Source organism: Cherax quadricarinatus, chromosome 1 (assembly GCF_038502225.1).
Source record: "Cherax quadricarinatus isolate ZL_2023a chromosome 1, ASM3850222v1, whole genome shotgun sequence".
NCBI classification, from domain to species: domain Eukaryota; kingdom Metazoa; phylum Arthropoda; class Malacostraca; order Decapoda; family Parastacidae; genus Cherax; species Cherax quadricarinatus.
In genome coordinates this window covers 10,927,151-10,993,608 of record NC_091292.1, presented here as the reverse complement: position 1 = coordinate 10,993,608, position 66,458 = coordinate 10,927,151, and the positions used below count along the sequence as shown (strand labels likewise).

At 42.1% G+C, this 66,458-nt stretch overlaps 1 protein-coding gene across 1 annotated transcript; it reads right to left on the bottom strand.

The window, feature by feature from the left end:
- Positions 1-5,789: 5,789 nt before the first annotated feature.
- On the bottom strand, positions 5,790-50,963 carry LOC128685019 (zinc metalloproteinase nas-34-like). The gene is made up of 17 exons (XM_070083748.1): positions 50,841-50,963; positions 47,168-47,206; positions 35,366-35,434; positions 34,476-34,662; positions 33,106-33,290; positions 32,170-32,373; positions 29,936-30,062; positions 28,309-28,355; positions 27,918-28,086; positions 21,371-21,454; positions 20,949-21,108; positions 19,334-19,471; positions 18,520-19,066; positions 12,595-12,689; positions 7,037-7,169; positions 6,668-6,772; positions 5,790-6,232 (listed from the first exon to the last, which is right to left on the bottom strand). Exons 1-17 carry the CDS (start codon positions 50,961-50,963, stop codon positions 5,990-5,992), a joined length of 2,655 nt encoding a protein of 884 aa, XP_069939849.1. The 3' UTR covers positions 5,790-5,989.
- Positions 50,964-66,458: the final 15,495 nt, after the last annotated feature.

Sequence of the window (66,458 nt, the reverse complement as noted above, 5' to 3'; positions counted from 1 at the left end):
ATTGCTCTGGACGGGTTTCATGTCATATTTCGTTGTTCTGGACGTGTTTCCCTGTCATATTTCATTGTTCTGAACGGGTTTCTCTTTCATATTTCATTGCTCTGGACGGGTTTCATGTCATATTTCGTTGTTCTGGACGGGTTTCCCTGTCATATTTCTTTGTTCTGAAGGGTTTCCCTGTCATATTTCATTGTTCTGGACGGGTTCCCTGCCATATTTCATTGTTCTGGTCGGGGTTTCCCTGTCGTATTTCATTCTTCTGGACTGGATTCCCTGTCATATTTCATTGTTCTGGACGGATTTCCTTCTCATATATCATTGTTCTGTACGGGTTTCCTTCTCATATTTCATTGTTCTGGACGGGTTTTCCTGTCATATATCATTGTTCTGGACGGGTTTCCCTGTCATATTTTTGTTCTGGACGGGTTTCCCGGTTATATTTCATTGTTCTGTACGGGTTTCCCTGTCATATTTCATTATTTTGGACGGTTTTCCTTCTCATATTTCATTGTTCTGGGCGGGTTTCCCACTCATATTTCATTGGTCTTGACGGGTTTCCTTGTCATATTTCATTGTCCTTGACGGGTTTCCCTGTCATATTTCAAATTTCTGGACTGGTTTCCCTGTCATATTTCCTTGTTCTGTACGGGTTTCTTTGTCATATTTCATTGTTTAGGACGGGTTTCCTTCTCATATTTTATTATTCTGGACGGGTTTTCCTGTCATATTTCATTGTTCTGGACGGGTTTCCTTCTCATATTTCATTGATCTGGACGGGTTTCCTTCTCATATTTAATTGTTCTGGACGGGTTTCCCTGTCATATTTCATTGTTCTGGATGGGTTTCCCCTTCATATTTCATTGTTCTGGACGGGTTTCAGTCATATTTCATTGTTCTGTAAGGGTTTCCCTGTCATATTTCATTGTTCTGCACATGTTTCCCTGTCATATTTCATTGTTCTGGACGGGTTTCCCTGTCAAATTTCCTTGTCCTGGACGGGTTTCTCTGTCATATTTAATTGTTCTGGACGGGTTTCCCTGTCATATTTCTTTGTTCTGGACGGGTTTCCCTGCTATATTTCGTTGTTCTGGACGGGTTTCCCTTTCATATTTCATTGTTCTGGACGCGTTTCCCTTTCATATTTCATTGTTCTGGACGGGTTTCCCTGTCATATTTCATTGATCTGGACGGGTTTCCCTGTCATATTTCATTGTTCTGGACGCGTTTCCCTTTCATATTTCATTGTTCTGGACGGGTTTCCCTGTCATATTTCATTGATCTGGACGGGTTTCCTTCTCATATTTCATTGATCTGGACGGGTTTCCTTCTCATATTTCATTGTTCTGGACGGGTTTCCCTTTCATATTTCATTGTTCTGGACGGGTTTCCCTGTCATATTTCATTGTTCTGGACGGGTTTCCCTCTCATATTTCATTGTTCTGGACGGGTTTCCCTGTCATATGTCTTTGTTCTGGACGGGTTTCCCTCTCAAATTTCGTTGTCCTGGACGGGCTTCCCTGTCATATTTCATTGTTTTTGACGGGTTTCCCTGTCATATTTCATTGTTCTGTACGGGTTTCTCTGTCATATTTCATTGTTCTCGAAAGGTTTCCTTGTCATATTCATTGTTCTGGACGGGTTTCATGTCATATTTCGTTATTCTAAACGGGTTTCCCTGTCATATTTCATTGTTCTGGACGGGTTTCCTTCTCATATTTCATTGTTCTGGACGGGTTTCCTTCTCATATTTCATTGTTGTGGACGTTTTTCCCTGTCATATTTCGTTGTTCTGGACGGGTTTCCCTGTCATATTTCATTGTTCTGCACGGGTTTCCCTGTCAAATTTCATTGTCCTGGACGGGTTTCTCTGTCATATTTCGTTGTTCTGGACGGGTTTCCTTCTCGTATTTCATTGTTCTGGACGGGTTTCCTTCTCATATTTCATTGTTCTGGACGTGTTTCCTTCTCGTATTTCATTTTTCTGGACGTGTTTCCCTGTCATATTTAATTGTTCTGAACGGGTTTCCCTGTCATATTTCATTGTTCTGGGCGGGTTTCCCTGTCATATTTCATTGTTCTACACGGGTTTCCCTCTCATATTTCATTGTTATGGACGGCTTTCTCTGTCAGATTTCATTGTTCTGGACGGGTTTCCTTCTTATATTTCATTGTTCTGTACATGTTTCCCTGTCATATTTCATTGTCCTGGACGGGTTTCCCTCTCATATTTCATTGTCTGACTTGGCTTTCGTTAAGCTCTCCCACACATCATCATGCTGCTACTTCTGTAATCTGGAGTCCTCATAACAATTCTAAGATCTACTTGCATGTGTGCAGTTAAGTAACGAAAAGGCACAATACCGTGACTGGAACGATACACATATAACCCGCACATAAAAGAGAGAAGCTTACGACGACGTTTCGGTCCGACTTGTACCATGGTAATAAGTTGTGGAAAGCAGCTTAAGAGTTGCTACTCAAGTGGGTATACTCACTACAACAGATATATGCAACACGCTCACAGTAATCAGGTGATGTTCAAGCGCTTTCGTTTGACAAGTCCTTGACCATCACACCCGCATCATCATGTAGGGACGGGTTAGTTGTCGGATGTTGACATTGAGGTGTTAAACAGCCTTTTACCTTGTTTTTACATTCCTTGATAATGTGAGAAATCACGAAAGCACTTGGAAGCTACTGTTTTTTCCCCCCAGTGGTTGTTTTGCAATTATTGTTATATGAACCAAGTCAGATTATATCACTCATCAGGGAACATAACAGCCATGAGTCTTGATACAAATGCATGAATCTGGTCCCCATGAACCATAGTACTGATGGATGACTCTAGTTTCCATAAGTCTTGGTACTGATGGACGACTCTAGTCCCCATGAGTCTTGGTACTGATGGATGACTCTAGTTTCCATAAGTCTTGGTACTGATGGACGACTCTAGTCCCCATGAGTCTTGGTACTGAGGGATGACTCTAGTCCCCATGGGTTTTGGTACTGATGGATGACTCTAGTTTCCATAAGTCTTGGTACTGATGGGTGAATCTAGTCCCCATGAGTTTTGGTACTGATGGATGACTCTAGTTCCCATGAGTCTTGGTACTGATGGATGACTCTAGTTTCCATAAGTCTTGGTACTGATGGACGACTCTAGTCCCCATGAGTCTTGGTACTGAGGGATGACTCTAGTCCCCATGGGTTTTGGTACTGATGGATGACTCTAGTTTCCATAAGTCTTGGTACTGATGGGTGAATCTAGTCCCCATGAGTTTTGGTACTGATGGATGACTCTAGTTCCCATGAGTCTTGGTACTGATGGATGACTAGTTCCCATGAGTCTTGGTACTGATGGACGACTCTAGTTCCCATGAGTTTTGGTACTGATGGACGACTCTAGTTCCCATGAGTCTTGGTACTGATGGACGACTCTAGTTCCCATGAGTCTTGGTACTGTTGGACGACTCTAGTTCCCATGAGTCTTTTTACTGATGGACGACTCTAGTTCCCATGAGTCTTGGTACTGATGGACGACTCTAGTTCCCATGAGTCTTGGTACTGATGGACGACTCTAGTTCCCATGAGTCTTGGTACTGATGGATGACTCTAGTTCCCATGAGTCTTGGTACTGATGGACGACTCTAGTTCCCATGAGTCTTGGTACTGATGGACGACTCTAGTTCCCATGAGTCTTGGTACTGATGGATGACTCTAGTTCCCATGAGTCTTGGTACTGATGGATGACTCTAGTTCCCATGAGTCTTGGTACTGATGGACGACTCTAGTTCCCATGAGTCTTGGTACTGATGGATGACTCTAGTCCACATGAGTCTTGGTACTGATGGATGACTCTAGTTCCCATGAGTCTTGGTACTGATGGATGACTCTAGTTCCCATGAGTCTTGGTACTGATGGATGACTCTAGTTCCCATGAGTCTTGGTACTGATGGATGACTCTAGTTCCCATGAGTCTTGGTACTGATGGATGACTCTAGTTCCCATGAGTCTTGGTACTGATGGATGACTCTAGTTTCCATGAGTCTTGGTACTGATGGACGACTCTAGTTCCCATGAGTCTTGGTACTGATGGATAACTCTAATCCCCATGAGTCTTGGTACTGATGGATGACTTTAGTTCCCATGAGTCTTGGTACTGATGGATAACTCTAATCCCCATGAGTCTTGGTATTGATGGAAGACTAGTTCCCATGAGTCTTCGTACTGATGGATGACTCTAGTCCCCATTAGTCTTGGTATTGATGGACGACTCTAGTTCCCATGAGTCTTGGTACTGATGAATGACTCTAGTTCCCATGAGTCTTGGTATTGATGGAAGACTAGTTCCCATGAGTCTTGGTACTGATGCATGACTCTAGTTCCCATGAGTCTTGGTACTGATGGATGACTCTAGTTCCCATGAGTCTTGGTATTGATGGCTGACTCTAATCCCCATGAGTCTTGGTACTGATGGATGACTCTAGTTCCCATGAGTCTTGGTATTGATGGCTGACTCTAATCCCCATGAGTCTTGGTACTGATGGATGACTCTAGTTCCCATGAGTCTTGGTATTGATGGAAGACTAGTTCCCATGAGTCTTGGTACTGATGGATGACTCTAGTTCCCATGAGTCTTGGTACTGATGGACGACTCTAGTTCCCATGAGTCTTGGTACTGATGGATGACTCTAGTTCCCATGAGTCTTGGTACTGATGGACGACTCTAGTTCCCATGAGTCTTGGTATTGATGGCTGACTCTAATCCCCATGAGTCTTGGTACTGATGGATGACTCTAGTTCCCATGAGTCTTGGTATTGATGGAAGACTAGTTCCCATGAGTCTTGGTACTGATGGATGACTCTAGTTCCCATGAGTCTTGGTACTGATGGACGACTCTAGTTCCCATGAGTCTTGGTACTGATGGATGACTCTAGTTCCCATGAGTCTTGGTATTGATGGAAGACTAGTTCCCATGAGTCTTGGTACTGATGGATGACTCTAGTTCCCATGAGTCTTGGTACTGATGGACGACTCTAGTTCCCATGAGTCTTGGTACTGATGGATGACTCTAGTTCCCATGAGTCTTGGTACTGATGGACGACTCTAGTTCCCATGAGTCTTGGTACTGATGGATGACTCTAGTTCCCATGAGTCTTGGTACTGATGGACGACTCTAGTTCCCATGAGTCTTGGTACTGATGGATGACTCTAGTTCCCATGAGTCTTGGTACTGATGGATGACTCTAGTTCCCATGAGTCTTGGTACTGATGGATGACTCTAGTTCCCATGAGTCTTGGTACTGATGGATGACTCTAGTTCCCATGAGTCTTGGTACTGATGGATGACTCTAGTTCCCATGAGTCTTGGTACTGATGGATGACTCTAGTTCCCATGAGTCTTGGTACTGATGGATGACTCTAGTTCCCATGAGTCTTGGTACTGATGGATGACTCTAGTTCCCATGAGTCTTGGTACTGATGGACGACTCTAGTTCCCATGAGTCTTGGTACTGATGGATGACTCTAGTTCCCATGAGTCTTGGTACTGATGGATGACTCTAGTTCCCATGAGTCTTGGTACTGATGGATGACTCTAGTTCCCATGAGTCTTGGTACTGATGGATGACTCTAGTTCCCATGAGTCTTCGTTTATGTCTTCAACCTTCTCCATCTCGACTTTCACTCAATGAGACAAATTATACAAATATTTATGGTTTAGGAAATTTATTTGCAGACTAGAGTCAATTTTGATTCAATCAATTATTATTTAAAAGTACAACCCGATATTTCATTGCAATCTTACAAATGTAATTTGGAATGTCTTCAGTTTTAATATTTTTTGAATGATAAGATTAAAAGAGCCCAGACAAAAGGTTAAAATAGGACCAAAAATAATTAAAAGTTCAATAATCCATATTACATTTTTTTGTCATCCTCGTTCATCATAATGGTGGTCTTCCAGCATCGTGCGTCCTCAGTGGTCCATTACAAGACAATGTACATAAACACTATGCCATTGCTCAGTCCTGGACTGCCGCTGTATGCTATTAATGCCATATTGCTACTAGTAATGACGGACTTAAATCCTCGGTCGCAGAATATGTCACTGGATGAGGATGGGTAGGTCTTCTTTCCATTGCCGTTCACCAAGACGTAGTCCAGTATGCATCCAGGAGTTTTGTATATAATCATGTACATCTGAATTAGAATTGTCCTACCTACGGGAGCCTGTGGAAAAGGAGTAGGTCATTAAGCAGTGAAGACTGGGTAAAAACAAAGTGTGGACCTTCAGACAGGGGAGACTGGGAAAGGATTGGGTATTTGGACAATTGAATCTGTGGGAAGGCGTCACTTGACATTAGAATTTAACCTGATGGACAAATATGCATCATTAGATGTTTGAATTAACAGTCTATCGGTTTAAAGTTATCAGTATATGTATTAATCAGTTCAAGAAACCATTATAGAACAATGTTAAAAGTGATAAATTACTGTATACAAAGGGATAACAATTTCATACCCATTGGAGAAGCAGGCTTCTAGCGTCTCTAGTACAATTCCGACCAAGCTATTTTAATGGCAATTTTTTTTAAGGTTCCACTAGCAATTTGTCAAAAAACACAAATATTCGCTGTTGCACAAGGTTCAATTAACGTGGCTTACCACGATCCACCATTCACACTGGGTGAGGCTGGAGTGCAGTTGGCCGCTCAAGAAACCTGGGGTGGTGAAGAAGTTAGTGTTTCCAGCCAGGGTAGTGTTAACCAGCTGGAAAATATCAAGGGAGGTTATTTACAAAGTTGAGGATTGTAAGGAAACGAGAGAAAAATGGCAGGACGACAAATATAGTGATGTCATTTATTATTGTTATCATCATTGTGGTTGTTATAGTTATTGTTGTTATTATTTTACTATTAATTTGTTTTATTACTACCAGTATTACCTTATTAAAAGGCTATTATTATTATTATTATTATTATTATTATTATTGCTATTATTATTACAAGATAATACAGAGGGCATAGTACTCACCACATGGCAGGAGTTTTGTACAGGACAGATGGTGATGCTGAAGCCTTTATTGCTGTATTTGCTGTCTGCAACGAAGAGCATGTTGAAGTTGAAGGAAGGAGACGAGAGAGTCCAAGAGCTGGTCGACGTGTACCTGTGAAGATGCGGGTCACAGTCACTTTCAGCGAAGACTGAATTTCCATATGGATTCGATAGATCAACTTGTTTTTATCAGTGCGCGTTCCTTCCATATTGTTTATGAGATAACTAAATATATCTTTCTCTTGGACAAAGTAATCAACACAAGCTAATGTAAGATCCCTCCACCGGTAAGTTCCTAAAATAATTATTATTGCACCACAACCATTAGAGAGTTTGCTCAGTCCTTTCCTTTGCTTTCAGGAATATAATTACAAATCTAAAGCAAAATACTAAAGTCCCCGTAATTATCGTTATTCTAAACATATAAGTGACTCTTATTAGAAGTATTGGAAGTAATAAAAAAATCGATAAAGTTAATTGTTTTCAGGAATCTAAGTTTTCTGAGCTAAAATATCTAGCCTGAAGATTTCTCTTCTACCGTCAAGTACATAAATATTACAAGAGAGTGAATTTTGGAAGTTTGCATCATGGCTTATACAAATCTTTATTTTTATGGCTTCTCTTCACAATAACGCTTCGTACTTCCATTATTTTTCCGTTGTTTTGTGTTGCAAGTAAGGTTCCTGCGGCAGCGGCAGCGGCAGCAGAGGCAGTAAGCTCTGTTATTTTTCTCACCTGCAGAGCCCACCAAAGCTTCAATGATGGAATTATTGCAAACATATAGGACACACAAGACAGGAAAAAAGATCTAATAATTTCATCTATCAAAGCAAAAAAACGATATATACATAAATGAGTCTCACAAAAAAAAACGACAGAACTTCCTGTACAGAGTGAGAAAACTAAAACGAGAGAATAATGATAAAATTCACCAGTGCTTTGTACGTGATGGACAAATTCTAGTAAGAAAAACTAATGTAGGTCGTGTGTACTATCTTACAAATGAAAATGAACTAGCAAACTTCCTTCATGATGCAAACATTACACAGTCTGACTGATATTAGTGACCAAATCCTTACTACGTTAGTATATGTTATTATGTCATTATTGAACTAATCCCTGTACTATCACCTCCTAGATAGTATTTACTACCTCACTATCCCAGGTGTCCCACACAGTTCCTTGTGTGACCCAATTTGTGTTATCTTCCCAGATTCCCAATTCACAATTTATTTTTTTGTTAATTGGATACTTACTCTTTAATAATATCTGTATTACCTTTTTCTTTCCTACTTAAACACTGTTAAAATTCTCTTATAATCATACCTAATTTTCCCTTTTCTCCCAAACTACAAATAACAAACTAGTGTATGTTCCTACTACACTACTGTGCAATTGTTCCTACTACACTACCGTGCAATTGTTCCTACTACACTACTGTGCAATTGTTCCTACTACACTACCGTGCAATTGTTTCTACTACACTACTGTGCAATACCTTGAACCTTCCCTCACTAGCTAGTATAAACTACCTCAAATAATATTCCTATAGTTGATATTAATTGCTCAAACTTTATGCTATTGGGCAATTCCAACTCTCAAATTATTTTCATATCTTAGTGACTATATTGTGTGTGCAATTAGTGTGCTAGCTTCTACAAACTACCTCATATTATTTTTTTACTTTTTATAATACAATAAACTGCTCAACTTATTATATATAACAAATCAGATCTTACTTCCAAATCAACATCATATCTTAATTACTATCTGCCAATTTAACTTTGTTTACCATTATTTAATTTAGTCCCTATATATTTTCTCCTTTATTTTAGCTTTATAATAGCTTTACACAACAACTTAAGTTCATATATTCACAATTGTTAAAATAATCAAGGTGATATTCTCAGCTGCTAAAGTGTAATAAGTTCACTATTTTGCCATAATATTCCCTAGCTTATTTATTTGATTACCACTTTATTTGTTCACCGCAATTTTTTTTAATTAAGTTGCTATTAGATACTTAAGTGTATAACTGAATTATCAATTCTATAATAATCCCATTTTCTTTCAAATTTTTTACAAATTTTAGATTAATCACTGAGTCTTAGTCATAAGTCTAGTTGTAGATTCAATATAAATCTTATACCATTTTACTCAGAAAATCTAATTTGTAAAATTACTCTCATCCTATGATTACAGACATAGATCTTGATGTAAACTTTTTACAAAATGAATTACACTAATCAACCAGTAACTGTAATTACTACACAGCAGACCAAGCAAAGACATTACTCAGTGCAAACAATAACATAACTATCTTTAACTACAATGTCAGATCCTTGAGCAAACATTATGATGACCTCACAGCATTACTCAGTTCCCTTCATTCCAATATATCAATCATCACACTCACAGAAACCTGGCTTAAGCCTGATATTACAGATTTCTGTACCATTCCTGGCTACATGGCCATACACAACTGTAGAACAGACCAGCAAGGGGGAGGAACAGCTATATACTACTCAAATCAACTCGAATATATCAATAAATCTTGCACAAGGGACGAACATGGAGAATATATCATAGCCAAATTTAAATCAAAAGACCTGCAAAAACCCCTCACAGTTATAAACATCTACAGAGTACCACAGTCAAACATTTATCACTTTAGTGAAAAACTAGGAAACATGATTACTGATGTACACATGAATAAAGACCACCTACTACTAACAGGTGATTTCAACATAAACATACTACACGACCATAACCCACAAGTAACCGAATTCACAAACACAATGAGTAACTGCCTGTTGCTACCAACAATATCTAAACCTACAAGAATCTCCGAAACAAGCATCTCCTTAGTAGACCACATCTGGACAAACACCATATCCCCTTTAAAATCAGGCATAATCACAGACAACACTATAGACCACTACCCAACCTTTCTCATAACTAATCTAGGCAAACTACCACAAGAGATTACTAAAGTAACCTTCAGACTACATAACGAGACAGCAGTTAACAACTTTATAGCAGCTATGAATAACATCGATTGGCAAAATGAGCTTGAAACATATACAGATATGAGTGAATGTATAAATAATTTTCTAAAAAAAAGCCCAAAGCCTCTATAACAGACATTGTACAGAAAAATTAAACAGATCACAGCAAAGAGACTGAATAATCCCTGGCTAACACCAAGCATCCTCAAATCCATTAACACAAAGCACAAATATGAAAAACAGTATAGAATGGGTCAAATAACTAGAGAACAGTCGAAAAATTATTCGTCAGCACTTACCAGCCTGATAAGAAGTTCAAAAAAATTGTATTATGAAAATAGATTACATAACATCAAAGGTGATATGAAAAAAACCTGGAAAACTCTATCTGAAATTCTTGGAACTTAAAAGTTATCCAAAAACAAAGCAATCAAATTAACAAAATCAGATGAACCCCTACTCACTCCAACCGAAACAGCAAACAGACTTAATGTTTTCTTCTCAACCATAGGAAAAAATCTAGCAAACAAAATACCAAGCACAAACACCCGTCCATCAGCCTACCTCATAGGTACCTACCCAAATACACTATTCCTAGCTCCAACCAACCCCACTGAAGTTACGCTCATCATAAACACCCTTAAAAACAAGGCAGGAGACATAAACAACTTGCCTGCTTTTATGTACAAAAAAGCTTCTCAAGTATTGTTACCAATCATTGCAACACTCTTTAACAAATCCATTGAATCATCTACCTTCCCAACAATCCTCAAAATAGCGAGGGTCACTCCGATCCATAAAGGAGGTGACCAAGCTGACTTGAATAACTATAGACCAATATCTAACTTACCACTGCTCTCTAAAATCTTTGAAAAATTAATTCATAGACGAATCTATTCCTACCTCGTTTCACACAACATATTAAACCCTTGTCAGTTTGGATTCAGGAATAATAAAAGCACAAATGATGCTATCATACACATGCTAGAGCTAATATACACCGCATTTGAAAAGAAAGAAGTCCAGCTGGGCATTTTCATTGATTTACGTAAAGCTTTCGATACAGTCGACCATGAACTGCTGTACTCCAAATTAATGCACTATGGTATCAGAGGCCACTCCCTCAACTACCTAAAGTCATACCTTAGTAACAGAACTCAATATGTGTATGCAAATGATGCAAACTCCTCCACCCAACCAATCACAGTAGGAGTCCCACAAGGAAGCGTCCTTGGACCACTCCTCTTTCTCATCTACATCAATGATCTACCAAATGCATCACAGCTACTCAAACCCATATTATTTGCAGATGACACTACATATGTATTTTCCCACCCAAACACAGTCATACTAGCAAACACAGTCAATGCTGAATTATAGAAAATATCTGCCTGGATGATGACTAACAAACTTACCCTGAACACTGATAAAACCTATTCCATTCATTTTGGAAACAAAGCTGTAAATGATCCAATTAACATTACGCTAAATGGATCATCAGTCACAAGACTCACAGAGGGAAAATTCCTAGGTATCCACCTTGACAGTAGCCTTAAGTTCCAGACACACATACAACAAATCACCAAGAAAATCTCCAAGACTGTAGGCATACTATCAAAGATAAGGTACTACGTTCCACAATCAGCTCTCCTGGCACTGTACCATTCACTCATATACCCTTATCTTACATATGGAATTTGTGCATGGGGATCAACAACATCCAATCACCTAAAACCCCTAATAACCCAGCAAAAGGCAGCAGTAAGAATGATACCAAATTCCCACTCCCGCCAACATACTCCACCAATTTTCAAAAATCTGAATTTGCTTACCATTAAGAACATCCATATTTATTCATGTACCTACCACATACACAGAACAATACACGCAAATATAAACCCTCCACTCAAACTTTTCCTCACTAACATAAACAGGACACATGACCACAACACAAGACACAGATCTCTTTTTGATATACCTCGTGTCCATATCACACTGTGTAAAAACTCTATGCACATAAAGGGCCCCAAAATATGGAATTCATTACCAGAAGATATTAAAGTAACTCAGTCTGAAAATCAATTTAAGACTCTTCTCAAAAGCCACTTAATCACCCTAGACTAAATGCTAAATACTCAGTGCACATTTACTCACCTATGTACTCCCACATCATAACTGAAACAATCACATTGAACCTTTTATCCATTGTTGACAGGAATATAATTGAACCATTGTTTTTCACAGAAGCACATTTGAATATAAATATATCTTTGTATTATACAAATTTTGATTCATTTACAATTTATATTCTATCGTACAACTATGAAATAATTGCTTTCCTACTGTACAACTATGATATACTACAACTTAGTATTAAGTAGAATGTAAGCCAATAATGTTAAGTTGGCCCATAATGCCTAGGCATAATAGAGGCTCTCTTTGTATTGCAACCCACTATTGTATATACACAATCTCAATGTACTGTGCAAAGACATTAAATAAATAAATAAAAAATAAATAAATGCTCACTTTATGATTCTGTTGTAAGGCAGGAAAACCTTGACGAAATCCCCCGGAGCCAGCATGAAGGAATTAGCTGTGATGAGGGTTCCGTAGGGCGCATTCTGCAACACGGAAAGAAGTGAGGGGCATCCTGGAACACGGAAAGAAGTGAATTGGATCCTGAAGACAGAAAGAAGATAGACGCATCATGCAACACAAAAAGAAATGAAACGCATCCTACAATACAAAAGGAAGCAAGATGCATCCCGCAACACAGAAAGAAATAATGTGCATTCTCTGCAACACGAAAATGAGTAACACATACCTTGTAACACACACACACACACACACACGGGCGCCTGGCAAACCTGAGAATAGCGTTCCGATACCTTAATAAGGAATCGTTCAAGACACTGTACACTGTGTATGTTAGGCCCATACTGGAGTATGCAGCACCAGTCTGGAACCCACACCTGGTCAAGCACGTCAAGAAGTTAGAGAAAGTACAAAGGTTTGCAACAAGACTAGTCCCAGAGCTCAGGGGAATGTCGTACGAGGAAAGGTTGAGGGAAGTCGGACTGACGACACTGGAGGACAGAAGGGTCAGGGGAGACATGATAACGACATACAAGATACTGCGGGGAATAGACAAGGTGGACAGAAATAGGATGTTCCAGAGAGGGGACACAGGGACAAGGGGCCACAACTGGAAGCTGAAGACTCAGACGAGTCACAGGGACGTTAGGAAGTATTTCTTCAGTCAAAGAGTTGTCAGGAAGTGGAATAGCCTAGCAAGTGAAGTAGTGGAGGCAGGAACCATACATAGTTTTAAGAAGAGGTATGATACAGCTCAGGAAGCAGAGAGAGAGAGGACCTAGTAGCGATAAGTGAAGAGGCGGGGCCAGGAGCTGAGTCTCGACCCCTGCAACCACAATTAGGTGAGTACAATTAGGTAAGTACACACACACACACACACACACACACATACATACCCACACCTAGCCAAGCACGTAAAGAAACTAGAGAAAGTGCAAAGGTTTGCAACAAGACTAGTCCCAGAGCTAAGAGGTATGTCCTACGAGGAGAGGTTAAGGGAAATCAACCTGACGACACTGGAGGACAGGAGAGATAGGGGGGACATGATAACGACATACAAAATACTGAGAGGAATTGACAAGGTGGACAAAGACAGGATGTTCCAGAGATTGGACACAGTAACAAGGGGACACAGTTGGAAGCTGAAGACACAGATGAATCACAGGGATGTTAGGAAGTATTTCTTCAGCCACAGAGTAGTCAGTAAGTGGAATAGTTTGGGAAGCGATGTAGTGGAGGCAGGATCCATACATAGCTTTAAGCAGAGGTATGATAAAGCTCACGGCTCAGGGAGAGTGACCTAGTAGCGATCAGTGAAGAGGCGGGGCCAGGAGCTCGGACTAGACGCCCGCAACCTCAACTAGGTGAGTACAACTAGGTGAGTACACACACACACACACACACACACACACACACACACACACACACACACACACACACACACACACACACACACACACACGACATGACGGAAGGAATAGACTCCGAAGTGCCCCTGTTTGCAGTTAACGTGAAGTTGATGAGAAGAAGTCATTCGATCGAAGACCAGGCAGAACTACAAAGGGATCTGGACAGTCTGCAGACCTGGTCCAGCAATTGAGGAAGGGCAAAGAAGACCGCAGACGGAGTACAGTCTAGGGGGTCAGAGACTACAAACCTCACTCAAGGAGAAAGATCTTGGGGTGAGTATAACACCAGGCACATCTCCTGAAGCGCACATCAACCAAATAACTGCTGCAGCATATGGGCGCCTAGCAAACCTCAGAACAGCATTCCGACATCTTAATAAGGAATCGTTCAGGACCCTGTACACCGTGTACGTTAGGCCCATATTGGAGTATGCGGCACCAGTTTGGTACCCACACCTAGCCAAGCACGTAAAGAAACTAGAGAAAGTGGAAAGGGAAATTGGCCTGACGACACTGGAGGACAGGAGAGACAGGGTGGACATGATAACGACATACAAAATACTGAGAGGAATTCACAAGATGGAAAAAGACAGAAAAGGGGTTACTAGCCCCTTGCTCCCGGCATTTTAGTCGCCTCTTACAGCACGCATGGCTTACGGAGGAAGGATTCTTTTCCACTTCCCCATGGAGATAACAGGAAATAAACAAGAACAAAAACTAGTAACAAAATAAAAGAAAACCCATATATATATATATCTTTAAACGTATAAAAGAAAATTTCAGAAAGGACTTAATTTTGAATGAGTTCTTGCTAATTGACCAGTTTTACATATTCGGCACGACATATATATATACATATATATAAATATATATATATATATATATATATATATATATATATATATATATATATATATATATATATATATATATAAATATAAATATATATATATATATATATATATATATATATATATATATATATATATATATATATATATATATATATATATATATATATATGTATACATATATATATATATATATTTATATACATATATATATATAAATATATATATATATATATATATATATATATATATATATATATATATATATATATATATGTATGTATATATATGTCGTGCCGAATAGGCAGAACTTGCCATCTTGGCTTAAGAAGCAACGCTCAATTTGCCATATAGGGCAAGCGAAAATTTGTGTATGCAATAATTTCGCCAAAATCATTCTGAACCTAACAGAAAAAATATATTTCACTGTGTTTGTTTAGTATAAAATTATTGTATACAAATCTAAAATATATTTAGTTGGGTTAGGCTAAAATAAATTGTTCTTGTTATAATAAGGTTAGGTAAGTTTTCTAAGATTCTTTTGTAGCAAAATTAAAATTTTTTACATTAACATTAATGAAAAAATATATCTTTAAACGTATAAGAGAAAATTTTAGAAAGAACTTAATTTTAAATGAGTTCTTGCTAATTGACCAGTTTTACATATTCGGCACGACATATATATATATATATATATATATATATATATATATATATATATATATATATATATATATATATATATATATAAATAGATATAAATATATATATATATATATATATATATATATATATATATATATATATATATATATATATATATATATATATATATATATATGTACATATATATGTACATATATATATATGAGGTGTGCGCCCTCTTTTGACAACCCAACACTTGATGAATATGACGCACACCTGAGACCAACTTTTAAGAAGGCACTGAACCTGTCATTAGAGGATGAGCAATGGGATCAGGCAACCCTCCCAGTGCGACTGGGAGGTATAGGGGTGCGCAAAGCAACGCATGTTGCTTTACCTGCTTTTCTGTCTTCGTGTTTGGATTCCACTGCATTAGTCAAGAAGATAGTTCCCGAACGCTTGAGAGACGTGGTAGGAGATCAAGATCCCAGGTTTACTGAAGCAGCGATTCGGTGGGACACCCTTACAGACTCCTCCAGTAGACCAGCTCCTCCCAAAGAGCACAAACAGTCCCACTGGGACAAACCGATCATGGAAAAAATCGCCCACACAATGCTCTCCAATGCTTCAGGAAAGGACAAAGCTCGTCTCCTGGCAGTGAAGGCACCACACTCAGGAGATTTCCTGTTAGCTGTTCCCAATTCCTCCCTGGGCACCCGTCTCGACCCACAGGCCATTCGGATTGGTGTTGCTCTTCGCCTAGCCGCCCCCATCCTCACCGAACACATGTGTATTTGCGGCAGGGCGACAGCTGATCAATTCGGACTTCATGGTCTCGTGTGTCACACAGCAGAAGGGAAGTATGCCAGGCATGAGGAGGTCAATGACATCATAAAGAGAAGCCTCGCCACAGCCCGTTGCCCAGCTCAACGGGAATCCCAAGTACAGAGGTCTGACGGAAGTCAAAAGCGTCCTGATGGAGCCACTATGCTACTCTGGAAGGATGGAAAGCAGATTGCCTGGGACTATACCTGTGCCGCCACATTGGCAGACACCTACTTGCCATACTCCGTAGTGGAAGGGGGTGGAGCTGCCAGCCACAGGGAGACCCAGAAGATCCGCAAATATGAAGACCTTCCCCCTTGCTATAACTTCTTTCCAATAGGGTCGGAGACCCTTGGAGCATGGGGCAAGTGTGCTCTAAAGTTTCTCAAAGAGCTGGGTGAAAAGCTCATCATAGAAACCAAGGACCACAGGGCGACCAGCTTCCTCTTTCAGAGACTCAGTGTTGCGATCCAGAGAGGAAATGCCTGCATCATTCTGGGCACGCGGCCCATCGCAGGGGAGCTGAACGAAGTATTCGAGATTTAGCTCTGAGTTACCTATGTTGTTTTACTTTCTGTTGTATTTTTGTGAATGTTTGGCCAAAGTATTTTGTCTTTAAATAGAACATACCTCTCTCTCTCTCTCTCTCTCTCTCTCTCTCTCTCTCTCTCTCTCTCTCTATATATATATATATATATATATATATATATATATATATATATATATATATATATATATCGTGCCAAATAGGCAGAACTTGCGATCTTGGCTTAAATAGCAACGCTCATCTTGCCATATAGGATAAGCGAAAATTTGTGTATGCAATAATTTCGCCAAAATCATTCTGAACCTAACGAAAAAAATATATTTCACTGTGTCTGTTTAGTATTAAATTATTGTAAACAAATGTAAAATATATTTAGTTGGGTTAGGCTAAAATAAATTGTTCTTGCTAGAATAAGGTTAGGTAAGTTTTCTAAGATACTTTTGGTGTAAAATTAAAAATTTTTACATTAACATTAATGAAAAAAATATATCTTTAAATGTATAAGAGAAAATTTCAGAAAGACCTTAATTTTAAATGAGTTCTTGCTAAATGACCAGTTTTACATATTCGGCACGACATATATATATATATATATATATATATATATATATATATATATATATATATATATATATATATATATATATATAAATATATATAAATATATATTATATAAATATATATATATAAATATATATATATATATATAAATATATATATCCTAGGTAGTAGGTTGGTATACAGCAACAGCCCAGGGAGGTACTACCGTCCTGCCAAGTGAGTGTAAAACGAAAGCCTGTAATTGTTTTACATGATGGTAGGATTGCTGGTGTCCTTTTTCCTGTCTCAAAAACATGCAAGATTTCAGGTACGTCTTGCTACTTCTACTTACACTTAGGTCACACTACACATACATGTACAAGCATATATATGTATATATACACATCCCTCTGGGTTTTCTTCTATTTTCTTTCTAGTTCTTGTTGTTGTTTACTTCCTGTTATCTCCATGGGGAAGTGGAACAGAATTCTTCCTCCGTAAGCCATGCGTGTTGTAAGAGGTGACTAAAATGCCGGGAGCAAGGAGCTAGTATCCTCTTCTCCCGCATAAATTACTAAATTTAAAAAGAGAAATTTTCGTTTTTCTTTTTTGGGCCACCCTGCCTTGGTGGGATACGTCCGGTTTGTTGACAAATATATATATATATATATATATATATATATATATATATATATATATATATATATATATATACGTATATATATACGTATATATATATATACGTATATATATATATATATATATATATATATATATATATATATATATATATATATATATATACGTATATATATATATATATATACGTATATATATATATATACGTATATATATATATACGTATATATATATATACGTATATATATATATATATATATATATATATATATATATATATATATATATATATAAATATATATATAAATATATATATATATATATATATATATATATATATATATATATATATATATATATATATATATATATATATATATATATAAATTGGTCTACTCACCGACTGTGCAACTGCTGAGCAACTGAAGTTGTTTGGGTAGTATTTTTTGCCAAAGTGAGGCGATGTCCATACAAAGCAGTTTTTTGAAAGGGTTATTTTACAGGTGGGACTAAGAGAATCGGGTGTTGTTGTGGTTGTTTTATTAGTGGTGGTTGTGATACGTTTGGTAGTGGTGGTCATAGTAGTTGGTGAGCGGGTGCTAGCTGGGTTACAGGTAGTTGTTGAAGATGTTGTTTCGGTGATGGTTTTTGTTGTAGTTGGTGTTGTGGTTGTGGTAGTGGTGGTGGTGGCGGTGGTGGTGGCGGTGGTGGTGGCGGTGGTGGTGGCGGTGGTGGTGGCGGCGGTGGTGGCGGCGGTGGTGGTGGCGGTGGTGGTGGTAGATGGTGTTGTTGCAGGGGTTTTAGTTGTAGTAGATGGTATTTTGGTAGTTGAGGTAGTCGTAGTAGATGGTGTTGTTGCGGGGGTGATAATTTTAGTAGATGATGTTTTGGTAGTTGTGGTAGTCGTGGTAGATGGTGTTGTAGTTTTGGTGGCCGTAGACGTCGTCCTGCGAAACGAATCGACACATCACTTAAAAATCGAATAATATTTAGTGGCATCCCTACACCCATTTATCAACTCCAGGAAACATTCCCACCTGCCTACACCCCGACATTTTCCCACCTGCCTACACTACGACACATTCCCACCTATCTACACCCCGACACATTCCCACCTGCCTACGTTCTGACACACTCCCACCTGTCCACACCCAGTGTCCCTCAACGAATCTAAACACAGATATTTCCAAATATTCCAAAGCAGCTTCTCTCACGTGCATCCTAAAATCGGCGTGAAGGAGACATCAGCGGACCAACCAGTAAAACGATTACTAGTGGTGGAGAAGAAGAGAATCATGGTGTTCTGGGGCGACGTGAAGACCTGGCCAGGTTTTATGTCAGTGCTGCAATACCTGTAACAGTAAAGAAGAGAATCGTGATGTCCTGGGATGACGTGAAGAGAACTTCAACACGATGATTATTGATGATGATTATTGTTTAGAATTTAGCCCAAAGTAAATAGATCCCATGAAGTAGGTGATCAGACTAAACTACTGTGGCTGCATTTAAAAAAATAATAAAAAAAAACAGGAAAAGAGGGAAAACACAGAATGCGACAATACGTGTTTTTCAGAGGTTAAATAGGAGTCACTTGTGTAAGAACAGCTGTCAGAATAGTAATCAATTGGGTTGAAGAAGTGATCAGTTGGACTGAAGCAGGAGTCAGCTGGATTGAAGCAGGAGTCACTTCGGTTGAAGCAAGTCAGCTGAGTTGATAGAGGAGTCAGTTAGGTTTAAGCAGGAGTCAGCTGAGTTGAAGCAATGTTTGCTCCATTTATAGGGAAGAGGTGGAAGTCCTCATGAGATGAAATGCTCTGGGAAGAAAGTAGATAATCAAGACTGAAGAAATAAGCAAATAATTCTCACCCAAGATATTGAAACTTGTGTCGACGCCTCGGTCTGACATGAAACACTGAAGAAACAACCCATATATAAGCTAAACGTGGGTTCATATTTAAGCCGTAAGGTGTGTACGGCCTATACCTAAAATTGCCTGTAATACCTAAATGTGAATGAGTCAGAGAAGCCAAAATTTCCAGCTTTCAAAAAGCTTTCAAAATCCTTCCACGAATTCTGTCATCGAATAATAATGTGGCAATATTGTTTTCTATTTTTTATTTACAATTTCAACACTAAAAGTGTTAATGGTTTTCATTTTCTTCTTTTTTACAATTTACATATATATATATATATATATATATATATATATATATATATATATATATATATATATATATATATATATATATATATATATATATATATATATATGTCGTGCCGAATAGGCAGAACTTGCGATCTTGGCTTAACTAGCAACGCTCATCTTGCCATATAGGACAAGCGAAAATTTGTGTATGCAATAATTTCGCCAAAATCATTCTGAACCTAAAGAAAAAAAATATATTTCACTGTGTTTGTTAAATTATTGTAAACAAATCTAAAATATATTTAGTTGGATTAGGCTAAAATAAATTGTTCTTGTTATAATAAGGTTGGGTAAGTTTTCTAAGAGTCTTTTGGAGCAAAATTAAAAATTCTTACATTAACATTAATGAAAAAAATATATCTTTAAACGTATAGGAGAAAATTTTAGAGAGGAATTAATTTTAAATGAGTTCTTGCTAATTGACCAGTTTTACATATTCGGCACGACACACACACACACACACACACACACATAAATATATATATATATATATATATATATATATATATATATATATATATATATATATATATATATATATATATATATATATATATATATATTTATATATTATGTATAATTTTTAACTCTTGTGCTTATGTACTGTAGATATCCTCACTTACACTTTGCCATTGGTGAGGTTGGTGGTCCTGATCTCCAGTAAGTCGAAATAGCAGCAATAACCTGTGTCGCAGTAAATATAGCCGTACAGTGAGAAGTTCCTGAAGGTGAGTTTAGGGTTGTAGCAGGTCGGAGCTTGGATCACATAAATGCATTTTGATCCTGTTGATAACAAAAGTGGGTGAAGAACAGATTATACATCATGTACCATGTACTATTATCATTGTTCATGTACATGTCTACATTCTAGTTGTTGTGAATGTCGTTATTATTAATTTTTCAGTTTTATCACACACACACACATACATACACACACACCACACACACACACACACACACACACACACACACACACACACACACACACACACACACCTTGTTATATACTCACATACGCTTGCTAAAACAAATAAGATCACATTACCTGCTGGGTAATAGCTGGGAAAATTGGGGGAGGTGATGACACCAGGCTGGGTGATATTCCCTGAGCAGTTGGATATAAATTGACCTGTCATAAAAAATACCTTGTTTAGTTATTCTTTGCTAGTTACTCAATAGTTACTGTTAGTTACTAATAGCTAGTTATCTATTGTTAGTTACTTAGGTGCAGTTACTCATCATTAAATACCCATAGTTAGTTGCTCATTGTTAATTGTGGTTGATTACCCATGTTTACTCACTTGTGGTTAGTTATTCATTTTTAAGGATACAGTGATTCATTAATAAGAACATAAGAACATAAGAATGGAGGAACACTGTAGAAGGCCTACTGGCCCATGCGAGGCAGGTCCTTATCAAAACAACCTCTGCCTATGATGAGGACGGGTAGACGTTGAAATCATGTGACTCCTGTAAATGCGCTGATAAATATACAAAGAAATATCAATACAAACCATACCCCCGGCCGGGATTGAACCCGCGGTCATAGAGTCTCAAAACTCCAGCGGGTTCAATCCCGGCCGGGGGTATGGTTTATTTGCAATCGTGTCATTACGATTTCTTGAGTCAAATATCAATACCTTAGTTCAAATTATCGAAAAATTTCTTCAAAAAAAGAAAATTGACCGAGAACACTAAGAACACATAGATCAAAACCATAAACTAGGTTTAAACTGCTGAAAATATCATTAATAATATAATAATAATAATTTGGTCGTGTTAGAAATACAAAGTATATGAACGAGAATAGTTGATTTTAGGAACGGGTGGTTGGTGCATCACTAGCAAGCAGGTCATGGCCGGTGGGTCTCTTACAAGCAGGTCATGGCTGGTGGGTCTCTTACAAGCAGGTCATGGCTGGTGGGTCTCTTACAAGCAGGTCATGGCTGGTGGGTCTCTTACAAGCAGGTCATGGCTGGTGGGTCTCTAACAAGCAGGTCATGGCTGGTGAGTCTCTTACAAGCAGGTCATGGCTGGTGGGTCTCTTACAAGCAGGTCATGGCTGGTGGGTCTCTTACAAGCAGGTCATGGCTGGTGGGTCTCTTACAAGCAGGTCATGGCTGGTGGGTCTCTAACAAGCAGGTCATGGCTGGTGGGTCTCTAACAAGCAGGTCATGGCTGGTGGGTCTCTAACAAGCAGGTCATGGCTGGTGGGTCTCTAACAAGCAGGTCATGGCTGGTGGGTCTCTAACAAGCAGGTCATGGCTGGTGGGTCTCTAACAAGCAGGTCATGGCTGGTGGGTCTCTAACAAGCAGGTCATGGCTGGTGGGTCTCTAACAAGCAGGTCATGGTTGGTGGGTCTCTAACAAGCAGGTCATGGCTGGTGGGTCTCTAACAAGCAGGTCATGGCTGGTGGGTCTCTAACAAGCAGGTCATGGTTGGTGGGACTCTAACAAGCAGGTCATGGCTGGTGGGTCTCTAACAAGCAGGTCATGGTTGGTGGGTCTCTAACAAGCAGGTCATGGCTGGTGAGTCTCTAACAAGCAGGTCATGGCTGGTGGGTCTCTAACAAGCAGATCATGGCTAGTGGGTCTCTAACAAGCAGGTCATGGCTGGTGGGTCTCTAACAAGCGGGTAATGACTGGTGGGTCTCTAACAAGCAGGTCATGGATGGTGGGTCTCTAACAAGCAGGTCATGGCTGGTGGGTCTCTAACAAGCAGGTCATGGTTGGTGGGTCTCTAACAAGCAGGTCATGGCTGGTGAGTCTCTAACAAGCAGGTCATGGCTGGTGGGTCTCTAACAAGCAGGTCATGGCTGGTGGGTCTCTAACAAGCAGGTCATGGCTGGTGGGTCTCTAATAAGCAGGTCATGGCTGGTGGGTCTCTAACAAGCAAGTCATGGCTGGTGGGTCTCTAACAAGCAGGTCATGGCTAGTGGGTCTCTAACAAGCAGGTCATGGCTAGTGGGTCTCTAACAAGCAGGTCATGGCTGGTGGGTCTCTAACAAGCAGGTCATGGCTGGTGGGTCTCTAACAAGCGGGTCATGGCTGGTGGGTCTCTAACAAGCAGGTCATGGCTGGTGGGTCTCTAACAAGCAGGTCATGGTTGGTGGGTCTCTAACAAGCAGGTCATGGCTGGTGAGTCTCTAACAAGCAGGTCATGGCTGGTGGGTCTCTAACAAGCAGATCATGGCTAGTGGGTCTCTAACAAGCAGGTCATGGCTGGTGGGTCTCTAACAAGCGGGTCATGACTGGTGGGTCTCTAACAAGCAGGTCATGGATGGTGGGTCTCTAACAAGCAGGTCATGGCTGGTGGGTCTCTAACAAGCAGGTCATGGCTGGTGGGTCTCTAACAAGCAGGTCATGGTTGGTGGGTCTCTAACAAGCAGGTCATGGCTGGTGAGTCTCTAACAAGCAGGTCATGGCTGGTGGGTCTCTAACAAGCAGGTCATGGATGGTGGGTCTCTAACAAGCAGGTCATGGCTGGTGGGTCTCTAACAAGCAGGTCATGGCTGGTGGGTCTCTAACAAGCAAGTCATGGCTGGTGGGTCTCTAACAAGCAGGTCATGGCTAGTGGGTCTCTAACAAGCAGGTCATGGCTAGTGGGTCTCTAACAAGCAGGTCATGGCTGGTGGGTCTCTAACAAGCAGGTCATGGCTGGTGGGTCTCTAACAAGCGGGTCATGGCTGGTGGGTCTCTAACAAGCAGGTCATGGCTGGTGGGTCTCTAACAAGCAGGTCATGGCTGGTGGGTCTCTAACAAGCAAGTCATGGCTGGTGGGTCTCTAACAAGCAGGTCATGGCTGGTGGGTCTCTAACAAGCAGGTCATGGCTGGTGGGTCTCTAACAAGCAGGTCATGGCTGGTGGGTCTCTAACAAGCGGGTCATGGCTGGTGGGTCTCTAACAAGCAGGTCATGGCTGGTGGGTCTCTAACAAGCAGGTCATGGCTAGTGGGTCTCTAACAAGCAGGTCATGGCTGGTGGGTCTCTAACAAGCAGGTCATGGCTGGTGGGTCTCTAACAAGTGGGTCATGGCTGATGGGTCTCTAACAAGCAGGTCATGGCTGGTGGGTCTCTAACAAGCAGGTCATGGCTGGTGGGTCTCTAACAAGCGGGTCATGACTGGTGGGTCTCTAACAAGCAGGTCATGGCTGGTGGGTCTCTAACAAGCGGATCATGGCTGGTGGGTCACTAGCAAGTAGGTCGTGGCTGGTGAGTCACTAACAAACAGGTCGTGAGTGGTGGTTCACTAGCAAGCAGGTCGTGGCTGGTGGGTCACTAGCAAGCAGGTCGTGGCTGGTGGGTCACTAGCAAGTAGGTCGAGGCTGGTGGGTCACTAACAAGCTGGTCGTGGCTGGTAGGTCACTTGCAAGCAGGACGTGACTGGTGGGTCACTAGCAAACAGGTCGTGAGTGGTGGGTCACTAGCAAGTAGGTCGTGGCTGGTGGGTCGCTAGCACGCAGGTCGTGGCTGGTTGGTGACTAGAAAGTAGTTCGTGGCTGGTGGGTCACTTGCAAGCAGGTCGTGGCTGATAGGTCACCAGCAACCAAGTCGTGGCTGGTGGGATATTAGCAAGCAAGTGGTGGCTGCTGGTGCACTAGCAAGCAGGTCGTGGCTGGTGGGTCACTAGCAAGCAGGTCGTGGCTGGTGGGACACTTGCAGGCAGGTTGTGGCTGGTGGGTCACTAGCAAGCAGGTCATGGCTGGTGGGTCACTAGCAAGCAGAGTGTGGCTGGTGGGTCACTAGCAAGCAGGTCATGGCTGGTGGGTCACTAGAAAGCAGGTCATGGCTGGTGGGTCACTCGCAAACAGATCGTGGCTGGTGGGTCACTAGCAAGCAGGTAGTGGCTGGTGGGTCACTGGCAAGCAAGTCGTGGCTGGTGGGTCACTAGCAAGCAGGTCGTGGCTGGTGGGTCATTAGCAAGCTGATGGCTGATGGATCACTTGCAGGCAATCAAGTTGTGGCTGGTGGGTCACTACCAAACAGGTTGTGGCTGGTGGGTCACTAGCAAGCAGGTCAAGGCTGGCGGGTCACTAGCAAGTACGCCGTGGCTGGTGAGTCTCTAATAAGCAGGTCGTGGCTGGTGGGTCACTTGCAAGCAGGAAGTGGCTGATGGGTCACAAGCAAGCAGGTCGTCACTGGTGAGTCACTAGCAAATAGGTCGTGAGTGGTGGGTCGCTAGCAAGCAGGTCGTGGGTGGTGAGTCACTTGTAGGCAGGTTGTGGTTGGTGGGTCACTAGTAAGCAGGTCGTGGCTGGTGGGTCGCTAGCAAGCAGGTCGTGGCTGGTGGGTCACTAGCAAGCAGGTTGTAGCTGGTGAGTCACTTGCAAGCAGGTCGTGGCTGGTGGGTCACTAGCAAGCAGGTCGTGGCTGGTAGGTCACTTGCAAGCAGGTCGTGGCTGGTGGGTCACCAGCAAGCAGGTCGTAGCTGGTGGGTCACTAGTAAGCAGGTCGTGGTTGGTGGGTCACTAGCAAGTAGATCATGGCTGGTGGGTCTCTAACAAGCAGGTCGTGGCTGGCGGGTCACTAGCAAGCAGGTTGTGGTTGGTGGGTCACCAGGACGCAGGTCGTGGCTGGTGGGTCACTAGGAAGCAGGTCGTGGCTGGTGGGTCACTAGCAAGCAGGTCGTGGTTGGTGGGTCACTAGGAAGCAGGTCGTGGCTGGTGGGTCACTAGGAAGCAGGTCGTGGCTGGTGGGTCACTGGCAAGCAGGTCGTTGCTGGTGGGTCGCTAGCAAGCAGGTCGTGGCTGGTGGGTCACTAGTAAGTAGGTGGTGGCTGGTGGGTCACTAGCAAGCTGGTCGTGGCTGGCGGGTCACTAGCAAGCAGGTCGTGGTTGGTGGGTCACCAGGACGCAGGTCGTGGCTGGTCGATCACTAGGAAGCAGGTCGTGGCTCGTGGGTCACTAGCAAGCAGGTCGTGGTTGGTGGGTCACTAGCAAGCAGGTCGTGGCTGGTGGGTCACTAGGAAGCAGGTCGTGGCTGGTGGGTCACTAGCAAGCAGGTCGTGGCTGGTGGGTCACTAGCGAGCAAGTCCTGGCTGGTGGGTCACTTGCAGGCAGGCAGGTTGTGGCTGGTGGGTCACCAGAAAGCAGGTCGTGGCTGGTGGGTCACTAGCAATCAGGTTGTAGCTGGTGGGTCACTAGCAGGCAGGTTGTGGCTAGTGGATCACCAGGAAACAGGTCTTGGATGGTGGGTCACTAGCAAGCAAGTCGTGGCTGGTGGGTCACTAGCAAGCAGGTAGTGGCTGGTGGGTCACTAGCGAGCAAGTCTTGGCTGGTGGGTCACTTGCATGCATTCAGGTTGTGGCTGGTGGGTCACCAGGAAGCAGGTCGTAGCTGGTGGGTCACTAGCAAACAGGTCGTAGCTGGTGGGTCACTAGCAAGCAGGTCGTGGCTGGTGGGTCACTTGCAGGCAGGTTGTGGCTAATGGATCAGCAGGAAACAGGTCTTGGATAGTGGGTCACTAGCAAGCAAGTCGTGGCTGGTGGGTCACTAGCAAGAAGGTAGTGGCTGGTGGGTCTCTAGCGACCAAGTCTTGGCTGGTGGGTCATTTGGATGCATTCAGGTTGTGGCTGGTGGGTCACCAGGAAGCAGGTCGTAGCTGGTGGGTCACTAGCAAACAGGTCGTAGCTGGTGGGTCACTAGCAAGCAAGTCGTGGCTGGTGAGTCACTTGCAGGCAGGTTGTGGCTAGTGGATCACCAGGAAACAGGTCTTTGATGGTGGGTCACTAGCAAGCAAATCGTGGCTGGTGGGTCACTAGCAAGCAGGTCGTGGCTCTTGGTTCATTAGCAAGCAGGCCGTGACTGGTAGGTCACTTGCAAGTAGATTGTGGCTGGTAGATCACAGCAACCAGGTCATGGCTGGTGGGTCGTTGGCAAGCAGGCTGTGGTTAATGTGTTACTAGTAGCAAAGAGAACGTAGTTGATTTGTCGCCAGCTTAAAGCAGATCGTGATTAATTGCTTGCTTGCAACAAGCAAGTCGTGGTTGATCAATTACTTACAAAAACAGGTCGTGATAACTGGGGCACTAGTAGCAAGCAGGCGTGTTTGATGTGTGACAAATAGCAAGCGGGTCGTGATTTAGTAGTCACTAGTATAAAACAGATTGAAGTTATAAGTTGCTAGGTCCCTAGTGGCCATCTGGTGGTGGTTGAATTCTGTTGGCCTATTTTGTTTGTATTAAAATGTTACAGACAGAACACACGGAGGTGCCTGAGCCCGAGCCTTTAGCTCATAAGACTGTCATTCCCATTTGCTCCCTTGGGGCGGGGATGGCAGACCAGAGAGGCCTAGCTTGTGGCTAGGCCTGGGGACAGTTGGTCCCAAAGATGAGGAGGTACTTGTGCCTCCTCCCATGGGAGACTTAGGTCTCAGATACTCCCTAAAGAGGGAGCCAAGGCCGGGCCACCATTTGGAAAAGGCCCGGGCCTGGAGAGTACCGGCAAATCAAAAAGAAGAAGAAGAAGAAGACAGAGCCAAAGAAAAGGGAGCATTTCATAAACTTGTTAATAACATTAGCATTCTCGTATTAAAGGCGAATAACTTAAAAAAATGGTCAAGGAAATAACGGTGTTACAGTAATGGAGTTCTTACTGTAGTAACCGCTTATAACAGTCTGACACCTTGTTCCAGAGGTACCAGGAGGACACACACATGTACAGTTGACTCCAGTGTAGCCTTCGTTCTGACACGGGTCAGCGGTGAGACCACATTTCGCTAGCCACTTGCCTGTGGGGAAATAACCTTTAAAATTCGTGCACTTCTTTAAGTATCTTTATCTTCACACTCGACTCGGGAAGCACTTTCAGGTGAAGCTGCCATGTTCCTCATCAGTGCCAAGACTTTCTTACCCAGTTAGAACACACACACACTGGGACAAAACTTTCAGTAACACATCAACGCTCACCAACACAAGAGTTCCATGAAACATCAACACTCGCTTACATAAGAGTTAGATTAAGACATCAGCACAGCAACAACTCACCCATATGAGAGTTCCAAAACTAAGTAACCATATTCGAATGTCATTACCTTTCCACAAGAGCAAAATGATTATATAATCAAAATTAACTTTTAGTCAAGAGTAACAGATGTATCACAACACAAGGACACAAAAACACCGAGTAAACAAACACTCATATACACAGAAACACAAGAGCAAAACCCCGGTACCACGGAAATAGAGTGACAGTAAATTCATTCATGACAGTAACATAAGCTGTTGGTGCAACATATGGAAAGAACGCAACACAGAATACAGCCAATGTTTGCAGTGGGTGAATGGAACATTGTCGACAAATACACATAGATTTGTTTATAGGTGGTGGTAGTGCCCAACTTGGGCCTGTCTCAAGACCCAGGAGGAGATCCACCACTTGATTGTCAAGGTGATTCATTCCCCACAACATCGACATGACCGGGGAGCAGATTGAGAAAGTTGAGCAGTTGTAGATGTCATTACATGTGGGGGAGGTTCACTAGTGGAAATAGATCAAGCCCATTCCGTGCGTCAGAGAATTAGCATTTGGGATGTATAGACATACTCTAGTTTTATATTAGGTAATAATAGAAACTTAGAAGAAAGATAGTGAAGAAGCCTGTAGTAAGTTCTCTAGGTTATAAAGACAGTGTATTGCAGGTAGAGAGTTACGATATTTTCTTCACCAACATTCCATGGTGATGCTGTGTTAGACAGGTATAATGTGATCAGAGGTATATGATGCCACAAGCTGATGAATGAAACATATGTGAACACCTTAGTATTTTTAATGAGAGACGTTTTGCCCAGTTTTATACAGCTAAGTGAAGGGAGACTTTTTTCAGTGGAGACACTGGAAGCAGAGCGATGTAGGGGAAATAGATGTGGTTTTCATGTGTGCTGGTCGAGTAGTAGAGACATTCTCTGGCTTCCTTACGGGTAATACTAAAACTTGACCTAGAAGGGAGCTAGGGATAAGTTTTAAGAGAAGTTCTCTTGGCTATGAAGGAGATACTTAAGGTTGAAAGTCAATATATTCCTCCATACCAAGATTCCAACCAAAAAAATAAAAAAAATCTCCTTTCAAATATACAGTGTTTATAACTGACAGAATTTCTTACAAGTTTCACTACTAGGCTGTTTGTGGGAAACCATATGATGTCTCTACAACTTGATTGCTAAATCTATGGCTCACCTTATTCACTTGTTGTAATTCCAGTAGTGGGCCCCACCCACATGTGACGACGTCATCTATTGCTGTATTGTTCCGTCTCTTCCACTGACTCTACTATCAGTGTCTCTCTTCTCACATTTCCGTGGTACTTTGATAAAACCCTTTGTGGGCCAAACATCTCTCACTTCAAATACCTAGGAATTGGTTATGCGTCTTGTTCATCAATTAAGCTGATGTCAATCACAGGTTCAGTTAAGCTGTACATCAAAATGAACCTAAACTATTCACACACACACACACACACACACACACACACACACACACACACACACACACACACACACACACACACACACACACACACACACACACACACTTGGGATACAGCGAACACAGTTCTGCTCTTATAACAACAACACATTCACTAAAGTCCCGTGAGAGAGACAATATCTGACTCACCAGTGCAGTTGTACATACGGTTGGCCAGAAGTTTGTCACGGTGAGAGAGGCCAGTGCGCTGGCCAATGATAGTCTGGGCGAAAGGGTAGATAGTACTAATGGTCAAATTCCCGTTCGTTGAAAAATACTGAAAACGGAAGGAAACTGGAGGAGTTAAAAAAAAATTCGATTGGTTCTCGCAGTCACTGAAATAACCACTGTAGAAATTATCACTGTCATAACTATCATTACCACTTATCACAACCATCATTTTCACTTATCAACACCATTAATCAATACCATCACAAGCTTCACTACCATAAGCATCATCATATTTTCACTATCATCATCATATTAATTACTATGAACAATATAGCTATTAGCATCCTCTTTACAATATTCGTCACTATTAGAAGCATCATTACGATATTCCTCACTATCACCAGCATCGCCACCATATCCATCCCTATCACCAGTATCAACATCACCGCATTCCCATCACCTCCATTATCACCTTAAACATTATAACCATCACCACCATCACACACTGCCTGGGAATGGGAAGTAATCAAGTTCAATCCAAAGAAGCGGAAAAAAATCTTACAATCAAAAGCCCTTCACCAGCATCAAGGATTAAGACTGACCAGTTACGAATAAATTTACGGGTAATAAACTGATCAGAAATATAGATAAAATTCCCTGATTATAATGAAGGTTTCCCAAGCAGTCCCAAGAAAGCCTGTCTCTCCCAATACATTATACATAACAGGGAGCTGCAGCATTTTGTGTATTTGGTGGTGTATAACAGTTGTTATGCACCACCGGCGAGTCCAACCCTTAACTTTATAAAGGAAAGTATGAGATGAATTAAAATCCGGTACCTAGCATCTTACCTAAAGAAAGTATGTACTAAATTGGATTCTGGTGATAATACATTGTATTAGTTCAGTAAATAGCATCTTTAATAGCAAACAAATATTCTTTTTACACGCCATTGTTTTATGTAGCGGCCTGACAGGCTGACGAGAGTTGTGGCTACATCATGTGACCTTTGATAAGCACATGTGATCACTTGTTATTTACAGGTGTAAAAAGTGTTTGTCCTACAGCTATCATCGTCGACGTCACTATTATGCTCATCTTCACTTCCTTCATCAGCACTACCATCGTCACCCATCAAACTTACTATCATCATCAATATCACAACCATTATCACTTCAAGTACTATAATGACTATAATCGTCGTTAACATCATCACTGTCTCCCTTGCCATCAGTGTCATAACTATCATAATAATCACAACTATTAGTATCACTGCTACCATCTTACTTATCACTACCATTGTCATCACTACTATCTCCAAAAATCACGACTTAAGAAATCGTAATGACACGATTGCAAATAAACCATACCCCCGGCCGGGATTGAACCCGCGGTCATAGAGTCTCAAAACTCCAGCCCGTCGCGCTAGCCACTAGACCAGCTAGCCACAATAAGATTCATCCAACTAGGTATATTTCTACACCATAGGAAAGTTAGCACAGGCACCTCTGTGACCACAAATGCAAGTTTTTACAGACGAATCTCCAGCTAGCGTGGCCGTGACGAACTCTAGCTCAAGTCCCTTCACTGCCGTCAACATGACTTAAGAAATCGTAATGACACGATTGCAAATAAACCATACCCCCGGCCGGGATTTGCAGTCATGTTGACGGCAGTGAAGGGACTTGAGCTAGAGTTCGTCACGGCCACGCTAGCTGGAGATTCGTCTGTAAAAACTTGCATTTGTGGTCACAGAGGTGCCTGTGCTAACTTTCCTATGGTGTAGAAATATACCTAGTTGGATGAATCTTATTGTGGCTAGCTGGTCTAGTGGCTAGCGCGACGGGCTGGAGTTTTGAGACTCTATGACCGCGGGTTCAATCCCGGCCGGGGGTATGGTTTATTTGCAATCGTGTCATTACGATTTCTTAAGTCATGTTGACGGCAGTGAAGGGACTTGAGCTAGAGTTCGTCACGGCCACGCTAGCTGGAGATTCGTCTGTAAAAACTTGCATTTGTGGTCACAGAGGTGCCTGTGCTAACTTTCCTATGGTGTAGAAATATACCTAGTTGGATGAATCTTATTGTGGCTAGCTGGTCTAGTGGCTAGCGCGACGGGCTGGAGTTTTGAGACTCTATGACCGCGGGTTCAATCCCGGCCGGGGGTATGGTTCCAAAAATCACCACAACCATCATCGTCGTCATCATTTTACCAGGGAGCCATAGTGCATCACGGAAGAGTAGTCGTAGAGGACACCGTAGTCGTTGATATCGGTCGTGTTGTACTTGAGAAAGTTGAACGCCATGTTAGAGTCGATGTTCGAGAAAATTATATTAACATAGCCGTCTCGATCGGGTCGTGATTGCTCATGGAAGAAGCCAATGGCGTGGCCAGTCTCGTGAACTACCGTGCCAAGCTGTGGGAAAAAAATGTGAAATTCGTAATCAGATTTGCACAGACTTTGCTTAGTTTAGTTAAACTAAGTAATATGTATTATAAACATTAATGAGAATTTATAAACATTAATAAGAATTTATGTGAAAGCTACTCTGATCACTAACGAACATGTTTCCGTAAGGACAGTAATTTTATAACTAAACTCAGGGAAGTGTTCCAAGGGAGAAAAAGAAATTTATTCCCTTTATACTATTCAACTAAGTTGAGAATCTGTTGTGGTGTCAGGCATTGTTTCCAATATTCGTATTTTTAGTTCATTATTCTTATTAGAGAGTCAAATTGCATTCTTATACCAGACTGGAAATATTTTCTATTACCTAGTAATGAATCTAATACAAGAGGTAAGCAAGTGCACTAACCTCTTTGTCAGTGTTCACCACAAAAAAAAAAAGCAGCACCAGAAATATAAAAGGTATTACGAAGTATAAACAGCGTGTGTAGAGCGCACACGACAGCTTGTGTCTGACCAGGAATTACAAGTTAAACTATACAATGCTTCGTGGTTTTCTATAACCCTATTAAGTCTCAAGTACAAGGGTAGGTGTATAAGAATGTCCCGGTGCTCAGATATAGATGCAATATAACTAACACTAAGCATTATCGAACTCGGCAATAAAATAGTTTAGCATTAATTTCAATCAGCAGCCTGAAATTGCTTGTTATGGAAATACTTTTTCCCTGTCAGAATTACCGTGTCACAGCCTTTGCCTATGGAGACATCTTGGCCATTAGTGGTTAGACGTCCAATATAAGACCAACATCCAGAACCATAATAATATTTGAGGCAAGGCTGATTGGTATTGGTAACTTGAGTAAACTTGATGCAGGTGTTGTCCATCCAGTGCTTCTGGCCAGCAAGTATTGCAGTCACATTAACTGAACACAACAAACAAGAAACCGAAGTGATTATCTGTTATTGTGACATTTTAAGCATCATCATTCACATAATTTTTCAAATTACAAAATTTCTACCTATCCTTCAGAGAGAAGGTACCGTACTTTATGTTTTGGTCACTGTGCCCCAAAATCTAGAAGTACGTGACCTCCTCAATACCATCTACACTGGAACTTAAAATTAAGTTTACGCTGGAGGAGAAGGACAACCAATTACCAGTCTCGATGTTCTTCTATTCACAGGTAAAAACAGACTTTTTTACACTTTGGGAAAAAATAGAGAAAAAGACAGAAATTCCCTAAATGTATTAAATAAGTATTTAAAAAAAATCCGGCAATGTTATTCACAATTAAAAAAAATAGATTCTGTGATTTTTAAAACATTAGGAAAAAACCTTGGCCAGTCTTTTTTTTTTGCTAAGCTGAACCTGGCTTAAATTTTCAGCTGTGGTATGTCTTACCTATTGGAAGATTTGACTGGGTTCTGACCTTATAGATACCAGTTGCCTATTATGATTTATAAGAAATTGAGACATTAGTTTCTCTGGGATAATTTTGTAAATACCCCTTTTATGCCCCATTTTATGCCCATTTTATACTATTCCCTTTCTTCAGTTGAAGAAGAGGGAGCTGGGATAATGGGATTCGGTATTATCATTGTCGGATCTCACAGTAACCAAAATCCACCATCTAGTTGTTTTTGTTAAAAGGTGAAAAGGTTCATTGTGTAACGAATTACGAGCACATGACGGGAGAATTACATTTCTATATAGTAGTATGCACATTAGTGGCATACTTCTATATAGAAAGCCCTTTGTTATGCAGAGCATTTTGGGCAAATTAGGCCAATTTTGCCCCCAGGATGCAACCCACACCAGTCGACTAACACCCAGGTACCTATATTACTCATAGATGAACATGGACAGCAGGTGTTTTAAGGAAACACGTCCCAATGTTTCCACCTGTAACACCAACTGAAAATTAAAAAATGGGGGCAAAGAGCTATGTACACATATTCCCACTGCCATATCTAACATAAAAACAGGGATATAAAATTTCTCGACATTGTGTGCTGGGAAAAAGGGGATATCTGACAAGTCAGATCAGATTTAGTAAGGGTATCACTTTTTCCTCAGTGTGTCAGGAAACTTTTTGCCCAGACTGTACCTCCACTAACTGTGTAGTAAGGAACTAATGGATAGCCGTCGGGACCATCTGGCCAGCGGTAGACCAGCTTACGAATGGCTTTCCTCTCCCTTAATGCTTGCCATTGCTCAGGAGTCAACATTATGTCCTTCTCAAACAGATTCTGCCCGTCCACAGAGTCTGGGTTAGTGTATTCGAACTCTTGATGCTGGGAGAGAGGGAGATAGAGTTAGTTATATTATACTCGTCTAGATACAGGTTATGTATTCAAGTGCACAGAAAAACTGAGACTTCTTAAGAGCAGCATACCAAAAAAAAAAGAGAAAATTAAAGTACACAGAAATACATGGAAGAGACAGCAGAAGACTGGAAGTCCACAGTGAGGCCGTCTTCTAAGGAGGTTTATCTTTCTGTCAGCTGAGAATTATATAGGTCAGTTATTATTTTCATTATTAAATTCAAAGGGAGAATGGTAAACCCACAGGGGCCATGTATACGTTGGTTCCAGTGTCTTAGATCAAGAGCCTATCGTCAGCATCAATGCACCTCCCCGTTGAAGGGTATCTGGATCAAGGGTTTCCAGCTTGCAGATCTCTGACCCCTGAGCGAAAGGACCGTTGAGTTATTGCAAGGAGTCCTCGAAGCTTTGTAGCAAGCATTGCTCATCCATTCAGTCCTTGATATTCTCAATTATTGGATACTGAAATTACAAATATTTCAATGGCTGCGACAATGCCTGCTTGAGAGACAGAGAGGGGAAAGAGAGAGAATGATTGAGTGAATAGTAGGAAAGCGAGAGATAAAAATAAGAAAGTAACGATCAAAGAGAGAGAGGCAAACACAGGCAGAGAGACACATTTCACAACAATAATTACTTTTCAAAGTCAGAACTGTTCAAGGAATCAACTTACATTTAAACTTGGGAAGGAGACGTCTTCCTCTCCGGTGTGGATGCTGACACGTACACGATCATCTGCTCCCTGTTCGTAACGAAAACACAGATGACATTGTGACAATGACATAGATCATGACGTTCAGACGCAGGTGTAGGTTTATGCTGGTGTTGAAGTGGAAGCTTAGAGGCATGTGTGTGTGTGTGTGTGTGTGTGTGTGTGTGTGTGTGTGTGTGTGTGTGTGTGTGTGTGTGTGTGTGTTTATGTTTATGTCAACATATGTGTTTGTTGACACACACACACACACACACATACACACACACACACACACACACAAACACACACACACACACAAACACACACACACACACACACAGAGGTATGATAAAGCTCACGATTCAGGGAGAGTGACCTAGTAGCGATCAGTGAAGAGGCGGGGCCAGGAGCTCAGACTCGACCCCTACAACCTCAACTAGGTGAGTACAACTAGGTGAGTACACACACACACACACACACACACACACACACACACACACACACACACACACACACACACACACACACACACACACACACACACACACACACACACACACACACACACACACACACACACACGCGCGCGCGCGCGCGCGCGCGCAACATGGGGTCACAATTCGAAGTTGAAGACTCGGATGAATCACAGGGATGTTGGAAAGTATTTCTTCAGTCACAGAGTTGTCAGGAAGTGGAATAGTCTGGGAAGTGATGTAGTGGAGGCAGACTCCATGCATAGCTTTAAGAAGAGGTAAGAGGTATGATAAAGCTCATGGAGCAGGAAGAGTGACCTAGTAGCGACCAGTGAAGAGGCAGGGCCAGGAGCTATGACTCTACCCCTGTAACCACAATTAGGCGAGTGCACACACACACACACACACTCGCAAATACAACAGGCCTAGTGTCTAATCGACATGTGCCTAGGACAAAATGGTAACTAACACACATCTGAGAAAGGAGTCATTCACGACATTGTACACAGTGTACGTAAGGCCTATACTGGAATATGCAGGGCCAGTATGGAACCCTCACTTAGTCAAACACGTCACGAAATTGGAGAAAGTGCAAAAATTTGCAACACGATTAGCTCCGGAACTGAGGGGTATGTCATATGAGGAGAGGTTAAGGGAACTCAACCTGATGACACTAGAGGATAGGAGGAATTGAGGGGACATGATAAAAACGTGTAAAATACTAAGAGGCATTGACAACGTGGACAAGTATCGAATGTTTCAGAGATGGGATACAGAAACACGGGGACACAATTGGAAACTGAAAACCCAGATGAGTCATAGGGATGTTAGGAAGTATTTCTTTAGTCTTAGAGTTGTCAGGAACTGGAATAATCTGGAGAGTGAAGTAGTGGAAGCAAGTTCCATAAATAGCTTTAAGAAGAGGTATGACAAATATCATGGAGCAGGAAGAGAGTGAATTAGTATCGACCAGTGAAGAGGCGGGGCTAGGAGCAATGACTCGACCCTTGCAACCACATATAGGTGAGTACACACACACACACATACATACATACACACACACACACATATATATATATATATATATATATATATATATATATATATATATATATATATATATATATATATATATATATACATGTAATGTTCACTCGACGAGAAACAAAGCTGGACTGACTCGGAACGTGTGCGTGGGATGCTTTGTGTGGGCATGGGTAGGTGGACACGTTCAGTACGGTGGACAAAAACTGAGGTGATGCACGAAAATTGGGACAAAATTTTGACTGAGTTGGCTTTTCATGATTGAGTTGGCTTTTGCGCAGTGGTGACGTGTACTTAGCTCTGTGAAGACCTGTTTGCGCGCTCTCTACGAATTGAAGCAAGATGCCCTCCATCGAGCAACTTTACCAACAGCTTAAGGAAGAATTGACGATGCTACAATTAAAACTATATTTGAAGATGTGTACGTATGTATGGCGCCAGTTTCCACTGTTTTGTTCATTGCACTTATTAATCACTCTTATGTTTTCTGATATCCACGTAACTCATTTTGGCGTGTGATTTCCAATCATGTCTTCTTGTTCATTTTACTTTTATTAAGAGCTTTTTATCTTTCCTATTTATGCTCCTCAGAATTTTGTATGTTGCGACATCCCCTCATGGTCATCATTCTTCCAGTAATTGAAATTGCTATTCTGCTTTATCTGTGACCGGTTTTAAGAGCTCTTTTACCCCTCACCGCCCGGCCTGAGGCTAGGCTTCTCTGTTGACCTGGTCAACCAGGCTGTTTGTGATAGCAGCACGTAGGCCCACATAGCCATTGCAACCTGGCTGTTCCAGCATCTGCAGAGGGTGACTGTCCAGCTTTTCCTTGAAAACTTCCATCTTCGTTCCGGCAATATTTCTGATATCTGCTGGTAGTATGCTGAAGAGTTTTGAGCCACTGATGTTGACGTAGTGTTCTCTAATTGCACCCATGGTCCTTCTACTCTTTACTGGGTTTATTCTTTCGTTCTTTCCAAATAGAACATTCTCCTCAGTTCAGGCATCAGTCTGAATGCTTCCCTTAGGACTCTTTGGAATTTCTTGAAGCCATTCATATTTGCAAGCTTACCTTATTGCACTAATGTTGTTCTGTTTACATATACCTCGGGAGAAAGGTTTGGAGTACATTTTTATACTACAAAAAGAAATAAAATTTGTTTGTATTGTCTGATTTATCTTTTCTTTCTGTCATCTCCAGTCTCTCGACCATACTGCTTTTGGCTTTCTTTTCCGTCTCGAAAATACTTAACCATGGGTAAATCTCCATGACTTATTCGATCATTCCTGAAGACCCCCAAATTTTTAGGAGTGGTGGTGTGGAGTGGTGGATGGCAAGGGGGGGGTCTCAGACGTAGTTGCAAGAGGTTAGAGGAGAGAACAAGAAAGATGAGAATGTGTTGTCACGCTCACATACACACTGGCCTTGAAAATGCTTCTGTTTTTGTTGTCATGGCAAGACTGCGTGTATGATTGTGCGTGTGTGTGTGTGATTGTGTATGCATGTGATTGATTGCGTGTGTGTGTTCTTACATATTTGTGATTGCAAGGGTCGAGTCTCAACTCCTGGTTCCTACTCTGATGGCCGCTATTAGTTTCTCCTGGCTATGTGAGCCAGGATTCTTATGGCACCTCACTAGTGACCCTGACCTAGGGTAACACTGACCCAGGGTAACAGTGACTCAGGATAACACTGATCCTGTAGCATTTGTGAAGTTACAGGAAGAGTTGACAAGAAGACGTTGAAAACCACGTAAGCCAATTAACGTTGTAAAACCTAGATATGTTGAGCGCTTTACCGGAGGAATCTTTCAGAATGTTACACTGCATAATAATCTACCATCTCATAATAATCTACTGTCTCATAATAATACACTTTGACTCATAATAATTTACTGTGGTACACCAGCGTCCCTGTGGTGCACCAGCGTCCGTGTGGTGCACCAGTGTCCCTGTGGTGCACCAGCATCCGTGTGGTGCACCAGTGTCCCTGTGGTGCACCAGCGTCCGTGTGGTGCACCAGCGTCCGTGTGGCGCACCGGTGTTCATACAATAACTCTAGGAAAACTTCACCAGGAACCCCAGCCCAATAATAAGCGAATCTACGTTTTATTGCTTTCACCACAACACGCAACTCCATCCTGGGAGCAGGTAGGATCTGGGAGTGACAAGGACTCCAACAGTATAAACTGGTGGTCAGTTCTTTTTTAGTTTAATCTCTTTATTATGCACCCCATACCCATCCTTCGAGTGGTAGTCAAAAGATTACTGAGGTACATAATGGGTCCAGGGACTTAGGTACTTAGCTCTGTGAAGACCTGTTTGTGCGCTCTCTACGAATTGTTGCCCTCCATCGAGCAACTTTACCAACAGCTTAGGGAAGAATTGAGGATGGCGAAGATGGAGATTCGGCGACTGACCGAGGAAAACAAGAAGATTCGTAGTAGTCCTCCTGTTTTGAGTCCTCAGGTCAAGAAGGGAAACTGGTCACTGGCTGGACAGCAGGGAACGAAGTTGACGATCAAGAAGACGAATGGAAAGGTAGAAACGATGAAGAAAGAGACTGCCATGGAAACTGTTGTGGAAACATCTAATCACATTCTCAGTGCTACCCGACGAATGTGAGTCGACTACTGGGAATGTCACGACGAATGACACCAAGGAAGGTAAGAATATTGTTGTTGTTTTGGATAGCCAAGTTAGGTATATGGATAGGGCGTTCTGCTTGAAGGACAGGAGTAGGAGACAGAGAGTTTGCTTTCCTGGGGCTGGGATGGAGGATATTGTTAGCCGTCTGGATGACATCATGAGAGGTAATGGGAGCAATCCTATTATCTGTCTCAGTGCTGGAGGCAACGATGTTGGCAGACGTAGGAGTGAAGACCTGATTAGCAGGTATAGGTCAGCAACAGAAATAATTAGGAGTAAGGGTGGGAACCCTGTCATATGTGGTATTTTGCCAAGGAGAGGAGTTGGAAATGAATGGTTGTCCAGGGCAATTGGTGTCAATTGCTGGCTGGACAAATACTGTAAGGAAAATGCGGTAACATTCATTGACAACTGGGACCTCTTCTATGGCAGAAAAGACATGTATGCCAGGGATGGGGTTCACTCATCTAGGTCTGGGGTGGTAGCACTGGCAACTGCAGTGGAGGGAGCAGTTAGGACTTCAAACTAGGAATAGTTAGTGGTATGGGTTTTGGCAGGAAAACAGTGAAGTCCCAGTGTAGTAATATTACGAGTTCTAGGGGAACTAGTAATAAGCAGAACGAGGTAGATATTGAAAAGCCAGGGACTTTGGGTGATAAGGACAGTAATAGGTTTAGTAGAAAAACAGAAATGAGCAGGAAGGGTAAAGAGAAAGGAGAGTCTTTCAATGTTTATTATGCTAATTGCCGTAGTGCTAGGAATAAGATGGACGAGTTGAGATTAGTTGCTAGTGCAGGTAACATTGATGTATTTGCCTTAACTGAGACGTGGTTTAATTCAAAAAGTCGGGACATGCCTGCGGAATGTCATATTCAGGGTTTTAAATTGTTCCAAGTAGATAGAAGTATCGGGAAGGGGGGTGGGGTGGCATTGTATGTCCGAGATCGCTTGAACTGTTGCATAAAAATGGGTATTAAGTCTGAAGTAACACATACAGAGTCTGTTTGGATAGAATTTTCAGAGGGGCATGAAAAACTGATTTTAGGAGTGATATACCGTCCCCCAAACTTAGATAGGGACCAAGGGAGACTACTATGGGAGGAAATTGTTAAGGCCACAAGGCACGATAATGTAGTAATTCTAGGAGACTTTAACTTTAGTCATATTTATTGGAATTTCTTGACTGGGAATTTAGAATCATACAACTTCTTAGAAGTAGTTCAGGATTGTTTTTTGAAGCAGTTTGTGACAGAACCTACAAGGGGAAATAACCTGCTTGACTTAGTTATGGCAAACAATGAATCTCTTGTAAATAATTTAGAAATTTCAGAGGAACTGGGTGCTAGCAACCACAAATCAATTACATTTAGCATTGAATGGAAGTACGATAGTAGCGATAACTCAGTAACAGTCCCAGATTTTCGCTTAGCAGATTACGATGGGCTTAGAGAACACTTATTTGTTGACTGGGGCAATGAAGAGAGCTATCAATATGACAGTTTTCTGAACACTATACATGCTGGTCAAAGAACGTTTATCCCATATAAAGAAATTAGATCAAATAGAAATGACCCAAAATGGATGAATAATAGGCTCAAATATCTACTAGGGCATAAGAAAGGAATTTATAGGCGTATCAAAAGAGGTGAGGGTCATCTTATGAATCAGTATATTGACATTAAGAGGGACATTAAAAAGGGGATAAGAAAAGCTAAAAGGGACTATGAAATTAAAGTTGCTAGGGATTCTAAAACTAACCCAAAAAGTTTTTTCCAGGTCTATAGAACAAAAGTTAGAGATAAGATAGGTCCCCTTAAAAATAACTTTGGGCACCTTACTGACAAAGAGAATGAAATGTGCTCGATTTTAAATAATTATTTTCTCTCAGTTTTTACACAGGAAGACACTAACAATATTCCAGTAATTAATTTTTATAGTGGGCTATAAGAAGATAAATTATGTAACATCACAGTCACTAGTGAAATGGTTGTGAAGCAGATAGACAGACTAAAGCAAAATAAGTCACCGGGTCCTGATGAGGTTTTTTCAAGGGTTCTTAAGGAATGCAAAATGGAACTCTGTGAACCATTAACTAATATTTTTAATTTATCTCTTCAAACAGGTGTAGTGTCTGATATGTGGAAGATGGCTAATGTAATTCCTATTTTTAAAACAGGGGACAAGTCGTAACCGTCAAATTACCGCCCAATAAGCCTGACCTCAATTGTAGGCAAATTACTAGAGTCAATTATAGCTGAGATTATAAGAAGCCATCTCGATAAGCATAGCTTGATTAATGATACTCAGCATGGATTCACAAGAGGCCGGTCTTGTCTAACTAATTTATTAACTTTCTTCAGTAAAGCTTTTGAGGCTGTTGACCACGATAAAGAATTTGATATTATTTACTTAGATTTTAGTAAGGCTTTTGATAGAGTTCCACACCATAGACTGTTAAAGAAAGTGGCAGCTCATGGCATTGGGGGAAAAGTGCTCTCGTGGATCGAGTCATGGCTCACTGACAGGAAGCAGAGAGTGTCCATAAATGGGGTTAAATCCGAGTGGGGATCTGTAACAAGTGGCGTTCCACAGGGATCAGTCTTGGGCCCGTTGTTGTTTATAATATATATCAATGATCTTGATGAGGGAATTACTAGTGATATGAGCAAATTCGCCGATGACACAAAGATAGGTAGGATAATTGATTCAAACGTAGATGTTATGGAACTTCAGGAGGATTTACACAAGCTCTATTCTTGGTCAGAAAAGTGGCAGATGCAGTTCAATGTAGATAAATGCAAGGTTCTGAAGCTTGGGAGTGCCCATAACCCTAGTACTTATAAGTTAAGTGATGTAGAACTTAGCCACACAGATTGCGAAAAGGACTTTGGGGTTATGGTGAGCAGCAACCTTAAACCAAGACAGCAATGCCTAAGCGTATGTAATAAGGCAAATAGATTACTGGGATTTATATCAAGAAGTGTAAGCAACAGAAGTCCAGAGGTCATACTGCAGCTTTATACATCATTAGTAAGGCCTCACCTAGATTATGCAGCTCAGTTCTGGTCTCCATATTACAGAATGGACATAAATTCGTTAGAAAACATTCAGCGTAGGATGACTAAAATAATACATAGCATTAGAAATCTTCCTTATGAAGAAAGATTGAAGACTCTTAAGTTACATTCACTTGTTAGACGAAGAATGAGGGGAGACCTGATCGAAGTGTATAAGTGGAAGATAGGTATTAATAAAGGGGATATTAATAAGGTCTTGAGGATGTCTCTCCAAGAGAGAACCCGCAGTAATGGATTTAAATTAGATAAGTTTAGATTTAGAAAGGACATAGGAAAGTATTGGTTTGGAAATAGGGTAGTTGATGAGTGGAACAGTCTACCTAGTTGGGTTATTGAGGCTGGGACTTTGGGTAGTTTCAAATTTAGGTTGGATAAGTACATGATTTGGAGGGGTTGGATTTGAGTGGGACTTTCACATCAGAGCTTATTTCTTGGGTGGCATTGAAAATTGGGTTGGGCAAATGTTTTGTTAGTGGGATGAATTGTAAAGGACCTGCCTAGTATGGGCCAACAGGCCTCCTGCAGTGTTCCTCCTTTCTTATGTTCTTATGTTCTTATATATATATATATATATATATATATATATATATATATATATATATATATATTTTATATATATATACATATATATATATATATATATATATATATATATATATATATATATATATATATATATACAGCACCATGCACAATGCTTCCAGTTAACTTGGAAATGATTGTGTCGATGCATGGACTATTTAGAGGCATATGTTATGGAAAAACAATGTGAAATTAATGTTAACGAGGGAGTGACCAGTCAGTGCATCCACCCCCACGTCACGGGGGTGGGTGGAAGAGGTGGGATGTATAACTAGATGGTGAGTGAGCACATTGGTTCAGCAGTGCCCATACCCACATTGTTCATAGTGTACATGGGAAACAAATAAAGTTATGTGTATTGTAAGACAGTATGAACAATATATAGTGTGCAAGTCCATGTGTACTGTACTCCCCGGGATAACCCCACTCAACAACCTGCGCCTCCCCCACCTAATTCCCAGGGGAAGTTTTTCCCTTCCCCTCCCAGCCCCTCAAACTCCACCAGGCCACCATGGTCAAGTTCACTACCTTCCACGCACCATACCCACCCAGCATGTCATATTCCACTCCTAATGTCTAGTCTAGCAGATGGATGCCAACCAGGAGGAAGCAAGCAGCCAGGGAAATGGCACGGCTGGCAATACTAGGAGAGGCAAGTGTCGGTCATGCTTACAGCTTCGTTGTCTCAACTCTAATGGTTTCCTCCGCAAACACGGTAGTTGCCCTGGTTTAGGATGTCCTCCTGTGGAAAGTGATGATCCAGAGCCAGCTCAGGCACCTGAACCCACTCCAACAGATTTCATCTCGTCAGACAATCTCTTGGAAGCAATTAAAGCAACAGGTACCAGAACACTCACACATATTCCCAAAGCAGCCCGTCCACACGCAGCTGGGAAACTTACAGACCTCCTGAAAAAAGTAAACTATGGCTCCACTATCTTAAATGCTCCACCAACCATCAAGGCATGGCACAACTTGCTACTTTTTGGCAATGTCTGCTTAGCTGTGCCGGAAAGAAGGGGAAAGAGGCTAGCCTCAATGATAATTAAATCCTTAAGAGATTTTCCTAGAGTTGATAACCTCATTCGCCTTCCCCGTCAACACAAAAAAGGGAGAGGCAGAACCCCCACTCACTCTACTGACAGTGAAAAAGTCAGAGTCCAGGTGAGCAAGAAAATTGAAGAGGGCAAGATAGTGGAGGCAATCAGAATTGTTACCAGTGATGATACAGTTGCTCCCAGGGATGCTGACACGGCTGAAGCACTTAGAGGAAAGCACCCTGCCAGGGAAACCAGTGGCACCAACAGTTCCAACACCTCTGTCCCCACTATGGAACCATTGATTGTGGAAGACTCAGACATTTACAAAGCAAGAATGTCGTTCCCATCTGGCTCTCCTGGGGGTTACACTGGAATAAGGCCACAGCATTTAAAGGAAATGGTTAATCCAGTAATTGGGAAAATTGCAGAGACACTGCTTTCAGAGATCACAAGGTTCGTCAACAATTCCTTGGCTGGTCTGATTCCTGATGAAATTAGACCTTTCTTTTTTGGTGCAACACTTTGTGCACTTTAAAAGAAGGATGGAGGAATTCGGCCAATTGCAGTAGGCAACACGTTACGCCGCCTCTTATCCAAAGCTGCTGTCCGAAGTATTCGTGCACAGGCAGCCATGATGCTTCAACCAAACCAGCTTGGCTTTGGGGTCTCTCAAGGAAGTGAAGCAGCGGTTCATGCAACAAGGGCGTATATCAACAACCTGCCTGAGGACAATGCAGTGGTAAAATTAGATTTCAAGAATGCGTTCAATCTCCTGAAAAGAGACGTGGTATTAGCAGCAGTACAAGAACATTTCCCTGGTCTCTTCCCTTTTGTTTCAGCCGGGTATAACAAGGAATCAATGCTTCTCTTTGGAGAGCATGAAATCACATCATCGGAGGGTGTCCAACAAGGAGATCCTCTTGCACCATTTCTCTTCTGTATTGCAGTTAGGGAAATCACAGTCAGACTGACCAGCGAGCTAAACATCTGGTTCCTAGATGATGGCACACTAGCAGGTACAAAGGAGTCCCTCCTACATGACCTTACACAGGTAATGACACGGGGACAGGAAATGGGTCTCGCCCTGAATCCATCCAAATGTGAAATCATCTCAGTCAGTCAACAAGTGATAAATGCAGTGAGATCAAAACTACCAGGAGCAGCAGTCATTGCCCCCACAAATAGTGTCTTGCTAGGAGCACCTCTGGGAAGTGATGCCATTGACACAATTCTCAGGAAGAAATTGGAAGAGTTAAGGAGAATGGAACAACGAATAGGCAATCTGGACACCCACGATGCCTTGTACCTTCTCACAAAGTGCTTGAGTCTGCCCAGGTTGACATATTTCCTAAGATGTGCAACTTCATATGATAACCCTATACTGCACGAATATGACAGTATTCTGAGGCAGATTTTTACGAAAGTACTTAACCTTACTCTAGAAGACGGGCAGTGGAACCAAGCTACGCTTCCAGTCAGACTAGGAGGCATTGGTGTCCGCAAGTCATCACAGATTGAGCTACCTGCTTTTCTGTCCTCGTGTATTGCACCCAGAGACCTTGTAGCAGCGATTCTCCCTGAACATCTTAGGGACAAGATTGGAGTCCAGGACCAAAAATTCATTGACGGAGCAATGATCTGGGATAATCTAACGGGCTCTGAAACCAGACCTGCTCCCCCCAACAACTACAAACAATCGCACTGGGATGGTCCAATAGTAGAAAATATAGCCTTAACAATGCTTCAGAGTGTGTCAGGGAAGGATAGAGTCCGCCTCCTGGCAGTGAGAGCCCCTCATGCTGGGGACTTTCTGTTGGCTGTTCCCAACTCCAGCCTTGGCACACGCCTCGACCCACAGACCATCCACATCGGTGTTGCCCTTCGACTTGCCGCCCCTATTCTCGCCGAACACAGGTGTATTTGTGGCAGTGAAGCAGCAGACCGATTCGGGTACCATGGTCTTGTGTGCCGTAAATCCGAGGAAAAGATTGCAAGACATGAGGAGGTTAATAACATTATCAAGAGGAGCCTCACAACAGCCGGATGCCCAGCAGTAAGGGAGCCACCCCAACTATGCAGATCTGATGGCAGCCAGAAGCGTCCAGATGGTATCACCCTTCAAGCCTGGACAGATGGGAAGCAGGTGGTGTGGGACTATACATGTGCATCTACCTTGGCTGATACCTATCTCCAATACACCAGGGAGGAAGGAGGGGCAGCTGCCAGCTTCAGGGAGTCCCAAAAGTCTAGAAAATATGGAGAACTTTCCGATCACTATATGTTTGTTCCCATAGGCTCAGAGACCCTTGGCTCATGGGGAAAGAGTGCATCTAAATTCCTTAAGGAGCTGGGAAAAAGACTCATCAGGGTAACTAGGGATCCCAGGGCAGCTAGTTTTCTGTTCCAGCGGCTCAGTGCGGCTGTTCAAAGGGGTAATGCCTGCTGTATTTTGGGCACACGCCCCAGCTCTGAGGAGCTGGATGAGATTTTCGCCTTATAATCGGTGATACACACGTAACAACATGTACCGTATATGCCACCTTTATATCAACAATGTATCTCTTAAATCTTCTGTACCATATTATGTAATAAAATATTCCTATTGGAAAAAAAATATATATTAAAAGATGGGGTGGTAGGGGAAGTGGAATATTCAAACGGCTTCAGGAAGAAATCCAAATATTCTTCCTTGAAGCCTTTTTATCCACTTCTCCGAGGCTATGGGTCCCACAATTTACACCAGAGGTGGACCCCATCATATATTTTAATATATATATATATATATATATATATATATATATATATATATATATATATATATATATATATATATATATATAATTGTGTGTGTGTGTGAGATTATGTGTGTGTGTGTGAAAACATGCATGTACACACGCGAATGATTGCTGACAAACTTACCTGATACATTATAATTGGTGGTCGAGTAGTTTCCGCAGCCTGTAAGAAAAAACTTGACATAAAACAATTTGCATTTTAATTAACCTTAAGCTGTGACTAATATATCATGGCGACTAAACACATACAGCATCCTAAAAGTAGATATTTTCATATTGCTAAGTGCATAGTCCTAACCGATATAAGCTGGGAAGATACACTAAGCAACACAGACCCCAACTTATGCCTAGAACAGATTAACTCGGTGGCACTCGATGTATGCACAAGGCTTATTCCTCTAAGAAAAAGGAGGAGTAGATGTAAAATAGAAAGAGACAGGCGCTCCCTTTACAGGCGACGGAAAAGAATAACAGAGCGGCTAAAAGAGGTCAATATATCTGAAATGCGTAGGGAGACACTGGTCAGAGAAATAGCAAGCATCGAACTTAAGCTAAAAGAATCCTTTAGGAGTCAGGAATCGCGGGAAGAACTAAAAGCCATAAATGAAATCGAAAGAAACCCAAAGTATTTCTTCTCCTATGCCAAATCAAAATCGAGAACAACGTCCAGTATTGGGCCCCTACTTAAACAAGATGGGTCCTACACAGATGACAGCAAGGAAATGAGTGAGCTACTCAAGTCCCAATATGACTCAGTTTTTAGCAAGCCGCTAACCAGACTGAGAGTCGAAGATCAAAATGAATTTTTTATGAGAGAGCCACAAAATTTGATTAACACAAGCCTATCCGATGTTATCCTGACGCCAAATGACTTCGAACAGGCGATAAATGACATGCCCATGCACTCTGCCCCAGGGCCAGACGCATGGAACTCTGTGTTCATCAAGAACTGCAAGAAGCCCCTATCACGAGCCTTTTCCATCCTATGGAGAGGGAGCATGGACACGGGGGTCGTCCCTCAGTTACTAAAAACAACAGACATAGCCCCACTCCACAAAGGGGGCAGTAAAGCAATAGCAAAGAACTACAGACCAATAGCACTAACATCCCATATCATAAAAATCTTTGAAAGGGTCCTAAGAAGCAAGATCACCACCCATCTAGAAACCCATCAGTTACACAACCCAGGGCAACATGGGTTTAGAACAGGTCGCTCCTGTCTGTCTCAACTATTGGATCACTACGACAAGGTCCTAAATGCACTAGAAGACAAAAAGAATGCAGATGTAATATATACAGACTTTGCAAAAGCCTTCGACAAGTGTGACCATGGCGTAATAGCGCACAAAATGCGTGCTAAAGGAATAACAGGAAAAGTCGGTCGATGGATCTATAATTTCCTCACTAACAGAACACAGAGAGTAGTCGTCAACAGAGTAAAGTCCGAGGCAGCTACGGTGAAAAGCTCTGTTCTACAAGGCACAGTACTAGCTCCCATCTTGTTCCTCATCCTCATATCCGACATAGACAAGGATGTCAGCCACAGCACCGTGTCTTCCTTTGCAGATGACACCCGAATCTGCATGACAGTGTCTTCCATTGCAGACACTGCAAGGCTCCAGGCGGACATCAACCAAATCTTTCAGTGGGATGCGGGAAAACAATATGAAGTTCAACGATGAGAAATTTCAATTACTCAGATATGGTAAACATGAGGAAATTAAATCTTCATCAGAGTACAAAACAAATTCTGGCGACAAAATAGAGCGAAACACCAACGTCAAAGACCTGGGAGTGATTATGTCGGAGGATCTCACCTTCAAGGACCATAACATTGTATCAATCGCATCTGCTAGAAAAATGACAGGATGGATAATGAGAACCTTCAAAACTAGGGAGGCCAAGCCCATGATGACACTCTTCAGGTCACTTGTTCTATCTAGGCTGGAATATTGCTGCACTCTAACAGCACCTTTCAAGGCAGGTGAAATTGCCGACCTAGAAAATGTACAGAGAACTTTCACGGCGCGCATAACGGAGATAAAACACCTCAATTACTGGGAGCGCTTGAGGTTTCTAAACCTGTATTCCCTGGAACGCAGGAGGGAGAGATACATGATTATATACACCTGGAAAATCCTAGAGGGACTAGTACCGAACTTGCACACGAAAATCACTCACTACGAAAGCAAAAGACTTGGCAGACGATGCACCATCCCCCCAATGAAAAGCAGGGGTGTCACTAGCACGTTAAGAGACCATACAATAAGTGTCAGGGGCCCGAGACTGTTCAACTGCCTCCCAGCATACATAAGGGGGATTACCAACAGACCCCTGGCAGTCTTCAAGCTGGCACTGGACAAGCACCTAAAGTCAGTTCCGGATCAGCCGGGCTGTGGCTCGTACGTTGGTTTGCGTGCAGCCAGCAGCAACAGCCAGGTTGATCAGGGGCTGATCCACCAGGAGGCCTGGTCACAGACCGGGCCGCGGGGGCGTTGACCCCCGAAACTCTCTCCAGGTAAACTCCAGGCTAGATTACAACAAGAATTTACATGGCGAGCAGATTTACAACGATGATTTATTAAATCATCATGAGTTCATGTTCTCAAGAATATTCTGCAGTCATCTCTTTTATAAACGTCCTCCGTAGCGTGTTTCTTTTTTTTTCCCGTGACTGGAAAATTACATCCAGAATTAAATATTATGCACTATGAAGGCCTACCCACCTTCTGTTCAGTTTTAATTTTCCAACTGTATTTACAAAAATTCACTTATACAATAGCTGTATAAGTGAGCTGATTTTATTCATTAAGGATGTGTACTCATACTAACTCATACTAGAAAATGTTAAAGAAATATTACATGGTACATTTACATGGATTTATTGGGCTATTAAATGTTTAGCAGTTAATTAAATAACATTTTGAAAAGTTATTTTGAACATAATAGCAGACAGGCCTCTGTTAGATGAACAAAGTTTCAGTGGTGGGTCAGGAAACAGTACAAATATCAGAAGATATTTTCCTCCTTTTCTGGAGAATCTTATCTAACTTCTGAACACGTCAGAAACAATCTTCGAGACACTTATAAAGCTATCATCCTATTGTAGGATATACTACTAAACAGTGATCCTGTATTTTTCAATGGGGTGTAAAATATAGCTATGGATGCTAAACCACTGACGAATCTGCATCTGATTAAGATCTGTGTCAGGAGACACTGTTACTGCTTGACGAATAACCCACCCTCATCACTTTGCTATACAGAGCAGATGTTACAGCCTAATTATATAAATGATGCAGTCTAATCAGATATATTTATACATCCCTTTGCTCTAAACATGATAATGAATGTTCAGCACCTCCTGTCGATACTGTATGGGTGATCTCCGGAATCTGAATTCCTTTTGAGTCTCCATTCTCCAGTCTTATGAAAAAGTCAGATATGATATTGGGCTGAATGTGACTAAGTTAGCCAAATCGATCAAACCGAACTGCCAAAACATATTTTCAAATTTGTCACTTTTGTGTAACACAAGTAACTATATCTATAAGATTAAGCACTTGGTATTGACACAAGTGACTGCAGCTACAAGATAATCCACATGGTAACAAAATGCAACTGCTAACACTAGCTTGTCTACTTGAGGATAATGTGCTAGAAAGTGACTGGTGAAAAATGTTGGCCCCAAACCTGAGCACAAGTAACTGGTGACACAAGACTGGTCAATGTGAGGATAACATACCCGGGCACAAGTGGCTGGTGCCACTTAATTGGTGCACATTAGGATAACATACCTGAGCACAAGTGACTGCTGTCGCAAGAGTGGCCGCAATCATGCTCAAACAGACTCTCGAGACCATGTTGACTCTGTAGACGCTGATGGACTTCTGGTAGCACTGGTTTCTTTTTTCTCTCATTACCGCTTATATACATTACCACCCTTCCCCAAGTCCACCGCCGCACCCATCCCCCACCTGCCACTACACCCATGACGGGCGTCTAAAATATCAAAACCTTCTTTAATACATTAAAAAACATTAATATATACTGAAGATAGCAAGGGTTCGTCTTTTGCTAAGTTCCCCTTCATCTGCAAATTTCAAAAGAGAGTAACATACACTGATACTTCAGTGATGTGATATGGGATTCTGAGGACTGTGCTTGGGAGACGGCAGTGTCCCAAGGGCAGAGAGAAAGACACAGAAGAGTAAACAAGAAAGTGTACGGGAAGATAAGGGATGCGGATTAGGTATGATAAGGATAGAAAAGGAGAGAAAAAAGAACAGGAATACGAGAAATAGGGTTAAGAACCAGTAACGGAGCCTCCCTGTAGAACGATCTAAAAGAAGAAAAGAATTCAAGAGAAAAATTGGGATTAACAAGGTGACAAAGTTTAGCATGACCTTTGTAGACATTTTTTTAAAGCCTCGAGCTATTGTATACAAATTCAGGTAAGTGTAATAAATGTAAGACCTTAAATATTAAAATATTCATTGTTCTTTTTATTATTATTATTATTATTATTATTATTATTATTATTATTATTATTATTACAAGCAGCAGCCGCTCAGCAGCAGTGCGCGCAGCACCGTTGCAGCAGCAGCAGCAGCAAGCCGCCGCCAGCAGCAGCAGCCAGCTGCCGCTAAGCGCTGAGCAGCAGCAGCAGCTGCAGCAGTGCAGCCAGCTGCTGCCAGCCAGCAGCAAGTGCCGTGCTGCGCGTGCAGCAGCTGCCGCCAAGCAGTACCGCCGCCGCTGTTGCCAGCCGTTCAGCAGCAGCAGCAGCAGCCAAACCGAGCAGCGCGCTGTTGCAGCAGCAGCAGCAGCGTTGCTGCTAAGCAGCCAGCAGCAGCAGCGCGCTAGCAGCAGCAGCCAGCAGCAGCAGGCAGCAAGCCGTTGTTCCGCAGCAGCGTTGCTGCGCCAAGCGCAGCAGCAAGCAGCAGCCTTGTTGCAGCGAGCAGCAGCGCAGCAGCGCAGCAGCAGCAGCAGCCGCTGTTGCAGCCAGCAGCAGCCAGCACAGCAGCAGCCGCCAAGCAGCAGTTCGCGCAGTGTGCCAAGCAGCACGAGCAGCAGCGCAGCCAACAGCAGCAGGCCGCAGCAGCGCAGCAGCGCTGCAGCAGCAGCCAGCAGCAGCAGCCGCTACAGCAGCAAGCAGCAGCAGCCAGCAAGCAGCAGCAGCAGCCAGCAGTGCAGCAGCGCGCTGCAGCAGCAGCTGAGCAGCAGCAGCAGCAGCTTGCAGCAAGCTGCCGCAGCAGCAGCCAGCAGCAGCAGCAGCAGCAGCGCCTGCTGCTGCTGCAGCAGCCAGCTACAGCAGCAGCAGCAGCACTTAGCAGCGCAAGTGCATGCCAGCCAAGCAGCAAGCTGCCTTGGCAGCAGCAGCAGGCGCCAGCAGCAGCGCACTGCAGCATGCAGCAGCAAGCAGCAGCGGTTCAAGCAGCAGCAGTTAGCAGCAGCAAGCAGCAAGCAGCAGTTACAGCAGCAGCAAGCAGCAAGCTTGCAGCAGCAGCAAGGCAGCCGTTGCTTGCAGCAGCAAACAGCAGCAGCTAGTTGCTTGCGAGCCAGCAGCGAGCAGCCAACAGCAGCAGCAGCAAGCAGCAGCAACAGCAGCAAGCAGCAGGCTAGCAGCAAGCGTTGCGCAGCAGCAATAGCAGTCCGCAGCAGCAGCGTTAAGCAGCAGCCGCAGCAGCAGCTAGCAGCAGCAAGCCAGCAGCACAGCGGTGCAGCAGTTAAGCAGCAGCAGCAGCAGTTCAGCTATTGCGCAGCTAGCAGCGCATGCTTGCCGTTACAGCAGCAAGCAAGCGCATGTTGCGTTAGCATGCAAGCAGCAAACAGCAGCAGCGAAGGCAGCGCTAGCAGCAGCGGTTGCTGCAGCAGCAGCAGCAGCATTGCCGCAGCAAGCTTTTGCAGCAGCAGCAGCAGCAGCGCGTTTGCCAGCAGCAGCAGCAGCAGCAGCAGCAGCTTAACAGCAGCAGCAAGCAGCAGCAGCAGCAGCAGAGCAGCAGCGTTGCCGCCAGTTGCTGCGTTGCGCAGTGCCGCAGCCAAACAGCAAGCGTTGCGCAGCAGCAGCAGCAGCAATCCAGCAGCAGGCAGCAGCAGCAGCAGCAGCGCAGCAAGCAAGCCACCAAGCCGCTGCAGCAGCGCCGCCAGCAGCAGCAGCAGCAGCAGCAGCGGTTAGCAGCGCGCAGCTGTTGCCGCAGCAGCAAGCGTTACAGCAGTTACAAGCAGCAGCAGCCGCAGCAGCGCAGCAGCAGCAAGCAAGCAGCAGCCGCTGCAGCAGCAGCTGCAGCGAGCAGCGGCGCGCCGCAGCAACAGCAGCAGCCAGCCGCAGCAGTGCTGCCAGCAGCTTAGCAGCAGCAGCAGCGTTGCAGCAACAGCAGCAGCTTGTTACAGCAGCGCCGCAGCAAGCGTTAGCTTGCGCTGCAGCGAGCAGCAGCAGGCCGCAGCCAAGCTTGCAGCAGCAAGCGCATGTTGCAGCGAGCAGCAGCAGCAGCGGTCAGCAAGGCAGCAGCAGTGTTGCGCCAGCAGCAGCGTTGCAGCAAGCTGCCGCAGCAGCGCAGCAGCAGCAAGCGCAGCGCTTGCTTGCAGTGTTGCGGGCCGCAGCAGTTGCAGCTTGTTGCCAGCAGCGTTGCGCTGCCGCAGCAGCAGCAGCAGCAGCAGCCGCAGCAGCAGCAGCAGCAGCAGCAGCAGCAGCAGCAGCCAACAGCAGCAGCAACAGCAGCCGCAGCAGCAGTTGCAGCAGCAGCCAGCAGCAGCAGCAGCAGCAGCAATGAAGCAGCAGCAGCAGCTTGCAGCCAGCAGTTGTTAAGCAGCATGCGAGCTAGCAGCAGCAGCAGCAGCGGTGCATGGCAGCAGCAGCAGCAGCAGCAGCAGCAGCAGTTCAGCAGCAGCAGCAGCAGCAGCAGCAGCAGCAGCAGCAGCAGCAGGCAGCAGCGCAGCGTGCAGCAGCAGCAGCAGCAGTTACAGCAGCAGCAGCAGCAGCAGACAAAGTTACAGCAGCAGCAGCAGCAGCCAGCAGCAGCAGCTTAGCAGTAGCAGCACAGCGCAGCAGCAGAGCTGAGTAGTAGCAGCAGTAGTAGCAGTAGTAGTAGTAGCAATAGTGTTAAAACAATATTATTACAGTAATTATAATTATTACTTATTGTAATAACATTAGTAGAATTACCGACAATATGTAAAGTAAAAGGACACAAGTGCAACTAATGTGACATTTTATTGTGGCAACGTTTCGCTCTCTAGGAGCTTTGTTAAACCGATACAAGCAGTATATGGACACAGAGGGTATATAAAGGCTCAGAGTGAGGTGCCATCACATAGTCTGTCCTGTTATACTTGACAAAGCACATTACAGAGAGTGAACACTGAAAAAGGCTGCCTTTATCCAGTCTATATTTGTCCAACCTATTTTTATGTTACCCAAGTAATAGCTTTTATATCCTTTTAGTCATGTATGAATTAATTGCTCTACCTTATTGTATTACTACTACTACTACTACTACTACTACTACTACTACTACCACTAGTGAACATCGAAATGGTACCTCACTAGTATTGCACCTCACTCTGAGAGTTTATATACCCTCTGTGTCCATATACTGCTTGTATCAGCTTGACAAAGCTCCTGGAGACCGAAACGTTGCCACAATAAAATGTCACATTAGTTGCACTTGTGTCCTTTTACTTTACAAATTATTACTTATATTTTATTAGAATCATTATTTTTTTATGATGAGCAAAACTAAAATTGATATTATATACTGTATGTAATCATTGCTAGTAATAAAAAAAATATTAATGAGCGGATTAGTAATATCATTAGTATTACCAGTACCTGTTGTTACATCATTATCATTTATTGTTAATATTAACCAATTCAAATTAACTTTTAGCGGTCAACATATGATGGATACACAAACAACCCGCACATAAAAGAGAGAAGCTTACGACGACGTTTCGGTCCGACTTGGACCATTGACAAAGTCACACTAACAGAGGTGGAGCAGGACGGCTATATATAGGCAGGAAGAGGTGGAGGTAGTAGTAGTAGTAGTAGTAGTAGTAGTAGTAGTAGTAGTAGTAGTAGTAGTAGTAGTAGTAGTGGTAGTACAAGAATTGTATATAATACCGACAAGATGAAATGACACATACACAACACCCGGGCATCCCCACCGTAGACGTTTCGCCATCCAGCCAGCCACTGGATGGCGAAACGGCTACAACAAAGACAACCAGACGCCGCACATGTGTCTTAATTTCATCAGTAGTTGTAGTAGAAGAAGAAGAGGTAGTAGTAGTGGTAGTGGTAGAAGTGGGAAATAAGGAAGACGAGCCAGTCAAATACAAAGGAAGGGGAGCACTGCATGTGTCATTTCATCCTGTCGGTATTATATACAATTCTTGTACTACCACTACTACTTCTACTACTACTACTACTACCTCCACCTCTTCCTGCCTATATATAGCCGTCCTGCTCCACCTCTGTTAGTGTGACTTTGTCAATGGTCCAAGTCGGACCGAAACGTCGTCGTAAGCTTCTCTCTTTTATGTGCGGGTTGTTTGTGTATCGTTCCAGTCACGGTATTGTGCCTTTTTGTTATTAACATATGATGGATTACTGAGATAAATACTTGTTTTCAAGAGATGATATTGATACCCTTAGATGCGTTGTCACACCTTTGAGAGAAGAGATGGGCACGAAATTTCATAATTTGAATGTATTTTCTCAAATATATTGGAAGAAACAGCCGAATCTGCGGTGTCCGAGTAAGTGGGTTCTAAAACTATTTTCCCTTCAAGGAATTACTACAATGATGCCGCAGTATTCATAGGAATGATGATTGGAAATATTGGTTTTGCGATGCTTACGTCATGAATGCTCCAGCGTATCTGTACTAATGTGAGATTTGCAATGACCACTTCATGAATGATTTAGCATTTTTATACCCATGAACTTCCCATTTCCCTGGTTTTCAGTATTTCAGGCCCAGTATTGTTATTCCACTTCCAAACCTCTCACTATTTCACCCGCTTCCTTTAGCTTTGCTTCCGGTTCTTTATAATTCCAGAAGCTCTTATTTCTAATTATGAAGCGCAAGAAATTTCTGGTCATATTATCTATACACCCAACAATTTCACCAAATATTATATATATATATATATATATATATATATATATATATATATATATATATATATATATATATATATATAAATATATATATATATATATATATATATATATATATATATATATATATATATATATATATATATATATATATATATATATATATATATATATATATATATATATATATATATATATATATATATATATATATATATATATTGCACCTTTACCTTCACAATCAAAAACTTATCAGTCATAATTTTCCACATTTTCACCAGGAAAAATTTGTTTCCTTGTTTTTCCTTTCTTAATTCTATTGAAAACTTCCTAAACTTCTCATTCCGTTTTTCATTTTTCTTGTCCTGAACTTCTTCACCACTTGCTAAATATCTTTCCGTGCAGATTTTCTTCCTAATACTATTTTTAAATTAAAAACAAATCATATGCCATATTTTCGATTATCATAATTTTCGCCTTATTCCGCCGGAGGGGATCATTGAGCCTCTGAGAGAATTTTTTACCCATCCACCAAGATAAGAACGTCTCATCTGCTAGGCTTCAAACTTTCAGCAATAATTTATCTTACTTAAAAGAAGGTTGTGAATGTCAATTGATTGCATTGGTGCCAATTTACCAAATTTTTTGTTGAAAGCTGTGGGTATATCTCTTGTGAACTGCTTTAATTTTTAATAATCGTGTGTAAATGCAGGTTTGCCAATTTCCAATTTATGTTTAATAGAGTTGCAGTCCTTGGATCCCGAGTACGTACTGAAGAATGACTTAAAATAGGCTTCAAACTTCCGAAATGTTGCTAAGAGCTAAACCTCCGGTCTCCTGTGACTCACATTCTCCCTGGGAATGTGGTATACTGATTTATTTAAGTAATTTTTACTGTATGCAGTTTGACCAAAAATATAATATACAGCATTGCGTTTCAGTCAAAAGTTGTGAGTAAGCAGTTTCCTATTAATATATTTTAAATATATTTTCCTCATTTAATATATTCCATCCAACTAAATCACTCTACTAACAAACTGTCTAAAAGTAAATGAAAAATGTCATGGAATATTTTATGAGAAATGTATGTCGTTGATTATAATACTGTATATTTTAATAATTTATGACCAATAACACTTCTTAACATGAATATTTACATCACAAATTTAAATAAGTTTCCACATATCAATTGGTTACAAATACACATCGACACCATGCCCAGCCCTTCTAGGGTAGGGTAGGTGCCTGAGCCCGAGCTTTCAGCTCACAAGACTCTCATTCCCATTAGCCCCCTGTGGGTGGGAATGGCAGACCAGAGAGGCCTAGCTTCTCCCTACGATCCCCGTGAGGGCGGGGAATGTGGCTAGGCCTGGGGACAGTTGGTCCCGAAGATGAGAGGGGTACTTGTACCTCCTCCCATGGGAGACTTAGGTCTCAGGCACTCCCTAGACAGGGAGCCAAGGCCGGGCCATCCCATTATTTTTAAAGAGGTGGACCGGTAAACCAGCGAAAGGCCTCGGTCAGATGACCAAAGCTCCGAAGGCGGGTCATCATCTGACTAAGACCCGCGTCAGGAAACACTTGTCCTGTTTCCTGATAAACCTTACCTAACCTAATAAGTTTCCACGATAAATTCCTATTAATTCTTTTAATATAATTAAAAGGTATTACCCGATTGATCTAGCAAGTAAATTAAAATTATGATAGACTTAGGTAGGTGTGGAAAATTGCATTTACTTGGATGTATCATTATATACTTAACGGTAAATGAACATAGATAATTATTATTTATCAGTTAGACAAATAGGAATTTGGGACACCTAGGTCGCAAAAAATGTCCCCCTTCGATACCTACCACTGTCATATCCACAAGTTGCTCTGGACCTATTACTTAAGTGAAATATACATCACCAGGAATGCTGGTAAATATATAAATTTGTGGACTGTATATTAAAATTAAAAAAGGGTTATAGTATATACACACATTTATATAACAGAAGGAAAATGTCTTAATATCACTCACCAATTTGACTGGAGATTAAGTTATATCATACTCAGAAAACCTCACTGTCTATACATGAAATTAATAACTGACAAGAGTTATAACATAACAAACTTATCTGAGGTTCCTGGAGCTGTCTTGTCCAGTCGTCTGATATCTCAAGTTATGCAGGAATGCACATCCAACAATTTCGCCTCCTATTTGAGAGGTGTCAGTCCAATTTTAACCTCTAGAGCACGAAAAAATCTTCCCATTACACTAACGTTTACTTGGCTCATTCAAACCAAAATGGCGACTCTCCTGCGCAGGCGCAGGCTCAGTTTTCGATAACATACTTCTTTTAAAAATACAATATAGGGCATCTGTTTACATATAAATTACCGTATTTCAGGAAAATATACAGTATTTTCCACAGTAGGCTAGGATATTCTTTTTTTTTTTAAACATTTTTAAAAGAGCTTTTAAATTACAACGACTTTTGAGTGAAAGTGACCTGACTCGCACACACGTCTTGCTTTCAGAAACATGGCCTGACCCTTCAGTACTGAGCCCAGAACTCTGCTTTTGAGTTACACATCCGAAGTTCTAATAGCAGAGCTGTTTTTCTGTCTCTGTATCTCTTTCTATTTATTTTTATAACTATAATCATTAAATAAAGAGCTTACCCCCTCTATTCCTAAACTCTGCCTCACCTCAACTCAAAGAAAAAATTCAATTTTCTTTCCAGACTTGATGTACCAACATCACTACTAAGACACGTTACTGTCTCACACTCCATTACTAAGTTTATTTAGGTACAGGTTCACATAAATACAGCTATACATAACAGTATATGTGTAGATTACCCTGAACTCCCCCCCCCCAAAAAAAAAAAAAATAAGGAAGACAAAGTGATTTATTTCCATTGGGGCTCTTGATCATTACCTGGTTTTACAATCCCCCCCCAAAAAAAATAAGGCAAAGTGACTTATTTCCATTGGTCCTTGATCATTATCTGGTTTTACAATAATTATGCTTCACTGAGGGTTAATTGTGTATAAATACTCCCAATCAGGGGTGTGGAAAATTGCATTTAGCTGAATGTATCATTATATACATAACAGTAAATGAACAAGGATAATTATTATTTATCAGTTAGACAAGTAGGAATTTGGGACACCTAGGTCGCAAAAAATGTCCCCCTTCGATACCTACAACTGTCATATCCACAAGTTGCTCTGGATCTATTAATTACCAATGAAATATGTATAACCAGGAATACCGGTAAATATATAAATTTTGTGGACTGTATATTAAAAATAATAAATGGTTATATATATATATATATACACAATTACATAACAGAAGGAAAATATATCTTAATATCACTCACCAATTTGACTGGAGATTAATGTATCATACTCAGAAAGCCTCACTCTAACTAAATCTATGAAAATAATGCTGGCCAGAATTATACACAAATCTAGAGAGCTTATCTGAGGTTCCTGAAGAGGTCTTGTCCTGTCGCCTGATATCTCGAGTTATGCAGGAATGCATATCCACCAATTTCGCCTCCTATATGAGAGGTGTCAGCCCAATTTTAACCTCTAGAGCACGAAAAATTCTTCCCATTTCACCAACGTCGTGTGACACCAGCGTGTCAGCGTGCCTCGTTGTGCTCCGGGTTTTCTGGTGTTTTCACGGTCGCTCTTACGTGCTAGAACTTTAATTTGTGTCATCAATCCTATACGATACATCCCTCTAGCGCCTGGAACCAATCTTGGGCGGAAAACATTATATACTGAGTCAAAAAAGGAGAATTAGTGTGCACTGCGTAGCAGAGTTTACTGCCAGAGGGGAATCATAGGCCTATGTCCCGTGTGGAAAAAAATAATAATAATTGAACTTTTCATGTCAGAGGAAAGAAAGTCTCCCTGATATCATTGAGTATACATAGTGTATAGTGTATACTACAGTGGCTCCCTAGTATATTGATGATAAAGGCTAAAGTGTCATTTGAAAACAGGTGAATTTGTAAATGAAGGGATAAGCCTATAGAGGCAGGTGCCAGAAGTCGCCAGAAACTTACCACAGGTCAGCTGTTTTTAATAATCTTCCTGGCCTGCTAGTGTACTCGCATATAATCTAGTGATACCAGTGAATAGCAGAATACAGTGTTGTAGTAGCAACTAACCAGTATTATAATGGTACTTAGTGGAGTGGAGTGACTTTCATTAGTTTCTTTTCTTGAAATACGAGACGTTACTGTGAATTTCATATAACCTGTAGTTACCAGCGGTCGCATTATACACATCGAGAAGCAATTATTACTACAGAAAAAGCGTCCTTCCTCCAAAATTTGCACCAGTCAACTATAGTGATAATATAGCATTTATTGCGGTGGAGACGGAAAAAAAAATAGAAAAGCCAGATACAGCGATTGATAAACAAGGAGGTGACCGTTCGTCTTTGTAGGAGCTGCCAGATATCACCGGCTCTTCAACACGCAAGTTATACTTTTGTATCAGTCAAATCACATATTACTCGGGTAGATAATTTCCAGTAGATCCTTCATGTGTTAGCTCAAATCACCGACCAGTATGTTTTAAATAAGTGACCCACTGATCAGAGCAGATCGACTGGTCCAAACCCTTGACTGGTCCGAACCCTTGACTGGTCCGAACCCTTGACTGGTCCGAACCCTTGACTGGTCCGAACCCGGGACTGGTTTCAAACAGTTTCGTTGGACAATAAAGCAGACTGTAAACGGATGGGGTTGTAGGCGCCTTATAAACACAAACATTAAAAATCAGGAACGTGACGGTAAGCTGTCCAATATACAAAAAGAGTTAGAAACAGAAATACAAATAGCTAGAGCTTCATTTAAGGTTATTAATATAATATTCAAGAGGTTGCTAGTAGAATTGCAGTAAATCAACCATTCAAATCATTATGAAGCTGTGTGTAGTCTGTGGTCAGTCAAACAAACGGGCCTCCACATGGATAAATTGTCATTTTTGTGGAAATTGGTGTCACGCCCCTTGTGCAGATATCCCAGAACTAGCTACAAGCAGTATTAAAACAGAGAAGTGTTTCTGGGTATGCCCAAATGAGGAAAATCTGTGGACTAAAATCACAAGGGTATTAAAAGAGGACAACATCAAAGCTGCTTTCATAGAAAACCTGGAAGCTTTCTACAACAGATGGGAACATAAAAAGTCTGGGCTGAATGGTACTGCCCTTGATACTGGCCATGTAGTCACAAACTGTAAGGCTGGAGGTGATGTCCTGGGAGACAGTAATAGTAAAGCTGGAGGTGCTGTCCTGGGAGACAGTAATGGTGAAGCTGGAGGTGCTGTCCTGGGAGACAGTAATGGTGAAGCTGGAGGTGCTGTCCTGGGAGACAGAAATGGTGAAGCTGGAGATACTGTCCTGGGAGACAGTAATGGTGAAGCTGGAGATTTTGTCCAGGTAGTCGGGAATTATACGCAGGAAGGAATACATATAAATGACCTCATAGGGGATAGGAGCCATAGTAGGGAAACAAATGTAGTCAAAGATAAGATAAAACCAATATTGCAAACTAGAAATACCGCAGGAAATAGCAAACAAGAGGACTCCAATAGCAATAGTGAGGATAAATTACCAAAAACAACTGGTGGGAGCTCCATTGTTGGTGCTAGGGAGGATAGAAGTAAGACAGGGAAACATGCACCAACAGGGAATACAGTCACAGAAACCCAAGGCAAGCGGAAACCAAGCCTGTGCACATACTATGCACTTGGTATCTGCTGGCATGGGAAATCTGGAAAAACAGATGGGACGTGCAACTATGACCACCCTAGAAAATGCCATGCCCATATGACAACAGGAAAATGCAAACTCCCTTCCTGTAAGCTTTTTCACCCTGAAATGTGTACCTCTTCAGTACAGGAAAGACTGTGCTATAACTTAAATTGCCAGGCATACCATCTAAAGGGGACAAAAAGATACAAAACATCCAGGCCATGGGAAAACCTGGGTAGCCACAGCCACTCAAGAGGGAGAGGTTTTTTAGTGCCAGGAAGGAAAAAAAACTGGCAGGAAATGGCAGAAATCGTACACCAAATCCAGTCATTCCTGGAGTGGAACCACAGTCGATGGCCTCCACTCCAAACCAACAGATACAGATACTAATGCCGGAAAAAAAATCCCCCCCCAGTACCAACAATACCACCAGTCCGATAACATTCTTCTTTGCAAATATACAGGGTCTAAAGCCAGCAACAAACAACAAAATACCTTTCAACCGTGGACTGCTTGCAGAGGCAAAGGCAATGTTCGCGGCTTTCACTGAGACCCACATAAAGGATCACTTGGACAATGAAATATGGATCCCAGGTTACAACCTATACAGATGTGACAGAGTGAACAGGCAAAAGGGGGGGGGGTTGGCCTGTACATTGCAGAGTCACTTGTTTGCACAGAACTGCTTAATGCCTCAAATGACGTAGTGGAAGTTTTAGCAGTAAAGGTCGAGAACCAAAACCTAGTCATTGTGGTAGTCTACAAGCCTCCGGATGCAACATCCCAGCAATTCCAGGAACAGCTGTTAAAAATTGACCACTGTCTGGAAAATCTTCCAGCTCCTGCACCCAACATCTTGCTCCTGGGGGATTTCAACTTAAGGCACCTAAAATGGAGGAATATAGCAAATAATATTGTTGCAGTAATAACACCAGGAGGCAGCTCTGATGAAAACTCACACTCACACGAGCTTTTAAATCTCTGCACAAAATTCAATTTAAACCAGCAAATAATAGAGCCTACTAGACTGGAGAATACACTAGACCTCATATTCACTAACAATGATGATCTGATAAGAAATGTCACCATATCAAAAACAATATACTCAGATCACAACATAATTGAGGTTCAGACATGTATGCGAGGAGCCCCAGACCGACAAAATGAGACTAGTCACGAGGGAGCATTCACCAAATTCAACATCAATAACAAAAACATAAAGTGGGACCAAGTAAACCAAGTCCTAACCGATATAAGCTGGGAAGATATACTAAGCAACACAGACCCAAACTTATGCCTAGAACAGATTAACTCGGTGGCACTCGATGTATGCACAAGGCTTATTCCTCTAAGAAAAAGGAGGAGTAGATGTAAAATAGAAAGAGACAGGCGCTCCCTTTACAGGCGACGGAAAAGAATAACAGAGCGGCTAAAAGAGGTCAATATATCTGAAATGCGCAGGGAGACACTGGTCAGAGAAATAGCAAGCATCGAACTTAAGCTAAAAGAATCCTTTAGGAGTCAGGAATCGCGGGAAGAACTAAAAGCTATAAATGAAATCGAAAGAAACCCAAAGTATTTCTTCTCCTATGCCAAATCAAAATCGAGAACAACGCCCAGTATTGGGCCCCTACTTAAACAAGATGGGTCCTACACAGATGACAGCAAGGAAATGAGTGAGCTACTCAAGTCCCAATATGACTCAGTTTTTAGCAAGCCGCTAACCAGACTGAGAGTCGAAGATCAAAATGAATTTTTTATGAGAGAGCCACAAAATTTGATTAACACAAGCCTATCCGATGTTATCCTGACGCCAAATGACTTCGAACAGGCGATAAATGACATGCCCATGCACTCTGCCCCAGGGCCAGACTCATGGAACTCTGTGTTCATCAAGAACTGCAAGAAGCCCCTATCACGAGCCTTTTCCATCCTATGGAGAGGGAGCATGGACACGGGGGTCGTCCCTCAGTTACTAAAAACAACAGACATAGCCCCACTCCACAAAGGGGGCAGTAAAGCAACAGCAAAGAACTACAGACCAATAGCACTAACATCCCATATCATAAAAATCTTTGAAAGGGTCCTAAGAAGCAAGATCACCACCCATTTAGAAACCCATCAGTTACACAACCCAGGGCAACATGGGTTTAGAACAGGTCGCTCCTGTCTGTCTCAGTTACTGGATCACTACGACAAGGTCCTAAATGCACTAGAAGACAAAAAGAATGCAGATGTAATATATACAGACTTTGCAAAAGCCTTCGACAAGTGTGACCATGGCGTAATAGCGCACAAAATGCGCGCTAAAGGAATAACAGGAAAAGTCGGTCGATGGATCTATAATTTCCTCACTAACAGAACACAGAGAGTAGTCGTCAACAGAGTAAAGTCCGAGGCAGCTACGGTGAAAAGCTCTGTTCCACAAGGCACAGTACTAGCTCCCATCTTGTTCCTCATCCTCATATCCGACATAGACAAGGATGTCAGCCACAGCACCGTGTCTTCCTTTGCAGATGACACCCGAATCTGCATGACAGTGTCTTCCATTGCAGACACTGCAAGGCTCCAGGCGGACATCAACCAAATCTTTCAGTGGGCTGCAGAAAACAATATGAAGTTCAACGATGAGAAATTTCAATTACTCAGATATGGTAAACATGAGGAAATTAAATCTTCATCAGAGTACAAAACAAATTCTGGCCACGAAATAGAGCGAAACACCAACGTCAAAGACCTGGGAGTGATTATGTCGGAGGATCTCACCTTCAAGGACCATAACACTGTATCAATCGCATCTGCTAGAAAAATGACAGGATGGATAATGAGAACCTTCAAAACTAGGGAGGCCAAGCCCATGATGGCACTCTTCAGGTCACTTGTTCTATCTAGGCTGGAATATTGCTGCACTCTAACAGCACCTTTCAAGGCAGGTGAAATTGCCGACCTAGAAAATGTACAGAGAACTTTCACGGCGCGCATAACGGAGATAAAACACCTCAATTACTGGGAGCGCTTGAGGTTTCTAAACCTGTATTCCCTGGAACGCAGGAGGGAGAGATACATGATTATATACACCTGGAAAATCCTAGAGGGACTAGTACCGAACTTGCACACGAAAATCACTCACTACGAAAGCAAAAGACTTGGCAGACGATGCACCATCCCCCCAATGAAAAGCAGGGGTGTCACTAGCACGTTAAGAGACCATACAATAAGTGTCAGGGGCCCGAGACTGTTCAACTGCCTCCCAGCACACATAAGGGGGATTACCAACAGACCCCTGGCAGTCTTCAAGCTGGCACTGGACAAGCACCTAAAGTCAGTTCCTGATCAGCCGGGCTGTGGCTCGTACGTTGGTTTGCGTGCAGCCAGCAGCAACAGCCTGGTTGATCAGGCGCTGATCCACCAGGAGGCCTGGTCACAGACCGGGCCGCGGGGGCGTTGACCCCCGAAACTCTCTCCAGGTAAACTCCAGGTAAACGTTCTAATACAAATTCAAATTAACAATGGCGACTGTCCGTCTGCGCAGACGCAGGCTTTCCGTTTTCTATGACATAAATATTATTAAATACAGTATGGCCATCTATTTACATATAACTACTGTATTTCTGGAAAATATATACAGTATTTTCCACAAGGGGTGTTAAATATTCTTCGCTGCGATGGGCTTTTTTAAATACTGGAAATTGGGATATACAGCTGTCTAGTTCACTATATTGTAATAATGTTGGTAAAAAATACCGACAATATGTTAGGATAAAACTAGGAGGTAGGCGACAGAGTGAATAACTGAAATTCAACATAGTGAACTGTTAGGTTCAAGGACACAAGTGGCAACGTTTCGCTCTCCAGGAGCGAATCAGCCTTTGTCAAGCCGTATCGGCGGGTTATAAACCCGAACAAATCTCATCTTATCTAGACTCGAAATCATAATAACACGACTGTAAACAACCCAGGGTAAGGGTGGGTTAAAACTCATGGCAAGTGAGTCGTAGAATTCCAGGCTAGCGCGTAAGATACTAGGTCACCTAATTCACCCATACCGTGGCTACCTGGTCCAGTAGCTTACGCACTGGCCTAGAGTTTTACGACTCCCTTGCCATGGGTTCTAACCCCACCCGTACCGTGGCTTATCTTAGCCAAAAATAGGATTTCAAGTGACTGTCGTGGGGTCGCATCCTAGGGGTAAACCAAACGACCCTAGTGAAAATAAGAGAAACTATTAAGCTTTCTTAGGTTATTAATCAGAAGAAATTCATCCTCGTCTTATTACTCAGAGTGAACTGATTTTAACAGAAAGACGAAGCTCATGTAGGAAGAAAATAGTTTCCGTAAATATCGTTTTCTTTTACAAAGGAAAATCAGATATAAGAGAAAACGGTAAACGAAAAAGGAATAGCATTATTCTGGTAAAATTGACTGTTGTAACAATGATTTTAATTACATTCCACTTTTATTTTTACCTCTTAAACTTACTGAAAATATTTTATATTTATCAAAATCGCAGTCAGTAGTGTGTGA

Bases quoted from the DNA above. Each gene is read 5' to 3' on its own strand.
- LOC128685019 (XM_070083748.1), bottom strand. From the start codon at position 50,963: ATGAGAGAAAAAAGAAACCAGTGCTACCAGAAGTCCATCAGCGTCTAC. The intron at 30,063-32,169 runs GTAAAATGATGA...TTCCGTTTTCAG, and splicing joins TGATGCACTATGGCTCCCTG to TATTTTTCAACGAACGGGAA. The intron at 6,233-6,667 runs GTAAGCCACGTT...CCTTTTCCACAG, and splicing joins AGTGTGAATGGTGGATCGTG to GCTCCCGTAGGTAGGACAAT.